A 64,188-nucleotide genomic window follows, 5' to 3' on the forward strand; every position below is an offset into this window, starting at 1 on the left:
ACACACAGCCCAGACTTTAACTCGAACGAACAGAAATCTAGTCTTTTAAAGTATACACTTATTATTTTGGTGATCGATTTAAATTGTATTTAACATTGGAAACGGACGTTAATAATGTATTTTAATTCTACAAGAAGGGACGTTAATAGCATATGTTAATTTTATTATTTCGGAACGTGTGAAATTCTTACTTTAATACGGAGCCCCCGAATTCCCATAGGGTTTTAAATCGTGTGCGCACAAGTTATTCTGTGCGCACATGATAATTTACTCTGTGTTTGAGGCCGAGAGTAATATGAAATCTATGTCTACCAAAACTATGTCTCAGCGTCTAAACAAATCGAACTGGAGAGCCATTCATTTACAGTCAACAAGTAACTCCATTTTTTTAATGCTGCAAACTGTTTCTTTGGTATTGTAAGAGTGTAATTTGGTTATGTTGATGGGGAAGTGGGTCTACTTTTCTGAGCTGACGGATGGAGCGGAAGGGTGAGATGAGGGGCGGAGGAGAGAGACAGTTGAGTTGGCGCGGGAGCCGGGGAAGCAGGAGGAAAAGTGTAGTGCGAGCCGGGAAAGTTTGTACTGTAATAAGGGGAGTAAATATATGGTTCTATCTTAATAACTATCGCCTGCCTCCTTATTAATCACGAAGCCAGAACGAACCCCAGCGATAGGTATAAAGGTAATATACCTGTGAGTTGACGAGGAGTAAGCATCACACTGGTAGCAGCGGCGGTCGGTTTCGTTGTTTGTTTCATTTTTCCCGTTTTGTCCGCCTGTATTTCTTGCGGGCATATCTATTTCCACGAGCTCGGCTAGAAAACCTACACGCTACTCGGTTACGTGTTTTATCCCCGGTCGCCTGCACGAGATGCAACGGTACATGTCGGATGATGAGGAGGGGCCGCCCGTAGCGCCGCCCCAGCCGCTTCAGCAACAGGTCGGCGCAGACTACCGCTCGCAGGTACCGTTTCGAATCGACCTTCCTTCTCCTTTTACGGGAGATGGCACGGAGCCCTTCAGTGCATGGATTCGGCGATTCGAGGTAGCGCTGGATGTTTCTTTTACCCATTTTGATAGGGCTAAGTTGCTTGGTGCTAAGCTCAGCGGCTCTGCCTTTTCATATTGGCATAGCTTGCCGCCCGATGTCAAAGACAACTATGAGCTAGCGAAAGCTAGTTTATCGGCTGTTTTTGGACGGCTGCCTTTTCTAACAACGTTTCAGACACATCTTAACGCACGGCCCCGTAAGCCGCAGGAACCGTTGGAGGTCTACACTGCTGATTTAACTAACTTGGTCGCAGAGGCTTTTCCTCAATATGGCCGCGAGGCCCAGGGCTGTGAAGTTTTTCGCCGTTTTACCTCCGGTTTGGAGCCTGCGCTGCAGCTCAAAATTCACGAGCATGGTGCATTAACGTTGGATGCTGCACTAAAAGTGGCTACTCAGTGTGAACGTGCGCGTATGGCTCTTAATATGACCTCACCGGCCCCTGTACTCCCGGATGACCTACAGCTGCACGTTGGTTCTGTGACTGTCCCAGCAGCGGACTTGCCTGGCGCTCTCGCTGATCTCAGAGCAGAGTTTCATGAGCTGAGGCAACTTTGCATAACCCAGAAGGATAGTGCTGTGGACAGGCTCTCACAGCAGGTTGCTGATCTCCAGCGAGGCATTGCCAATCTTTTGTGTGTCTCTAACCATTCCTGTGCTGTGTTTGAGTGTGCTTCCCCTGACAGACGCTGGCCGTCACGGGAGGGCCATCAACGTGACTTTGACGACGGGGTTAGCCTACCACATCACTCCTCTGCTCGGGGACGGCCTCCATCCAGGGACACCTGCTGTCAGCTGTGCTACGGCCCATCCCCTGCATCGCCCACCTACCGTCGGCTTGAGTCCGGCCACTCACTTCCTCTTCGTCACGCCCCTTCGCCGCATAGACAGGACGACTCTGGGCACCGCGAGAATGAGCGCAGACGCAGTTTTGAGCAGGTTTCCTGCCCTCCTGTCCGACACCATCCAACCCGTACTTCACCCCATCCGCCCTCCTGGGGCCATCGCCCTCAAACTACACGGTGTACTGGAGGTATGGCTGGTGGCTGCCAGTCAGCTTCACAGTCTCCTGACACATGGTACAAACGACACAGGTCCCATTCATCTCCCTCTCCCCCTCCACATTCATGGCGCAATTCTGCCCTTGACGACCACTCCCGCCCGGCACGTCGGGTGCATTTCTCCCCGTCACGCCACCCTGACCATGCCACGCACCCACACACCCAGGGAAACTCATAGAGGCTAGCATTGCGGACCGAATGCTAGTGTCTGAGGTTGATCGGGTCCATGCTGATTTCTCAACCGTTGCCCAGGGTCCACCGCCTACACCCTTTATTCCAGTTACAGTCGCAGGCATGGCATTCCATGCACTGGTGGACACCGGCTCTGGTTTATCTCTTATTGCACACGACTGCTTGAAGGCCATACCGCCCCTAGCCTCGCAGCCCATAGCTAAGCCATGTGTCCTTGCTTCTTCGGTTACGGGTCATTTCCTGGATATGGTGGGTACTGTCACTGCCCCATTACGCCTGGGTGATTTGACCTTTACCCATGTATTTCATGTTGTGCATGCCTCATGCCACCCCATAATTATAGGTTGGGACTTCCTCAGTCAGCATGACGCGACTGTCTCAGTGTCTGACGCGCACCTCAGGCTGTATGATACAATTGTGTCTTTTGCATCGCCCCAACAGCTCATTCCGGTTCAATGCCTGGCTGTTATCGCCAATTGTATCACAGTGCCCCCTTTGTCGGAAATGGTAGTTTTGGTCTCGGTGATTAGTGATAGCCTGGCCACCCCTCAGTATGACTCTTACGTGGGGATCCTCGAGCCTCAGCTAACCCCAACCACAACACTTGTGGTTGCTCGAACATTGACGTCTGTGACCCAAGGCCAGGGTATGGTCAGGGTAGTAAACCCCTCCCCGGCACCAGTTACCTTGGTGCAAAACTGCCCCCTGGGGTTAGTGTTCTCCATCACTGGCCGCCCTCAGGAAGAATATACTCTGGTTTCAGCAGTAGATGCTCATGAGGCTCCTCAGGACCCCCCGACACGGGTTGATCTGACTAAGACGTGCCTTGAGGTTGAGGACCGACTTCAGCTGGAGGCTTTACTGGTCGGATATGCCGATATTTTTAGTGTCCATCCTTACGATTATGGTCGTACAGACCTGGTCCACCACAGGATTGATACTGGCACGGCCCCACCTGTTAAGCTACGGCTATATCGTACATCCCCAGCCACCCAGGCTCTCCTTCAATGGGAGACACAGAAGCTCTTGGAGCAGGGTGTTATTGAAGAGTCTAATAGCCCGTGGTCCGCCCCAGTCGTACTGGTACGGAAGAAAGACGGCACATACCGTTTTTGTGTGGACTATCGTCGCCTGAACACTGTCACTGTTAAAGACTCTCACCCTCTTCCACGTGTTGATGACACGCTGGATCGTGTGGCTGGTGCACAAATTTTTAGCACCTTTGATTTGACAGCTGGATATTGGCAGATACCTCTTGACCCCAGTGATAAGGAAAAAACGGCTTTTTCGACGGGCACTGGTTTATTCCAGTTTCGTGTTATGCCTATGGGGATTTCAAACGCTCCCCCAAGCTTCCAGAGGCTTATGGAGTTAGTGCTGCGCGGTTTACACTGGAGCATTTGCTTGATATACTTGGACGATATAATTGTCTACAGTGGCAGTTTTGAGGAACACCTCAAGCACCTCCGGGAGGTCTTTGACCATTTCCGCGCTGCGGGCTTGAAGCTTAAGCCATCAAAGTGTTGTCTGGCCCGCTCATCCGTCACATTCCTGGGACATCGCGTGTCCAGTGCTGGAGTGGAGCCTGACCCCTCCAACACACGCAAAGTGTCCACATGGCCAATTCCTCGCTCCGCCACCCACATACGGGCGTTTTTGGGTCTCTGCTCCTATTACAGATGGTTCATTAAAGATTATGCTCACATTGCAGAACCTTTGCATCGCTTGACCCATAAAGGGGTACCATTCGTATGGTGCGACAGGGCTGATGAGGCTTTTCGGTCCTTGAAAGGGGCCCTGACTTCCCCACCTGTCATGGCCTTCCCTGATCTCTCCATACCATTTGTTCTGCATACAGATGCTTCCCATCACGCGATAGGTTCGGTCTTATGCCAGGTCGTCGGTGGCACGGAACGTGTCATCTCTTACACCAGCCACGTACTCTCTGCCTCGGAGCGTAAATGGTCCACATTCGACAGGGAGCTCTATGCGGTCGTATGGTCCGTGCGGCACTTCCATCACTATTTGGCATACCATCCCTTTACGATTGTGACGGATCATAAGCCGCTAGCTGGGCTCAAAAAGCTTCCCCTGGACCACGACCCCACGGGTAGACGTGCGCGCTGGGCTGTGGAACTTGACCTTTATGATTGGACCATCGTCCATCGAGCGGGTGCTAAGCACCTTAACGCCGATGCTATGTCCCGCCGCCCTGCAGAGGTCCCATCAGACATACCTTGTTTCCCAGATGCTTTTTGCCCGACTAGCGTTACGGTCGCCACTCAAACCTCTGCAGATTCTCCTACACTGCAGCCGGGGACTACACTAGTCGAGCCCATTGTCACCACGACGCCCACTTTTCTGGGTTGCGCCTTGCCGTACACCACTGCGGGCTTGGTGCAGATACATAGCGATCTGGAGTTAGGTAAGCACCAACGTGATGATCTAGATCTGGCGGTTGTGGTTGCTTGGTTGGAAAACGGCATGAAACCCCCCCTGTGGCGTCTGCGGGCTGCCTCCCCAACGTTGAGGAAGCTGTGGTCACAGTTTTCACGTCTCTCTCTGTGTGATGGCATTTTATGCTGGCATTTCTATCATCCGGCTAGGCGTGCTGTCTGCCATCAGGGGGTTGTGCCGAAATCCCTTGTTCCCAAGGTCCTGCACATGGTGCACGGTCACCCTGCGTCCGGTCACTTCAGTCATGCGAAAACGGTTGACAAGGTTACGCGTTCCTTCTATTGGCCTTACATGTCGTCTGACGTGGCACGTCACTGCCAGTGCTGTGCGGCTTGTCAGTCCCGGCGTTACCCAGTCCCTCGCTTGCAGGCCCCCCTCGTCCCCATTTCTCCGGCCCACCCGTTTCAGATTGTTGCTGCCGACATAACAGAGCTGCCAGTGTCCTCTAAAGGGTACCGCTACGTGTTAGTCATGCTTGATCTCTACACGAAGTTTGTCAACCTGTATGCCCTGAAAGATCAAACGGCACTTTCCGTGGCTCGTTGGACCTTATAAAGCACCTCTGTGGTTTAATGTCCATCACTAAACTTCGGACATCCCCTTATCACGCACAATGTGATGGGGCAGTGGAGCGCCAGAATCGTGTGTTGAAGGATGAGCTGTCGAAGTACCTTTTTGACTCCGGTAGGGATTGGGACGAACATTTACCCCAGGTAGCGCTGGCCTACAACACGACGACTCATTCGTCCACAGGTTTTACTCCGTTTTATCTGGCTCATGGCCGAGAGACGAGGGTCCCTATTGACGCGTTTCAGACACACAGTCCTCTGACCGCTGCCACACCTGGTACCCCTGCGGCGTATGTGTCCTCTCTTCGTCGCCGGTTGGACCAGGCTTATCGTGCAGCTTCGGCATTTAAGGATAAGGCTCAGGCCTCTCAGCAGCAGCACTACGACCGACACCTGAGATATGTCCCATACAAGGCCGGTGATCTGGTGTTGGTTGATGACCCGGCGCACCGTCGCAATAAGCTCACGCCCCGCTGGGTTGGGCCCTATGTGGTGTTACGCGCCATGCCCGTTAGGGATGGATTCCCCCCGTCAATTTCCAAATCCGTAATCCCTCTCAGCCGAATAGCACACCAAAGGTTTTACATTACAACCGTCTCAAACCTTATCACACCGGCCCCAACTCCGTTCCATCTGCTGACCCTTTCACTACATTTATGCCACCCAGCCAACCTGTTGATTTGGGGTTACGTTGCCCCTTGTGGCCGTTGCCCTACCCTCAGTCACCTCAGTTTCCTACATACCCTCCACAAACAGACAGTACCACGACCCAAACCTCTCCCCCACCTACTGCATCAGACACACATGGCCTTGGCCTGTCACCGGTACCACCACCTCCCTGCCTGATGCCACTGGTACGTCCCACGGGATTGGCCCCAGGAGTGGACCCTGTGCCTGATGTGCTTGCGCCGCCTCTGCGCGCAGCAGACGTGTCATCGGAGGCCGGGGACCTGACGCCTGCGTCGCAGTCCTCATTGACTCTCCCTCGCCGGACGACCCGCCTGCCGAGCCATCTTCGTGACTTCGAGCTGTATTGACAGAACTCAACACTCCGACCTGTGTTGTATCTCTGACTGCTTTGGGCGTTATGTTTGGGGGTTCTGCTCGATGGGCGGATGTTCCTTACCCTTCGTTTAACCCAGGGCAATGACACCACGGCCTTTGTTTTGGCTGGTTCCTGTTGGGCTGTTGTTCCTAGGACTGCCAGTACTGTGTTGCCACCTTGTCACTCTTGTCCCCTTCTGTGAGTGCATCTTTGGCACTGTTCTCTCCCTTGATTTCTTTATTTGTTTTTATTTCTTTATTTTTTTTTTAAATGAGGACATTTCTTTGTGGGTAGGAGAGTATATGTAAGAGTGTAATTTGGTTATGTTGATGGGGAAGTGGGTCTACTTTTCTGAGCTGGCGGATGGAGCGGAAGGGTGAGATGAGGGGCGGAGGAGAGAGACAGTTGAGTTGGCGCGGGAGCCGGGGAAGCAGGAGGAAAAGTGTAGTGCAAGCCGGGAAAGTTTGTACTGTAATAAGGGGAGTAAATATATGGTTCTATCTTAATAACTATCGCCTGCCTCCTTATTAATCACGAAGCCAGAACGAACCCCAGCGATAGGTATAAAGGTAATATACCTGTGAGTTGACGAGGAGTAAGCGTCACAGTATTAAGGCTGAATTATACAGTCCGTGTGTACGGTCGCGACAGAGGTGAAGCGACATGACAATAATCATAATAATAATACTAGGGTGACCACCTGCTAATAAGCCCAAGGGGGGACAAGGGGTATGTTTCTGAGGGACAATGTGGGACACTGCCTGGCGCGGCGGTGCCCCCACCCCACGGGCAGACTCACTGATAGTGGTTTACCCATTTCTAGCACATACCACCTTAAATGGTATATTAATGATGCCCTATTCCCCTAAACATGTGTAATTGCTGATGTATGCTCATGAATAGGCCAACCAATGTGTATTTTTTTCTAAATAAAGATTCATAATATTTTGAACATTCAATGAGTTGACAGATGCACTTCCACTTACGATTTACTTTAGCTATTTAATTTTATTTATTTTTCATTACAATTTATTCACTTTAAATAAATTAGAATATAAAATGTAGGATTAACAGGAATTGTAGTTGCTCAACACCACAGGAACAGTTGAAAAAAAAAAAGTCTTAACTCACAACTCCAGAGGTTCACGGAACGAGAAGGGGGAGGAAGGATGGTGAACTTGCATGTTAGTAAAGGCAGGAGCAGGAAAAAAAACTGTTCAGTGTTCTGGGGACACCTTTAGGACTCAAACCTTTTCAACAGCATCTGAATCAAATAAGTAAGAAAGATAAGAGACAGAATTAAAGCAACATTCATTTTTATGATAAGCTTCCAAATGGTTTTCCAGTATAGACAGAGGAGTGCAAACCCATCACCATCACAAGGTGACAACAATACAAAAAGGTGCCAAGATACAATCCTATGCAAAATAATTACATATTTTAACCTAAAAAGCTACTGTTTCCTAAAAGTGACACATTTGCACCCCTGTGGACAGTCTACCAATGTTCAAAATAAATCAAACATCATCTTAGACAAATGGGGTCTTACATAACTAGGTTTCTTACCTTCAGGTTTCTTCTTGAACTTGTATTTCTTGTTGGATCGTACAGCATTGAGGAGAAGCTTCTCTTTCACTACATAAGTGTAGAAGTCCTTGCAACTGAATGTGAAGTTGCTCTTCACCTGGATTTCTGACTTGATGAGGTTTACCGAACATCTGTTCCTTGTGTCCGTCCAGCATCCTGTCATCAATGAAAAGACCCTCTCCACTGAAGCATTGGTGATTGGTACACTCAAAAGGAAAGAAGCTAATGCTGTCATGTTTGGGGTGTGTGTGTGCTTGAGTAAGGTGGCCCACTTCTCCACGACTGTAGCTCCAGACTGCACGATGGCCTGTTGGTGTGGCAGAACGACACAATACTCATCATATAGCGCATCCATGTCCAACTTCTTGCTTAGCTGCAGGACCTCTACAACTTCATAGAGATGGGAGAAGTTGAATGGGCTCTTCTTTAGTGCCAGGCTAGCTACTTTCTTCTGGTAGTTGGAGTCTGAGAAGTCATAGCGCTGCTCCAGATAGGTGAGAGAGGACTGGTAGAAGTTGCACATGTCCTCTCTGAGCACAGCTGCATGTCTGTCTGGAAACTGCTGGAGGAGTACACCTGTCTGGGCCCCAAAGAAACCATCACGCTGTCGTTGCTGTAGCTTGGTTTTTAGGGTGAACATCATATCGTAGAGCTCCAAGACAGTCCCATCTTCTCGCTCCAGCACCAGCACAGTGTCGTGGAAAATCTTCAGTGCATTGCTGAGGAAGGACAGGTAAACCTACAAGTAGTAAGGAGAGTCAATGATCCTGTGTGCTGGCACTGTTTACACTATCATCATTTCACTAATCCCTGTTTCATGTAATAATATTTAGATGAAAAAAAAAGTTGAGTGCAATTAAAATTAATTACCTGTAGATAAAGGGGGTTGCCCTCACCATCCTGGTCATCCTTGAACAGCTGCCATAGTGACTTTGGGCACTGGTCCTCTCCCAATGAGAGAAAGTAGGTCTTGATAGGAGCCCAGCTGTCATGAAGCCTCTTCACTGCAGGCCACAAGCTCAGCCATCTTGTGGGCACATGTCTAAGCAGGGACTGGTACTCTATCTCCACAAAGGTGTGAATTGACTTAAGTTCCTCAATGCGTTTGGCAGATGAGGAGAAGTGGCTAAAGGTCTTGTTGACGACATTTTCTATGTCGATATTTAGCCGATCTCCTGCATGTTTTGCACTGTTGTGAACGATGTGGGCCACACAGTTTGCCTTCAAAATGCAATTGTTGTTCTCTTTCAGTTTCTGGAAGACAGAGTTGTATCTCCCGTAATTCAGACTAGCATTGTCAGCAGAATACGCAGATATCATGTCTAGTCCCAGTCCATTTTCCAGCTTGGTGACTATCTGGTTGTGGGTCGCGGCAGATGTTTCATCACTGTCATCATAGAAATCAAGGACCTTCGTCTGTACTCCCAAGTCTGGCGTCCAGTAACGCACTGACAGTGGGAAGAGCTTGGTGGTCCCATGATTGGAGGCATCTGAAGCCACTGAGAAGAATGGTGTGTGGGCTGTGGAGACACACACAGATGGGATGAACTTAAAAGAGATTCTCTAAAAACAGATTATTATAAAAAATACAAGATACTGCTTTACTGTTTTGATCATTATTGATTTTATATAAATATTATCTATAGAAATATTTATACCTTTTCAAAAATTATAGTTGCTTTTGCTTGTTTAGTTTGGGAGATAACGAATAGTGAAATGTTGCTCACAAGTTGCTCATGTAAGGATACACAGAGCCTGGTTTCACGAAGGCACGGATGAGCAGCATTATGTTAGCTAACGTTAGCTTCTGATGCAATTTCAGTGAACTGAAGGAAAAATTGACTTTTAACATACCAGTAGAATAAGATGATTAGCTAACATTAGCTAGCTAACATTAGACAAATAGCTAACACACAACGTTACATCCATGAACATAACTTTAACTTTACCTTTGGTTGTTGCCTCTCGTTGCTCATTTAGTGGTCTTCTGAGGACTTTCAAGCAATCTTCGACGGAGGCGGGAGCAAGCACATCCGTGACAATGGCTTCTGCCTTTGTCCGACCACAGGCCATCCTCTTGGCAATGTCCGAGTCCGGATAAATCGTCGGGGCTAGCTTTGTGCCACAATCTCCTGCTCGATATGATGTAGCGTGTTGGACAGTGTGATACACACTCGTCACCTCTGCAGCAGTCACTTTGTCAGCTAGAAAGTCGTTTTTAGGTCGGAGAAAAGCATCCATAGATTTGGATGTCTCTTTCTGTTGGACACGTTTCTTGTGAGTCTCCGTGAGTCTGTGTCGTTTGACATCATATTCCCCTCCATGTCCGATTGAGAAGGACGTTTTGCAAAGGTCACAAAAAGCCCTCTCGGTATCCCCCTCAACACCTTTCAGCCACAAATATTCATTTTCCCAGTCTTTATTGTACCCACACCATCTCTTTTTAATTGATGATGGCGGTGCCTCTTTCTCCATTTTTCGAATTGAAAAGCGCGCATCTAAAAGTTCCTTCCCAGTGTGTCTGGTATGCACGTGAGAGCGCTGTCATGACAACAACGAAAAAGTTGACAACAACCTAGTCAGCAGTTCAAGTGAGGGGTGGGTGTGGCAACAGTAGCATGCTGAACTGTCAAGTAATGTTCGTTTGGCTGCCTGGGGCTCGAGGATATAGAGTGACCAACTTTTTTTTGAGCAAGCATTGATTATGCGTGACACGGTCTCAATTTGCGGGACGCATGAATTGGGCTTCAAACGCTGTGCGCGCACGCGCTACGCGGGACGGGTGGTCACCCTAAATAATACACCGATAAACAGGTACAGTAAATGCAATAGGTGTCAGTTGTCACGCCCCGATCGTGCCGATCCTCCTGTGCCACGCCCCCCTCGTTAACCTCACGTGGATTCCCTGTGTTTTACGGCTGTTTCTGATTGCTGTCATTAGTCCAGTGTATTTAGTCCGCGTTTCCGTTCGTTTCCCCAGTCCGGTCATTAACTTCACGTGTCTTGATGTGTGTTACCCCGGAAAATAAATCCCTTTTGTGCATATTCACGGCTTCCTTCGCCTGCTTCCGCGTTTATCGCATGACATCAGTAATATCAAAAAATGTTAGTTGAACTCGGTGAGGTGAACAAATCAGCAAACCGATTAAAGTTGCAAACATAATCTGTCTTAACGCAACCGAACAAAACATCAGTGTCAATATTAATATGCATAACCCTATATTCCGTCAATTTGCTAATCATATTCAAATAATCAAAAATACTGCATAATAACTTGTATAACTTGGTCACAATTTATTGCACGCAGGCTGTATTTTGTGCATCTTTAATATTGTTGACACTCATGTTTGGTTCGGTTGCGTCAAGATATACTATGTTTTCCACTTTACTCGGTTTGTTGATTTGTTCTCCTCACCAAGTTCTCCTAACATTTCTTGTCATTACTGACAGCTATTTATTGTATTTATTGTACCTGTGTATACCTGTTTTATTATTGACTACCGATAATAAAGGAAAAAAGTATTGTTCTTGGCGCTTCTCCTCTGTCGCGACCATTCACACGGACTATACCTCAGCCTTAATGTCAAAGTAGTGCGCGGCAGCGTTGTATTTACTCCTTCCAGTAATATTAATTGCAAGGCTATTGTATCTTACTGTACCCTAATGCCAGGTCTAGCAAACATAGTATGGCGTGCTGAAATAAACCTCTTACAACATGACGGCTATACGCAGCTAACCTCAACCTGTTCCTTCCAAATAATAACTTGTGTGCAAAAGACAATTATTTATAAATGTATTTATAAATTTATAAATATTTTTTTCTTTTTCAGTAGACACAGTCAGTCTAAGCTTAAGTATTCAATTTAAAGCTAAATTTGGAGGAGAAGAAGAAAAAAATCATCGTTCGAATGCTACCGTACGTTGTTGCTTGTTCTACCCACTTTTTTCTTTCGACAAAGCTAAACACTCTCCCACTGACAAATCCAGGCTGTGCGTGGAGATCATGTGATATCTGGTACTGCCTCCATGGCGTAAGTTTGCATAACGTCATGTCCGGACTCTCTTGTGGAGTTCACGTGTTTCCGTCCCTCTAGTGGAGATCCTCCTGGTAGAGGTCTGCAGCCAGATGCTCTTGGCCCCGATGGGTAGCACAAGGTCCCCATAACTGTCCATAGCGCTGCCTGGGGAAAATACACCACACTAAAACCAAAAACCCCATAATCAAAGAAATAAAAAACAGAAATACCAATTTCCCAAAACAATCAATCAACCCACTAATCACCCCAAAATATTCTGCTAACCACGACATTCAAGTTCAATTATTTTTTGTCTACAACTGGCAACTTCTACACACAAATTGCATTCAATATATCTGCCACATTGAATGCAATTTGTATATGTTACAGTATATGAACATTGAATGCAATTTGTATATGTTACAGTATATGTTACGCCAAATTGCCTTGTCTGGTGAATTAGCCGATATTTTTTCAGAACCTTGCCTAACAGAGTCAAGTTCTTCTTCTTGTGGGCAGACTTTTTTTGTTTCAATTTGTGAATGAGTGCGTTGTGGAAGAGCAGAGTTTTCTTGATGGAGGGGTTTTTGAGTTGCTTCCCTGCAGCAGCTGCTTTTTTTTCTTGGTGATTCTTCTGTTTTTTTATTCCTAGCTTGTTCTCGTAAGCAATGCTTTTTCATTTTGTACCTATCCTTTGTTACCTCTTGAAGTTTATTTCTCATAGCTTTCATCTCTCTAGAGTAGAGCTGGGCGATATGGCAAAAAAAATTATCACAATATTTTTTCCTGTATTGACCAATATCGATAATTATCAATATTATAGTTTCACAATGCTGCTCCATGTAATAATGTAATAATCAAAATAATAAAAATAACCCTATTCTGACAAATAGAATGAATACATTGTTCGTCCAGATGTTGTGCGGCAAACTTTAAACAAGCTTCAATATGCTTTTTCTTCAGCAGTGGAGTCTTGCACGGTGAGCGTGCATAGAGGCCATGGCGGTTGAGTGCATTACTTATTGTTTTCTTTGAAACAACTGCACCTGCTAATTTCAGGTCTTTCTGAAGCTCTCCGTGAGTGGTCCTTGGCTCTTGGGTCTCCAGCTCATGGACTATTCAAGATGGCGCCGCGGATGGTTGCCTCGGTGTGTTGGTGCGCACTGCTTTGCTATATTCTGTTTGTAAATTCAGTCTCCTGCTGCACTTTTACAAGAGAAGAGCTCTTGAACTTCAGGAAAACTACTCCAACGGACTTATTACCAACTTTTCTGGTCTCTCCAATCAAAATTTTGGACATCCTTGTTAAAGGTGCTCTTACCTTATCTCAAGCTGCGAGACGCCGGAGGAGAGGCAAACGCGCCGGAGCGCTCGTGCGCCTACGCCGGCGGGGACCCCGCACACCGCTCCCCGCGATATTCCTTTCCAACGTACGTTCACTGTGCAACAAACTGGACGAGCTGCAGCTACTGGTGAGAAACCGTGACTTTTCCGCATCTTCCGTCCTGTGCTTCACTGAGACGTGGCTGTGTGGACTCATTCCGGACTCCGCGCTGCAGCTCGCCGGCTTCCAGCTTCTACGCGCAGACCGCGACGTGGAACTCTCCGGCAAATCAAAAGGTGGCGGAATATGCTTTTTTTTATAAATAACGGCTGGTGCAATGAAGTGTCTGTGATTCTTCAGCACTGCTCCTCCGATCTGGAATCTTTTTTCATAAATTGCAAACCCTTCTACTCCCCTCGCGAATTCGCGTCATTCATTCTAGTCGGTGTTTATATTCCACCACAAGCGGACACAAAAAACGCGCAGCGCACGCTGGCCGACCAGATACAGAGTGTGGAGCGGACAAACCCGGATTCTCTAGTTATTGTCCTCGGCGACTTTAACAAAGGAAACCTCAGCAACGAACTCCCAAAATTCAAACAGTTTATCAAATGCCCAACCAGAGAGGAAAACACCTTGGATCACTGCTACACCACAGTCCCCAATGCTTATCACGCCGTACCACGTGCTGCTTTGGGCCACTCTGACCATGTCATGGTGCACCTCATCCCCTCATACCGGCAGAAACTTAAGTTGAAGAAACCTGCAGCAAGGACTACAAAGGTCTGGAACAACTCGACTGCAGAGAGCCTTCAAGCATGCTTGGACTGTACCGACTGGGATGTGTTCAGGACTGCTACCAACAGCCTGGATGAGTACACAGAGGCTGTAACATCCTACATCAACTTCTGTGAGGACTGCTGTGTACCAACACGCACCAGGGTGAGTTACAACAATGACAAGCCCTGGTTCACAGCTAAGCTCAGACAGCTAAGGTTACAGAAGGAAGAAGCATTCACAAGTGGGAACAAGGACAGGTACAGGAAACTGAGGAACAGGTTTAGCAAGGCGGTGAGGAATGCTAAACGACTGTACTCTGAGAAACTCCAACACCAGTTCTCAGCCAACGACCCCGCGTCTGTCTGGAAGGGGCTCAGACAGATCACTAACTACAAACCCACAGCCCCCCACTCTGTCAATGACCTGTACCTTGCTAATCAGTTAAACGACTTCTACTGCCGCTTTGAAAGACAACTGGACAATTCACACTTCACCATCCCCCGCGGCTCCTCACATCGACCACTGACCACCTCCCCCATACCAACTGCTGGTGTGGCATCTTTGAAGCCTCACACCCCACCTCTTCATATTCATGAGGAGGACGTTAACAAGGTCCTCAAGAAGCTGAACCCCCGCAAAGCTGCAGGTCCAGACTCAATCTCCCCGTTCACCTTAAAACACTGTGCTGACCAGCTGACTCCTGTGCTCACAGAAATCTTCAACACCTCACTGGAGTCATGCCATGTGCCAGCATGCTTCAAGACATCAACCATCATCCCAGTACCAAAAAAACCTAAGACAACAGGACTAAACGACTACAGACCCATTGCTTTGACGCCTGTAGTTATGAAGTCCTTTGAGCGCCTCGTACTCCGCCACCTCAAAGCCACCACTGACCACCTGCTGGACCCCATGCAGTTTGCCTACAGAGCCAACAGATCTGTAGACGATGCTGTCAACATGGCCCTACACTTCATGCTCCAGCACCTTGACTCCCCAGGAACATACGTTAGAATCCTTTTTGTGGATTTTAGCTCCGCCTTCAACACCATCATCCCAAACCTCCTGCACGACAAGCTCTCCGACCTCCATGTACCCGACTCCACCTGCAGATGGATCACAGACTTCCTGACCAACAGGAAGCAACACGTGAAGATGGGAAAGCATATTTCTATCTCCCAGACCATCAGCACCGGATCGCCGCAAGGCTGCGTCCTTTCTCCCCTCCTATTCTCCCTCTACACCAACAGCTGCACCTCCACCCACCCGTCTGTCAAGCTCCTGAAATTTGCAGACGACACCACCCTCATCGGACTCATCTCTGATGGGGACGAGTCTGCCTATAGGCAGGAGATTGATCACCTGGTGTCCTGGTGCAACGGGAATAACCTTGAGCTCAACTCCCTGAAGACAGTTGAGATGACTGTGGACTTCAGAAGAAGCTCTGCCCCACCTCTACCCATCTCCCTGCTCGGCTCACCAGTCACCGCTGTGGAGTACTTCCGCTTTCTGGGCACCACGATCAGCAAGGACCTTAAGTGGGAGATGAACACCTGTTCTCTCACTAAAAAAGCCCAACAGAGAATGTTCTTCCTAAGGCAGCTGAAGAAGTTCAGTCTGCCCAAGTCTATGATGGTGCACTTCTACACTGCCATCATTGAGTCCATTCTCACCACCTCCATCACTGTCTGGTACCCTGCTGCCACTGCTAAGGACAAGAGCAGACTATAGCGCATCATCCACTCCGCTGAGAAGACAATCGGCTGCAACCTTCCACCTCTACAGGACCTGTACGAGTCCAGGGCTCTGAAAAGGGCAGGAAGGATTATGGCCGATTCCTCTCACCCTGGTCACAAACTCCTTCGGACTCTTCCCTCTGGCAGAAGGTTGCGGTCCATTGGGACCAAAACATCACGGCATAAGAACAGTTTCTTCCCCACCGCGGCCCGCCTCATCAATAAGGCCAGGAACACTCACTCAAATCCCATTTCCCCATCCTAACTCAAGTATGTTACATATGTATATATTCCACCCTGAACATACCCAATGTACATTTTATTTATATTATATATTTATATACTGATATATCTACCTCCACATCTCTGGCACCAACCATCAAAGCAAATTCCTTGTATGTGTGAACGTACTTGGCAATAAACCCGATTCTGATTCTGATTCTGATTCTGATTCTGATTATTCTTTTGACTCCTTTGTCAGAAATCTTGCGAGGAGCACCTGGTCGTGGCCGGTTAATGGTGAATTGATGTTCTTTCCACTTACATTATGGCCCCAATGGTGCTCACTGGAACATTCCATGCCATCAGTATATTTTGCACCAATCAGGTTGCGAAGGTCTTGAGTGAGCTCTTTGCTTTTATGCATCATGAAATGCTTCTTGTGTGACACCTTGGTAATGAGAAACCTTTTTATAAGCCATCAATTAGGACTAAACCAGCTGATATTAATTTGCACTGATAGGGGGCAGGATCTCTTTCTAAATACTGACAGATTTCAGCTGGTTTCTTGGCTTTCCGTGCCTTTTTGCACCTCCTGTTCTTCATGTGTTCAATACTTATTCCCTGTGTCATTTCACTTTATTTCACATAACTTAATCTATGTACTTATTTGTTTTGATTCCTTTGTATGTGTGGATTATTTGGGTTGTTACCGACATCTAGTGTAAATTTCATGTCAATAGATCCTTTAGAAATATATTTACTGAGAAAAATGTTGACGCGTTCAATACTTATTTTCCCCGCTATATACACTCACCTAAAGGATTATTAGGAACACCTGTTCAATTTCTCATTAATGCAATTATCTAATCAACCAATCACATGGCAGTTGCTTCAATGTATTTAGGGGTGTGGTCCTGGTCAAGACAATCTCCTGAACTCCAAACTGAATGTCAGAATGGGAAAGAAAGGTGATTTAAGCAATTTTGAGCGTGGCATGGTTGTTGGTGCCAGACGGGCCGGTCTGAGTATTTCACAATCTGCTCAGTTACTGGGATTTTCACGCACAACCATTTCTAGGGTTTACAAAGAATGGTGTGCAAAGGGAAAAAACATCCAGTATGCGGCAGTCCTGTGGGCGAAAATGCCTTGTTGATGCTAGAGGTCAGAGGAGAGTGGACCGACTGATTCAAGCTGATAGAAGAGCAACTTTGACTGAAATAACCACTCGTTACAACCGAGGTATGCAGCAAAGCATTTGTGAAGCCACAACACGCACAACCTTGAGGCAGATGGGCTACAACAGCAGAAGACCCCACCGGGTACCACTCATCTCCACTACAAATAGGAAAAAGAGGCTACAATTTGCACGAGCTCACCAAAATTGGACAGTTGAAGACTGGAAAAATGTTGCCTGGTCTGATGAGTCTCGATTTCTGTTGAGACATTCAAATGGTAGAGTCAGAATTTGGCGTAAACAGAATGAAAACATGGATCCATCATGCCTTGTTACCACTGTGCAGGCTGGTGGTGGTGGTGTAATGGTGTGGGGGATGTTTTCTTGGCACACTTTAGGCCCCTTAGTGCCAATTGGGCATCGTTTAAATGCCACGGCCTACCTGAGCATTGTTTCTGACCATGTCCATCCCTTTATGACCACCATGTACCCATCCTCTGATGGCTACTTCCAGCAGGATAATGCACCATTTCACAAAGCTCGAATCATTTCAAATTGGTTTCTTGAACATGACAATGAGTTCACTGTACTACAATGGCCCCCACAGTCACCAGATCTCAACCCAATAGAGCATCTTTGGGATGTGGTGGAACGGGAGCTTCATGCCCTGGATGTGCATCCCACAAATCTCCATCAACTGCAAGATGCTATCCTATCAATATGGGCCAACATTTCTAAAGAATGCTTTCAGCACCTTGTTGAATCAATGCCACGTACAATTAAGGCAGTTCTGAAGGCGAAAGGGGGTCAAACAACATATTAGTATGGTGTTCCTAATAATCCTTTAGGTGAGTGTATACATATACAGTATATATATAAACATAAACACACACATAGACATATATGCGTGTGTGTGGACACACCAAGCCATCTCCAAAGGAGCATGATAGAGTGTCTCATCACTTGACCTGGCCACCTGGCCTAAACACAATAAATATGGTTTTGGAGGAGTTTAACTAGAAGGAAAAGTAACCAATGAGCGTATAGCTCAGTGTATATGTGGTCCTTTAGAACAGCTGGGAAAGCATCCCCAGGAGGCCACCTCATGAATCTGGCGTACAAAAGAAAGTATGGTCAGCCAGTCCCTGTGGCAATTGGGGTCAATGGTGGCATCACTCTGCCGATCTTTTCACAAGATTTTGGAGTGTGTGTGGGAATTTTTCCACATTCATCCAGAAGAGCATTTGTGAGGGTAGACACTGATGTTGGACGAACACCTTGGGATGAACTAAAATGGAGATTGCAAGCCAGGCCTTCACATCCAACATCAGTGCCTGACCTCCTCTTCTGAATGAATGGGTAAATATTCCCACAGACACACTCCAAAATCTTGTGGAAAGCCTTCCCAGAAGAGTGGCAGCTGTTATAGCTGCAAAGTGGGAACCAACTCCATGGATTTAGAATGGTATGTCATCAAAATTCCTGTAGGTGTAATGACCACACAATTCATGTCCAAATACTTTTCGTCATACAGTGTGTATGTTACTTGCCAAAAATGAATGTGATGAGGTTATAGACACAGCTCAGGTACACAGAAAAACTTCCAAATGAAGATGTGTCTATCATAGACAAATGATGTGTCAATTAAGTTGAACAAAGCAAACATGTTTCTTTGTGGGGAACTTAAAAAGAATAAACACTTACACAAAGCTAATCATTCAAGTTCAATTATTTTTTGTCTACAACTGGCAACTTCTACACACAAATTGCATTCAATATATCTGCCACACATACACCATTCACACCTACGTAAATTTGGCAATTTGCCTATTGGACTGCAGGGGGAAACGGGAGAACACCCCATGATGACATGGGGAGATTGTGCAAACCCCACACATGTAGAGTCACGGTAGAGACTTGAACCACCGTCCCAGAGATGTGAGGCAACAGTGCTAATTACTGTGCCACCCCCATTTTCCTTCTCTTTATCATTTTTCTATAAAAAATGAATGGAACTGAATTGAATGTCCTGTATTTGGTGCCCTCGTGCACTGGAAGGCTGAGAATACCACCTCCCACACAAAAGAAAAACTGATTGTCTCCTTTACATTACTTTCATCCAGGAGGACAGGACATTCAGCAAGCTGGGAATTCATCAGTCACTGTCATGCAGAGATGGTGTCTGCCTGCACGGTGAAAGCTAGAATAAAAAAATCCAGTCTACTGTAACCATCGTATTCTGTCCACACTTTGTGCAAATTATACCAGTTCTGATAAGATTCCTCTAAATCAAGTTAGGTGTTTGTGGAGAAATAAAGGTTCTTTTTATTTAATGTTACCGTACAGCATGTTCAGAAAGTGAGCTTGTGACATTAGCATATTTTGCACATTCATAAACTGTGTCGCGTGTAACTGGCAACCTGAGACAGGTTGCAGCCTCACCACAGCTCTGTACTGGGAAAGTGATTGTGGAAAATGGATGAGTGGGTAAATATTCATGTAACTGCCATTTTATTGCTTGCATTATTCAGAAAGGTTGTATGGTTTTTGTCCCTCTACCTTACACTTAGGTTTGCAAATCTAATCACAGAACAATGCAAAATAAACAAGCAATGATTTTTACATGAACTATTTTTCTTTTGTTCAACTTCAAAGCTAAATTATGTTCAATTTTAAACTGAAAATATCTGAAATAGTTGGAATGTATATATCCATCCATCTTCTAATCATCGGTGAAGAGAACAGAGTATTTTATATGTAGGGTCTATTCTGGTTAAATGACACATGCATTTATACCATTTAACCAGAATGTTCATTTAAGTTATTAAACTGTTAAACAAAACGTAAAAATATTTTTATAAAACGAAATGTGAAAGGGAACATGCTATATCTGCACCGTGAAACGTGTTTATTGCACCGGTGAACTCTACAGGACATTATAGGCGCCATTGGAAATGTATGTATAGGGAACACACAGTTCGTAAGACATGAACCTGTTCACCGGATGACATTTTGAACCTAGTAAGTGTATCGATGCTTGCCGGATTATTGTATCTGGGTGGGGGGCAGTTTCCAGGAAGAAATCTTGCCCCTAAAACCCCTCCTTTCCCCATCTTTTGTGTTTGCTTAGCCTCGGACTGGAACGGTATGTTCTGTGAAGTACAGTATTTCAATTGGCGACTAAAAACCGGACCGTGGAGGCAAGAGGTGGCAGATGCTACAGCGATCGCGGCTTCGTAGAAACCTCCCTACCAACGCATCGGTTTCCAAATTAAATCAAAATAAGTTATATTCTCCGGGACATAACTGCCGATGAAGGACAGCAAGGAAGAGGTTCTTGGTAGAAAAGTAAGTGCCACATCATCATTTAGAAATCAAATGATAATTTGACTGTTGTCATTATATGTTAAAACCTGGCATGTTTACATCACGCTGGATGCTATTTGTAGAGGTTTAAAATAATCCGGTTTAGATAAAACGGAACAAAGTAATCAAGTAACTTCATTTGAAGAGAAGACGTTTAACAGGTAGGATACCGCGGCTATCGAACAAAACGTTTTAAAATGTTGCATTTTACTTGTTTTTGTGATCGCTGTACATTAATGGTTTGCACGAGACATTTAGCGTCTTTGAGGTACTCAGTAGATCGTCGCACTTAAAGTTATCTCCTCTTTCACCATTTGCAGCGTAAACATCGTTTTATCCCTCGAGGCCGACTGCGCTAGAGAACTGATTCATTTAGAGAATGACTAATTTCACCTTAAACATTCAATCACATAATTTTTTCGTACAGCTACTTAAAATTCATCGCCTTTGAACACGTTCAGTGTTGTGCGGTCACTCCAGAACTGTCTGTTTCCGTGCGCGCTACTTATAGAAAAACAAATAGATAGAGCAAATTCGCAAGTTTCATGCAAATTTAAAACTTAATGAAGCATATGAGGCGATCGCTGAACGCTAACAATGAAACACGTACGATGCTGCTGTAACTCGCAATTGGTACTTGAGGTCCTTTTTCATGACAAAAGATGTTTTAGTAAACGAGATACTGTATAGCCTACAGAGGGGAATATATCCATTCATTGAATATGACAACTGTTTATTGTTTTTGACAGACCAATCATTGCCACGTATTCACCTCTGAATGTGTAATATTATTAATACGGAATTTATATATTTTAAGGTTACATAAAACCTAAAAAAACATCCGGTTTCTCCCTGCTACGTGCCCCATCGTTGAGTTATTAGGTTTCAGGATCTCCACAATTGTACATTGGATAAATGGCCCTTGAAAAATGATATGGAATGGAATTCAAAACATGAATTGAATTGTCTGGAAGTGGAATATGTGCAAAAAGAAGATGCAATTAAGAATTTCATTGTTTCACTTAATTTACTTTAATATCACTTAATGTAAAGTTTATTGAGCAAAACAAAATAAAAAATACTAGGAATGTATATGCTTTTAAAAACCTCACTCAAAAAATGACTAAACTCTGACGGCTACAGTACTAGTCAAAAGTTTGGACACACGTACCCACAGAAAGGATTATTGCACAATTTTCTACATTTTAGAATAATTATAGACACCAAAACTATAAAAGAACATATATGGAACTGTGCAGTGACCAAAAAAGTATTAAACAAAACAAATATTTATTGGTGGGGGGAGTGGAGCTGCTTTGTGGGTTGGTACACAGAAGGTTGCCAGTTCAAATCCCGTGGTCAAGCATAGTAATGTCACCACTGGGTCCAAACTTTTGACTGGTACTGTAAATAGAATCATGAACAGCTTCATTGGTGGTGTTGCTCAGAGTGGGGTTTTCATTCTTCCCAGTGGCTGCCCCTGATCTTTTGGATCCCAAATCTGCAGCACAGAACTCCAAGCCTCGCCTTTCCTTCTCTGCTAAACCCATTGTCTTAAACTTGGGGGATGACTGTGATACCATTTCCAAGGTAATGAAGTGGAAAACTGTTTCTGCCATATTTCTGCTGGTGTTGCTCTACTTGATATTTGGGGCCATGGTGTTCAAGGCTCTGGAACAGGCCCATGAGAGATCCCAGAAGATCACCATCTTGGCTGAGAAGCTTGAATTCCTCACCAGCCACTCCTGTGTCAATTCATCTGAACTTGAGGACTTTGTGAAGGTAACTTAGATCTTATTTTGGCAGGAAGCATGGTTCATCTTCCCTTTTTTCTCATATAGTTAAAAATAGTGGATCTGCAGTCACATAACAAACAGATCATCCATCAGTCATACAATTTTATTTAATGCCATTCAATATACCCAAAGGACGTTCCATTATTTCACACAATTAAAAAAGGAGTTGTATGTTCGAAGAGGAGTTATGACCAACTGCACATATTGACTCTCATGTGCCCTTCACTGTGCTTGCAATGTATATAGTAAATATAGAACCAAAGTGAATATAAAAAGATATTATCTCATAATTGTTATAATGCAGCCTATAATTTACCATGTGGTAGTTGAACTTGACGTTCTGAGAGGGTAGCTGAATGTGTCACCTCTGGGGACACATTCAATTATACACACCTTAGAACTCAGAACACTCTATTGCCAGTATGAACAAACCCACTAGAATTGCTTGTGTTTCAGTGCCAAACCCGAAGTACAGGACAATATTACAAGATATAAAGGAGAAACACTTCACAGTACAATATATGCCAAAGAACAGTACATTACAAATGTGCAAAGATGTCTAAAAAAATTTTTTTGCATAAGAGTATATGTGCAAATGTATGCAAAGTGCAAGGGTTAGGTTAGGGAAAATGACATACAGAAATATATTAGGATGTGATAATTCAGTCAGATGCAATTCTTTTGGCACCTCCGGTGTAATAAGAAGCTGATAGAAAGGAAGGCAATTTCACATGTCAAGACTGAGGATCACTCCAATCAGTACAGAGCATCTTACTTACAGCACAATGGAAAAAAAAAATCTCTGACCAAATTTTCCCTGTCATGGGAAGAGGCCAGGCTGCAGGGCTGCCCTGAGTCTTCCCATCGAGTCGATACAGGTCTGGGGGGTGGGGGGAGGGAAGCAAAATTTTCAGTTTCACTCATTTTTGAATTTATGGGCATGCGCCCGAGTAAAATATAGATTTTTTTTTTTTGCAAACTGCACCCTGGCTCTTCCCTGCTTCTCATTCATGAAGGGCTTCTTCCTTGCTTTATGGGTCTTCAGTCCTGCTTCTGTGAGCCTGTTATGAACTGTCCTAGCAGTGCACTTCACACCACTTAATGTTTCTCATTCCTACTGAAGGTCACTTGAGGTCATCCTCTGTTTTATGAGGCATTGCCGAATAAGTTGATGAAATATTATTATTATTATTATTATTAATAATAATAATAATTATTATTATTATTATTGTTAATGCTGAAATAGTTTAGCAATACCAGTTTTTGATATTTTTGATATTTGTGTTTTTTAAGCTCTCTGCTGCTTTCTGTAGTAGGGATGTCCCTTAACCTGAAATGCTTAATCGCAGATGGCAATGGCTCCTTATGGCAGAGACTGAGACAGTGGTGAGTCATAGTAACAAGTATAGAATAATCCGAGACTGCGTACATAACAGTTACTGGCCCCCACATTTGTGCTGGCTTGTCCTGTTTTAAGGAGTAGCATTGAACTGAGCAGCAATAGGCTCTGAATGTTCTGTGGTTTTTTTTAAGCAGCAAGTGATTTCGTTCAGCTCATTTTGAACTAAGGACCAAGTCCAGAACCAAGTACCATGGACAGTTCTTCCTCTGTTGTAGTGACTGCTTTATGAAAAGAAGCTGTAATGCTATGAACGTCAGTACTATTCATTGACTTTATATGTGTCAATCACAACAGATGGGTACAAAAAACAAAAGACGATAACAGCGAGCAATAACACAAGTGATCTCGAATATCTCATGTCCACCAAATGCAGCTCAGTTGAACTCTTTTTATGTATAAAGAAAAGACTTACATTTTTTTTACTAAATGAGCAAAAACCTAGAAAACACATACACCAATTATAAAAACGTGACTAGCAGACTTTCCTCCTTTTCTTTGAAGCAAAATAATGTGTCTAACAACGAGTATAATTACCTAACCATTATGTCTCCATTCTCACATGTGCTCTTTTTATTCTGGTAAATCAGAATTCTAAGGCAGTGTGACAATAGATGAAAAAAAAGACATCCTCCACTTCAGTGCGCAATGAGGCAGGATTAAGATGTATTGGTTTCTTTCAGTAGAATACAAATATTGGGTTATAATTGCAAATTATGCTGTGTACGGAAATTGTAGCATGGCCGCATGTTTACTTTTACTTAATTTATCTGATGCTTTTATCCAAAGTGAGTTACAATAGAGAGAAGGGTTACAATTTATGTGTGCTCTCCAGGGGGTGCAGGAGGTGCTGTTGTGGCCTCATGTCTCCTTCTTGCATGATGGATTTGATGGATGATGTTCTGTCTGAATCCATGTTGCTTTCCTCTGGGTACTCCTCTTTCCTGCAGTGGACCTACAATTACAGTACCAGTCAAAAGTTTGGACATGCCAAGCTATCTACAAAGGAGAGTGATAGTGTTACATGACCTTTCTACCTGACCTAAACATGGTAGATTTGGTTTGGGAGGAGTTTGACCAAGAGAGTGAAGGAAAAGTGGCCAATGAGTGTTCATCATATACTGTATGTGGGACCTCCTTCAGTACAGCTGGGTAAGCATCTCAGGAGGCCACCTCATGAAACTGACACAGAGGAGAAAGTAGGGTCATCTAGTCCCTGAAGCAATTGGTGTTAAAAGTCTTGCTCAAGGACCCAGTGGTGACATTACTATGCTTGAGCATGGGATTTGAACCGCCAACCTTCTGTGTCCCAACCCACAAAGCTGCTCCACTCCCCCCACTAACAAATATATATTTTTTGTTTAATACTGTTTTGGTCACTGCACAATTCCATATGTTCTTTTATAGTTTTGGTGTCTTTATAATTATTCTAAAATGTAGAAAATAGTGCAATAATCCTTTCTGTGGGTAGGTTTGTTCAAACTTTTGGCTGGTACTGTATGTGGATCCATTCCTCTCAAATTGTTCTTAGTGTGTGATGATGGCTTGATTTCCCTTTCAGGATGCCCCCTCTCTTTCCTAGACTCCCTATGACCCTGCATTAAATAAATCTATAGGGGTCATGAATAGATAGATAATGTGGCTTCTATTATTCTGTCTATAGAATATTTCAGAGCTTCTGAGGATCATTTCAGTAGCTGGAAAACTGAAAATGAGCATTCATGTTCTTTTAATGACCAGTGGTTTTCGTCTGGAGAGCCTGGCAGATATCTAATTTTCTACACGGTCATGAATATCAACGTCTGGGAAATTGAGGGATGGCTACAGATTCCGGGATGTTCTGTGTTTCTTGAATAGTATTATGTAGTGTCCTTTGAGAAACTTTTGGAAGGAGAGCAGAATCTAAAGGAATTACAAACAGAATCAGTGGGCAGCTGATTTTTTTCAAAGCAAAATTCATCCCTAATTGAATGATGCTCTCTGTACAGTTTTGCTTTGTTGTGTACATAAATTTATTTAAACATATATTTATTTAATATGCTTTTGTCTAAAGTGAGGTACAAGTGAGGATCACAGAGCAGGGTCAGCCATTGTCCCCTGAAGCAATTTCTGGTTAAGAGCCTTACTCAAGGACCCTGCGATGATATGGCTACTCTTCCGGCCATGGAATTTGACCTTGCAGAGATTGAAACAGACCCCTACCCCCACTGTGCGGCACACTGCCCAGGAAAAATCAGAGATGCAGCAAACATTGGTGGATGCTCTGTCAGACATTCAGGTGCTCTTATAAGAAAGGAGAATCTAATGGAAAAAAAGGAAACAGAAAAATAAAATTATTTGAATTGAATTGAATCTAATCGAATTGAGTCAAATTGAATCAAATTGAATTGAATTGAACTGAGTCTTCATAAACACTCATTTGTTGTTATTTATAGGTGGGGCACAAGGGCATATCTTTAATCTTCAAAGCATGTTGAGGTGCCCACTGCTCATATCACTGGGAGAGGAAAGCCCCCGCCACCGTCAGAACATAAACGTGACAGAATTATTCTTTGGCATAACTCTCCTCTATGTATGCAAGACACTCTTCAAAATCACTTGCTTTCACTTTCTCATAGGCAAAGAACTCTACAGCCTATTGCAGATTTCTTTCCATAAGAAAAGCCACATTGTCTTGTTAACAATCAAGGGTGCAGATTTGGGTATGGACAGTAGATACATGTCCTTAACAATATTGTGGGAGTATCGTGTGTTTAGGGGGGCGGGGGGGTTCGGGGGTGATCTGGTGCCTGTCAACCTAAGGTCTTGTTAACGATCCACTGATTTGGAGCAGAAATGATTCAGAAGGATATAAATGAGGGACAATAAATTAAATAAATTAAATTAGTGGCCTGATTCCAGTAATCAAGGCTATTTATTTTTCTCTGGGCAAAATCCTATTTAGAAAATCTCTTGGTAGCTGGGAGTTACATGGTGCTAGCTAATTTATCATAGACAACTTTCCGGTTGAATACTTCACACCATAGGTGATTCTAGACCCTAATTAGAGAGGTTCTGGGCGGGTATTTTTGTCTCAGCCCCCCTAAAAAACAGTTTTTCTAATACCATTTAGTGATATCCCTGACTTGGCAAATTTTCTCCTGGGGCTACCCCCTCCTCTCAGCAAATTTAATTATTGGAAGGATGACGTCCCCTATCCCTAAGGGTCAAATCTTAGAATCACCCCTATTTTACACTTTAGGAGGAAATGCAAGTGCAAAATAAATCCCAAACACTCCTGGACCAGAATCTGCAAATCGACACATAATGTAATCTCATGGAGTATGAAGTGATACTCAGGGTCAGCCATTGGTGTTCTGGTAGCCTAGATACCCTAGATGAGATTCCCCCACCCACCGCCCGCCACCCCCCACCCAGACCAACATAAAAAAATTTTGTCAGTTCATTTATATTAAAGACATTTCAGTAGCACAGGATATCTGGCTGCTAACTAGCTAATTAGCGTCTATCTCGCAAGAAAAGTAGTGAAATATTAAAACTTTATTATTAAAATATTAAAACGTAATTAACTGTCATGTCATGTAATGCAAACAGAGGTATTTCTTTTGACTTTTGCACCTTCTAATCAAATGGCACCCTTGGTGACCGCCTATGTCGCATAATTACATACATAATTTCACAAATAAATGTTTTACCAGAATTATTGTGGTCCTGCTATACAATAGCATGCATTTGATGACCAAATCCTGCGTGCTTTAATCCACAGCAGGTGGTGGCCGCGGTGAGAACTGGCGTAAATCCGTCAGGCAATTCGTCCAATGAGATGAGCCTCTGGGACCTCAGCAGTTCCTTCTTCTTTGCTGGGACTGTCATCACCACCATCGGTGAGTATCTATGTGTTATGAAGAGTCATACAGCATTCACAGTATTTAAAACTCAATCAAAAGACTTAAAGGGGCCCTATTATGCTTTTCTGTTTTTTCCCTTTTTTTAGTGCATTATATAGCTTTATGTACATGGAAGCAGTCTGCAAAGTCTTAAGGCCTCAGGTAAATGCCAAAGGGAGTAACTCTCACCACAGAAACCACTCTTCTCTAATCTGCCTGAAACACCTCGTTGGAATTCCAGTCCATACTTCCGTTACATGGTGAGGTCACCTCGTAATGCAATCCTTATTGACTGCCTACCTGCAAGGATCTGTCTGCAGACTCAGAGACAGGGGCAGAACGTATAGGGCTAACTGATCAACTGGGCAAGCTGACACTGGGCTCATCAGGCATGGGGCTTAAAGCTCTAACAGGGCATTTAGTTATAGAGTAAATATAAATGTACAGTATGAGAAAAATGTGTTTTTTGGAACATTGAAACATGTACATTTCTTATAGTGCACCAAATTTTTTTTTATTATGAATGAATGAAAATAATAGGTCCCATTTAACACTATCATGTGCTTTGATAGTGGGGTTTTATTTTGCGTTCCTTGTTGTATGGTATATATGTTCCATTCATTGTGTTTATGAATCCATTCAATGCAACTTATCCAGAACAGAAAGTCCTGGGGTTAAGAACGTCGGACGGACAACTCATATTTATGAACAGACTGTCATGAAGCCTATTATATTAAGAATTCAGATTAAATACAATAGTTCATAATAACAAATGCACACACTGCTTTGGGATGCACATGAAAACATTACGTGCTTTGTCAGCTTGAGGGACAGTACAGTACCATATGTAAGTAGCCAACTTAAAGACAGACTTATGGAACAGAACTTGGTCACAACCTGAGGACTGCTTGTATAACATCCTGTTTTTTATTATTATTGTGTTCCTCATTATCCCTGCCGTTGAAACCAAATGGAGTACAGCACTGATAGTGATATATTGGACTTTCTTCAGTGTAATGAGCGATGTATTGTCAATAGAAGGAACCACGCAATGCTCAAGTCATAACTTTGTTTCTTTGTTGTAGAATTATTGCAATTAGAAATCACCGCTGTTATCGTTTGTCAAGAATAATCTGCAAGTCACCTGAATTAAGGAAAAAATGACATGACAAAAATGGATCAAAACATACAGAAATATAAATGATAAGTATTTCCCTTCTCTGTCAACTAAGCAATGAAAAATGATCAGTGTGAGTCACTGGACTTTATACGATTTTGATTTTTATCAGTCACTCTTGTCAATATGTTAATCACAGACGAGTGATTTTCCATGTTAAAATTTTAAGCTCAGTTTTAAGTTCCTTTTGATAACATCTTGAGCAGACTAATCTCAGAAAAAGCTATAAAAATAAAAGCTTCACCCATAAAACCCACAGCGGAAGCAGAAGTACACCAGTGCTTCCTACTTGCATTTTGCACACTGAACTGTATAAATGATGCCGCCTAATGGGCAGATGCATAGAAATGTTCCTGTGGACCGTTCACATTCACAAATAAAACCCAATTATGGGGAGAACTTAAGATCATATCTGGATTTCCACACAAAGGACATTAACTGCATTTATTGCAATGTGAACTGCAGGTGCCTCTGAACATCACGTGATATTTTGTCAATGAACTTTGAACATGAGCTTTTAAGTCATTTGCATGATATGAGGGGAATATTTGTGTGCTGGAATTAATGCATGCAGGTATAGTTTACAAGATAACAGCTTATGATTGCGATAATACTGTGTAATATTTATGATAAAACAGACAGGATTACCCACAAAGGAGAGTAATACTTGTAAAACCGTGGTAATTTACAATTACTGTTTTTTCCCAAATGCTTTACACTTGAAGCCTTTGATGGTCTTAATGTCATTATTGAAATGATTTAGTCAGCAGAAAAAAGTTTATGAGTATTCAGGCAACTTCAACCTAGTGCTGGACATAGTCAATGGAAAAATGTGTGACAGATGACTATGGCATCCATATATTTTACCGCTCATGTTTCACAATGAGTTTCTTATTCATATTTCCTTCCATTATCAATTATTATTCACAGTTACTGCTACATTGATCTGGGGATCAAAGTGCTTGGATCATTTTGCAGAGTGCATTCTAAATGGTTCTCCAGCTTATCCCACGGCACTCACACACACACGCGCGTGCACACACCCATGTTTGTGTTCATATCTTTGTGGGAACCATCCATTCCTTTCTATTGGAGAAACCGTAATACTAACAATGACAATCTTTACCCCTACCCAGCCCTAACCTTAACCATAAGTGACCAAACAAAATACAAGTCTTTTGACATTTTTAGTTTTTTGATTGCATTCACAGATTTTTATGAAATTGAGATTCCCAAAAAATGTCCCCACAAAGTAAAAAGTTTCAGGTTTTTATCACACTGTGGGGAGATCAGGTCCCCACAATCTAATAATTACAAAAAACGCATATTCATCAGTAATCAAATATCCCAGATCATTTGTTTGCTGAATAAAGGGATCAGTTATATTCCCTCTAATATAATAACCATACTCATAACCAAAATAATCAAGGGTAAAATATTACATTATTTTTGCTATACCATTTGCAAGAATTTTTACTGTAGTTACATGCTATTTTTTACCAGAGGTATATTCTGTACATGTATAGCATTTATTCTACTGAACTGTATCTTACTTTACCTTGATGAGGAGATTTTACATACCTTTCATCGACCTCATATACTCTAGTCTTCCAGAAGATGCCATGTCTCCATTCATACGCAACGTCATTACAGACTTAAACAGATCTATGACTAAGTGATCTGGATGCTTTAGCTGGAGAGTGTGGGTTTCTCATGCTGTGGGGAGCAGAGCTTCAGTCTACTTTAAGCAATCGTCTGCCCATCCATTCAACCATTTTCAATAACTGCTTATCCAATTAGTGTATTTATGGAGCTTATCCCCTGAATCACCAATCATAAAGCAACCCCAAGACGGGAGCGTAGCTTAATATAAACAACACTAAACAATCATGTGAATATATCTACATTTAAAATAAGAGTGAGATGAATTATGGCTAGTCGCTCTTGCCTTTGTTCAATTTGGTAGAAGCTATTTATTTAAGAATTAGATTCTAATAAGACTCTCTGAAAAATATCTTACTGAGCCCTGTTTATTTTAGGTTAAGCAAGGTAATGTCATCCAGACATGCAGGTATAAACAGCTTTTTTGTCAGTAGTTTCAGGACATTTCTCTCATTCTTAGCTATTTTTGCATTGTGTTGTAAGGTCGGAATGGGCTATGCTGCTAACTGAGCAGTGTGTTTACAAGATCTGCTTCTGTCAACTATAAAGTACAACTCAGTTACTCATGTGTTGCAACAGCATTGCCGGTGAATGTTTGAGGCAAACAAGACAACAATGTGGTCAAGCTTTTTTTGTAATAGGACTTGGGAAAACCAGGGTAATTGTTTACGTCCACCTCCATAATTAAATGAAGATGCTATTGATAGTGAGCATCTGTTCATGATGAAGGATACTACTGATGAGTCATTGTGGCACCTACAGGTCACCATAATGGGCCTGTAACTCCGTGTTATGTAAAAGGCCTTTGAATTATATGGTGTCAAACAGCACTCGTACTTGCATTGTGGCAGGGAGAGTCTAAGAGTCTTTGGGGTGCAAATTATGTCATTATGTGAAAGTCTTAAAGGTACTGTACAGACAGGGAATGGATCCATGGGGGTGGGGCAAAATCAGCTGACAAGCCCAATTTTCTGACAATCTGTTAACGATACTTTAAAATGCATTTACTTTTGTCCCATCTGGCCTCAGACTAGATTTTCAGCTCATATATACTGATATTCTAGATTTTATACTACCTCAACCTCAAATTCTATCTTGGTTTGCTTTTTAATTTTCCCCCTCATAGCTGTTAAACCAGTTCCCCAATAAAATCCCCCTTTCCTTTCTGTAATAGCTCTGTCACTTGGATCTCTTCACTGTCTCGGTGAATCACGCCATACAATAATAAACAATCATTTTTGGAGGCAGAATAATAACCATTCATCTCTTATTAATGATCTATGGATAAACCAAAGTCATATAGCACTGGAGCTGAATCAAGTGTCTGAACTCCTGCTTACAAAACATTGTTTCTTTCGATGAAGGAAAATCAAAAGAAGTGAATAAAAATGTTCTCTTATCTAATCACGCTGCTTTGTAAAGTCATGAGGGGAATGTAGACTGACTTTGTCTTTAAATTATCCCAGATTTAAATCTAAGTATATGGGGAAAAAACAAACACGAAAAAAGAAAAGGACTATAAAACACTGCAATGCTATCATACTGTTCAGAAAACTGATTTTGTTTGATGACTGTTGTACAAGTGTGAGAAGTGGAAAACCAATTTTCCCAGCAGTTAATTTAGACTATAGTGTCTCTGCAGGAGTTTAATTATATTAAAAGTTCCAGAACGGCAGGTGCTACAAAACAGTGATTATAAAATAGAAAGGCTGACATTTTATATTTATGTTGCAAGGTTTTTTGTCTTTTTATGGTCATAAATGCAACCTGACTTCTGAGTTTGCGAGTAATTAATTTTTATGACTCCTTGTTTAAGCACTCGATTTAATTCCAGTCAAGGCAGCATGATGTACAATTATCCACATAATTAGACTGCTTGAAGTTTTGGGCTGGTTGGATGGTGAAAATTAGAATGATTTTGGAAATGAACCATGTCAGTACAAGTTATTTGGAGAGTTCCTCATTTGGAGTGATTGTTAAACATATTATTTCATGCATAAAAACTCATTAATTACTTGCTACATTTATGTAGCAAATTGGGTAAAATTCTTTGCACAGAAAATGGCAAAATCCTTAATTGTGCCATTTGAGACAGAAATGAGTCAAAATGCCTTTTGAGAACTGCCATTTAGCAATGGACACAGGAGCATCTCTTTGCTAATGCATTCAGAGTGCTCTTTAAGTGATGAAGGTCGCATCTACTTTGAATATTAATCATGCAGTGGGCAAACAGTCACATTCTGTACCATGTAGAATTCCTGTTTAGTGGTTTATGAAGCTTCCTGTGTGGTTTCAGTAAGTGAAGGAAGGAAACAACTACCTGACAGCTCATTGCTGTGGACTAAATATTTAAGATGATTGTAGGGAGTGTATCTGATTTTATCATTTTAAGGATGGAATATTTGTTCCCAAAAACTAAACATTTAATGTCCAAATGCTACTGCAATCCATGGAGTCCACAGAATGGAATCTGGTCCTTTGCCAAATTAGTACATATCAGTAATGTTGACCTGAATCAGCTTTCCACACAGGATGCCCTCTCCCCATTTAGGTTTCAGGCTCACTCTAACCCAGTATCGTCAGCCCTCCATATCTGCAGGGTCCTCATCTGCAGATTCAACCAGCTGCAGATCATAAATATTTGAGAAAAAAAGTCATCTATAAAGTCCAAAAAACAAACCTTGAATTTGCCACTTGCCAAACACTATGCTGAAAGTTTCATTTCGGTAGCCTATCAGAATTTTCAATCCGACATGGGAATGTCTGAAAAGTAACGTGGCCTCAGTCATTTTTTCCTGCTCTAGCATTCTGATGGACTGTATTGGTGGGGCTGAAAGTCAGAGATACTCTCCTTTATCATTTACCCACACTGCTTTATTGTGCTGATAACGAAAGAGGCTGGTTAAAAGGCCGTACACAACCCTGAGTCTTTAGAGTGAAGGCAGGGAAGCCGATTATATTTTACATTATCAGGTCATTTATTTGGCTGCTGTATTTTCCTTTGTGATTTGCATTTTTTGGTAATATAAGTAATCTAGAGAAGATTTAAAGTAAACAGGAGGCTGTGCATAGATTATATGCAAATACTATTGTGTTTTATATAAGGGACTTGAGTATTCACAAATTTTGGTGTCTGTGGGGGGACCTGGAATGAATCGTCCTCAGATTTGCAGGCCTGATTATATTAGGCAAGCAGTTATGGTTGGATGGATACATCTCTGCTCAATGATGGGTCTGTGGTGTAGTGATAAATTTTCCCAACCATTTACAGCAACTGTTTCAATTTTCTCTTCATAACCTGCCCATGTGTGTTTAAATACAGTACCATTCAAAAGTCTGTACACACCTACTTTTAATGCGTTTGTATCTATTTTAGCTGTGTTATTCACCTTATAGTAAAAGGCCTCGAGGCAATGAAGTAACACATATCAAACATTGTAATGATCAAGAGAAGTGTTCAACATTTTTTAATTTTTTAAGTTTTATATTTTTCAAAATAGCCCCCCTTAGCTTCAATGACAGCGTTGCAGGCTTTTGGCACTCTTTCAGCCAGCTTCCTGATGTAGCCACCTGAATGCTTGAAAGAGGTTCCACAAGTTCTGGGCACAAGTTGGCTACCTTGCTCCACCCCTTCAATCTGACTCATCCCAAACCAGCTCTATAGAGTTTAGGTCAGGGGATTGTGGGGGCCAGGTCATCTGTCACAGCACTCCATCTCTTTCCTTGTTTACCAGACTACAGTACTTACATAACCTTGAGGTGTGCTTAGGGCCATTATGTTATTGAAAGACAAATTATTTTTAGTAGATGTGTCCATATTTTTGACTGGTACTGTATATATAGCATTAAATTCCAAAAAAAAAGCAAATCTTAAAATTTCCAAAAATATTTGTCCTCTCCACCTTCAAACAATTACAAAACAGACATTTAAAAACAATACAACAGATTCCAGATAATGAAATATGGTAAACATCAGTCAAGCTTACGGTGCACCTGGAAACAGGGAACTTAATATATTCCAAAAAGCAGATTAATTTTATATGCACAGTTTTCATGCAATGTACAGATCAAACAATAGTCACACAATGTTGTAGATCGGTTTACATAATACATTTAATTTTATTTCTACCAATTTTTTTCTCATGAATACTGGATCTTCCAAAGGGTATTTTGAGGCTCTGTGACAAAGTTATTGTGAGAAACCTTACATTCAAGTGATCCCTGTTATGCTTATTATCTAACAATTCTTTTATTATCTTGGCTAGTAATGAGAAGCTACGGAACATTCTAGAAACTCCAAAATCATCAGGGAAGTTTACAGAATAAACTTGCAAAGTCTTACCAATTCTCTCTGCAAATGAATTTCCCTTTCAAGTTCAAATGCTGCCACCTGTGATCTTGACTTTCATATAATTCCCACCGTAGTCCTTATAAACTCGGGCCATTTTGGCATTTTCAATATCAGATCTTTTAAATGTAATTGTGACCTGTAACTTCCAAGACTTTGTGGATCCATTGAACCCATTTCTATTGGATTACAGAGCAGCTGACAGGGGCACACACACCACAAGAAGAGACGGGCAACATGAGGATAGTCAAGGTCTACTACATTACATATTATTAGAAAACAACATTTTACTTATTTAAACCACTGATATGTATTAAAGTCGTTTTTCATTCCCGATGTTAAACATGGCTGTAAATACTGTGATGGAGGACCATCATTAGTGATTTTCTGGCAGCAAACAATTTGTACACTCTAGTATTAAAATCAGGTGTCTATCCCTTGAGCTAAAGAAATGATAGCACCTTATTCCAAAAATCTTACTAATGGTGTAGTTGCTAAAGTGCAAGAACCATATTTAAGACCAATTATCCTCGAGTAGAATACAAACCTGGCACATGTAGCATCTAAAATAATTTAACTTAATTTTTCATCTGCTTCAACTAAGCAAATCTTGTGTGCCGTTCAATCACAACAGAAGTCATTTAAGGTTACCTTTCATATAGAATAGGTCTATACATTGTCCTTTTATTAAAGAAACTAAATAGCCTTATGTTATTTATCTTATTTACACAACAGCTTGTCATTTTTGTCCCTACACGGTCCCGCGTTTACAATTCTCCTCTGCTCTTTCTATGGCGTATGGCGGAGTTCCGCACCGATGCACGCGCACAGACACGTGCGTGCACACACAGGTGAGCACACTCCCACTAGTGGACAGAGAGCGCGTGTCGGAAAATACGTCGCGTTAACCACCTGAAAAGCAGACAAAAATATCTGTGTTTTTTTAAACTGTAAACTGTGAGAGTAACTTCTCAACCATGAACAGGGTAATAAATACGTTTCACAATGGGATTTTCCGCTTTAAGCTATCACTATTTTAAGCTTTCAGCTATCACTTTTAAAGCCTAACAATTAATGTATTTACAGGTCAAGACAAACATCCGCAATCGGGCTTTGTCAGCTGACGTCACACTCGCTATAACCGCAGTGTATTATGGGTCAAATCGCCCCTGTTGTCATTAAAAGAAACACATGAACACCATGAATCCAGTCGGTGTCCGTCTAACTCAGCCCCCCCAAAAAAGCTGTAAACCTACGGGAAACACTGCATGTTCAAACTCCAATCCAAAATTTATGAAAAATGTTTTATTCATGTCGCCTTCGAGTTTCGAAGGCTCCTTTCTGAATCAACCTTCCACGGACCCCCGACCACAGCATCTACAGGTGCATTAAACATTAACAAGCTGTGTGGCCCTAAAGAAGGGCTGGCCAACCCTGCTGCTGCAGATCTACCACCCTGCAGAGATGAGGTGCATATGGGCTGATATGTGTGCCACTAGAAACTGAATATGAATAGTGTATATTTGAATCTGCAGTTGTTGCATTAAAAAACAGAATCTGAATTTATTAGTTTGAATCTTAATTCCAATAACTTGAAACTGCATTTATCATACCTAGAAAATGTTCAGTTTACAAATTCAATTTCAATTTATTGAGACGCACATCCAGGTCCGTGAGGAAAAGTAATCGACCACAGGTTCACAACGCAACTCATTTCCACGTTTACAACAATTCTGCAGGTCTGGGTAAAGTGCAAGCATGTGCCGGCCCTGCCGGGGTGTCGCAAGCGTAAATGCGGGATCATATACGCAGTCATCATATACGTAATAAGAATTAAGCAGTACCGGCACTGCTATACTTTAATCTTTATCGTACTAACACTCACAAGTTGCCAGTGCGTCACACAAGAGTGGCGGGGCAGAGCGCGCCGTACCGACAGTCTTGTTGAGGCGCTTCTGTTGTTCCCAACACCCCCACTGCACCCCCGCCGCAGTTCTCACGGTCAATACAGTAGCGACACTTTTATTTCTCCACTTCGAGCACTGCTTATACAGATCACCATATTAGCACAGTACACAGAGAGCGCTGTAGACATGCAGCAGGCCAGAAGCTTAGCACTTCAAACCCACTTGATAACTTTACATTTAGATCGATACGGGGGGTATGTGTATCGATGCACTCGTGTTGTGTTTTTTTCTTCCCCGCCAATCAGGAGTCAGGAGCCACTTATGTCGATCTTCAGATTCAGCCTTTATTGCAACAGTGAGGTTACAGCCAAGGCTGGACGCCCTGCAGGAGCGTGTCCAATACTGTTTTACACTAATTTTTATACATTTTCTTATTGTGTAACAATATCTCGACACTTAAGCATCATCATTTCTTCAACCATTCACCATTGTTGTTTTCTCCATTGATCCACACCTCTAGGTGATACGTTTGTCAATCATCTCTTTTACAGTTTGGTCCCTCGGCTGAACATAATGCTGACGTGACCATTTCTAGTTGTTTTTTTTTAAATACTCAGCCGTGTACTTTTGATGAACTCAGGCGAATCCCTTACTTCAGTAGCAAACCTTGGCAACTTCAGCTTGTTGCACATTGTCTGGCTAGTGTCACGCCCCGCTCCGTCCGCTCCTAGTGTGTGCCACGCCCCCTCATTATCCACGTGTGCTTCCCCGATCGTGCCCAGCTGTTTCCTGTTTCGTTTGCCATGTCTTGTGTATTTAGTCTTCGTCTGAGTCTGTCTTCGCCAGACTCACCATTAATGTTGCCTATCGTGCTTCCCCGGTCCTGTTTTCCAAATAAATCCCCTTTGTTCCTGATTTCCTGGCTCCGATCACTTGCTTACCTGCACCGCTCGCCCGCGATCGTGACAGCTAGAGGGTTAATAATATATTTGTCCTTCAAGATAGTGATAAGCTGCAGCACTAATAAAGTACATACAGTATACATCAAAGGCTAACAAAATAGCTAACAGATACAGAAACGTCTAAGCCAACACAAGGTGCCAATTCATACTTGTTTTTCGTCACATTGTGCACAGGAGTAATTGGTCTGCATTCTCTGAAGGTTACAAAGTCATTCTCTGCACAGATTACATCTGCTACTTATAGAGTCCTAATGATTACATTCTCTATGCATTATGAAGTGTTAAATAATATTCCATACTCGCATATTAGAAATTAATACTGATTTCCACCTCCTATCAGCGAGATGAATATTTTTATTATTAATATTTATTATCTCCGCACTACTTATTTATTACCTCTGCACTATTTATTTACTGCCTGTTTGCACCTTGCACGCCCTGTTACTGTAATGTTAAGTGTACTATATGTTGCACCGGGGCCATGGAGAAACGTTGTTTCATCACTCTTTGTACATATATGAAGCTGATGATGACAATAAAGTAACCTTGAACCTTGAAAAGATATTTAGCATAAACACTACTAGAAAGCCACATGAGATGAACAGGCGATCTATAACTTAAACTAAACTAGAAGTAAAATTCATATCCCTAGCTAGTTTTGCATTAGTCTACCACATAAACTAGCAGTGCCAGAAATCGTTCATTTAACCACATGTACTACCATACTAACCAGACCAACGGTTAATGTTTATGCTATCTGTGTATATAAAGCTTATTCTCATATATATCCTAAGGTAATGCTCTTGCGACATCCCGGCACACGCCTCCACTTTACCCCAAGCTGCAGAACTGTCGTAAACGTGGAAATGAGTTGCGTTGTGAACCTGCAATTTTTCTCAAGGAGCCGGATGTGCTTCTCAATAAATTGAAATTGAATTTGCAAACTGAAAATTTTCCAGGTAGGATATATGCAGTTTCAAGTTATTGGAATTCAGATTCAAATGAATAAATTCAGTAAATTCAGTTCCAGTTTTTTAATGCAACAACTGCAAATTCAAATATACAGTATTCATATTCAGTTTATAGTGGCACAAATATCAGCCCATAGGTGCAGCTCTAATTTAACACACCTGATACAGATAATCAGGCCCTTCTCTAGCATCTCAGTATTAATAGGGGCTTCAGTGAGCCTGCTTTGCTTTTAGAAGAGTTTTGGTCAGCATTAGTTGGCATTAGAGCACAGAGAGGACAATGTACAGTGGTACCTCAGAACTCGAATTTAATCCATTCAGAACTCCAGATCGAATTGTGATGGAATTTTCCCCATAAGAAATAATGGAAAACCAATTAATTGGTTCCCACCCCCAAAAAAATACACCTAAATATGTTTTTTTTTAGCATCTAAACACAAAATGAACAGGATAACACAAGAAGAGCATATACTATACTAAACACATCTAAGCATATAAATACATCCAAACAATGTATAAAGTTAAAAAAAACAATGTGTCCTGCCCCGATCATCCGCTCCTTCCGTGTCCCACGCCCCCTTGTTAACCCCATGTGGAATCCCTGTGTGATCAGCTGTTTCTGGTTGTTGTCATTAGTGCTCTGTATTTAGTCCGCGTTTCAGTTTGTTTCCCCAGTCCGGTCATTGTATTGTCCGTCTGCGTTTTGCCTGCGTTACCTGTAATTAAACCCCATATTCCCCGATACCCTGATGTCTGCGCCTTTGTCTCCGTTCCATCCCCGCTCAGCACGACAATATTATTATAATTAAATGTATTCATGGTTTATGATTAATATTAAAATAATTAATCATAAATATTTATTTTTAAATGTATTTTATTATATAATAATTTCTGTTACTGTCTATCATTGTCTAAATGTATTTTACTGTCTAAATATATGTATTCAGCTCGTGTAAACATGCAGGATGCTATCACAGCGAATGCGGCGCTTAGACTGAAGCGTTACCCTATGTTTCGCTGAGAGATGTGCCGCGTGACTCATTTCCCCGCGCGTACAAGTTATCTTAGGTTGGCGTTCATGGTTTGACTTCTGAGATTCAGATCGAGTTCTAGGTATTTGTTTTTTTCTAACTGGTTGATTCGACTTCTAAGAAATTCGAGTTCTAATGAGTTTGAGAACTGAGGTACCACTGTACAACATTTCATAATCTATCACTGCCAGTTTCTACCACATTCAGTTCCAGGTTTCTGTCTGAATATGCAAGGATCTTTTTTTCCAGGAAGGAATTGAATATTGATCATGTTACATCGGTGTACATTTAAATTCAGCTGATGCTCTCTATTATAGGCTTTGGGAACATCTCTCCACACACTGAAGGGGGAAAGATATTCTGCATTATCTATGCTTTGTTGGGCATCCCTCTCTTTGGTTTCCTGCTGGCTGGGGTTGGAGACCAGCTGGGCACCATCTTTGGAAAAGGAATAGCTAAAGTCGAGAAGATGTTTGTGGTGAGTGAAGTGTTTCTGATACAGATACCTTCATAATGCATTATAATGATCGGTATAGGAATTAATAAAGCATTACAGCATCTTCTATTGATAGTCATAAAGCATTATAGTGTTGATTATAATACTTCATAAGTTGCAATGAAGCTCACGTCTATAATGCACTACAAATGCCTTCATAATCCATTATAATGATTGGTATAAGAATTAAGGATGCTATGTACTGCATTATGAATGTATCTATAGTGCATTATAGATGAGGGCTTCATGAAGCACTCATAATGCATAATAAACATGGCCGTGGATGTTGTTAGGTCTGATCACTCGGGGCTATAGGCCCAAGCATTTTAGCCCCGATGCTAATCTTTCTTCAAAAAAACGTCAAACCCCAGATAAATGTGACTAGGCCCCTGATCTTCTCAATAGCTAGAAACAGCTCTGAACATGACTATTGTCACGCCCAGCTCCGTCCAATCCTAATGTGTGCCACGCCCACCTCGTTACCTCCTGTTTCGGCCTGATTGTTCTCACCTGTTGCTCGTTACCCTTAGCTTGTCTTTTGTATTTAGTTCTCGTCAGTCTTCCCCAGACTTGTCATTGATGTTCGCTGTCGTGCTTCCCCGGTCCTGTTTAACTTTAATAAATCCCCGTTGTTACCCGACTTCCTGGCTCCTCTCCCCTGCTTGCCGGTTCGCCGGTGCCCGATCGTGACAGAATGACAAGTCTCTTTAACAAGCTCAGCGCTACCGGGGAGGTTCTCCCCATGGAAGAGGAGGTCATCTGGTGGCCGAACCTGCTTGAGCTCCAAGAGGATCCAGTAGCCCACCCGCTCGTGGACAGATGTTGGGTGCTCCTGAACAGGAGGTTTCATACCGGTGAGGAGCAGCAGCTGGTAGAGGTGAAAGAAAACCTAAGGCTGCTGAGGGAGAGAGCAGCAGTTTGGCTGCCCCACCTGGGGTACGCCGTCTGGGAGCCGCCCCCCGACTCACCGCCTGCCTCCATCCCGGTCTCGAGCAAGACGGCAAAGGCTCCACCCTTAGCCTCCCAGCGAAAGACGACTCTTCCAAAGCGCAAGACTGAGCTTAACGCGGCTTCTGCCGCTCAACCCCCCAGCTCTGGAGAACTGCCTGGGCAACGCACCCAGGGCAAGGACCTGCCCTGGGTCCTAGAGAGCCCCGCCCTTCCTAAGAGGAAGAGTCGCAGGGGAAGTAAGAGAGCCGCCCCGACGCTCTTCCTGGGAGCGTGCTCGCATCTCCCCGCCTGGGAAGACGCCGCTGATGCCGGTAAGCCTCATGTTGAGGAAAAGCCTCAACATGGCGTAATGCTACCGGCCGGCGCGCCCGGACCACGGAGGGATACGTGCCGTGAGAGACGCCATTCCCCGGGTCCCTAAAGCCCTTAACCCCCTGGGGCCTGAGGCCTTTTTTCCACTTTCGAGGTAGTCTGACATGCCTTGACATTTTAAAATATTTCACCTATCTAAAAAACCTTTATCCCAAAGTGATACATTTGCTTTTATTCAGCACAAACTCAGCACCAATAATCTGAGACCTCTTAGAATGTTATTATTCTATTTTTTGTTAAAATCAACTTTAAACATATACTTTTCAAAAACCTATTTTCAGACATGCTGAGAAATTGTAAAAAATCACATTATAGACATTTCTAGGTAAGACTTTTGAGCTCTGAAACTTATAGACACAGGGGTTGGCTAGACATAGGTGAAAGTGACATTCTGAAATTTTATGTAGTTTGATTACTAAAGTGTTAGTACTTTAGAGTGACACTCTTTTTCTCAAAGTCAGTGGCCTTCAAAATGAATATTGATGAGATAGGTGTCCTCACACCTGTAGTAGTTTGCATGCTGTCAATGGCCCATCAGTCTGGAATGTCACTGCACCCCACACCCATCACTTTGGAAAGGCAGTTTGAAATGCAAGAAAAGTAGCAACAATAAAATCCCTTTCACAGTTTATTGGTAGATGGAATGAAAAATGAAAAACTGTTACTATATAAATATAGAAAGCGATAAATATGATGCAGTGACTATTATTAACGCTCTGGGGACGAGGGCATCGTCGACCGCGTATCTTTCTCGTGTATTTCAGTTTATATCTCGCTGAAATCATTATGTAAAATCATGAAAAAAACACTGACTAAATCCGTTATCTGTCTTCTTTTCAAAACTTCCATTGTCAGAAGTATTAAAGTTTTTAAAGTTAGGTTAAAAAAAAAGCGAATCGTGTCACCTTTCTTTGTTTTACTTGTATCGCGAGCGTTTAGGACCGCTCTCAGCGGAAGATCGCTATTCACGTTCTAAATACGCTGCGTTTGAATCGGCGACCACATGATTGCAGGCACACAGGCTTAGCCCACTGAGCCATGAACGCAGGTATGAGCTTCGCTGCTGAAAGTGGCAACACTGGCGCAAAGCTTCAGCGGCAGAGACGTACCCGTGTGCTATATTGTAGCCGATCAGTGTAAACACTACCCAGACATGTGCTCTTGTTTATTTCGGTCACAATGGGCGTATTCACATATTTCTTTACCCAATACTAACTGTCGAATTATCATGTTATTATCATGCGAATAGCGCGATTTGCAAGTGGGTGGGCGATCAGAGCCGTTTCGAGACGCAGACACTTAAGTCAGTCACTCTTGTTCTTTCAATTCGTATCACGAAGCTGTAAAAATATATTTAGTTTCTACCTATATATATTTGAAAAGTAGACCGTCCAAGGTTTCTGAGAGTATTTTTAAAATGTGTATATGACAAAAACTCGCGGAGTTATTTAAACGGTTTTGCGAAATTTCTGTCAGATCCCGCCGGCGGGATCGCCGGCCCCAAGGGGTTAAAGGGGCAGTCCCTGGCTTACCGGCTCCAGACCTGGCTGCTCCGGACCTGCCAGCAGCTCCGGCTGCTGCTTCTACCGCACTTCCCGCGGCAACGCCTGCTGCTGCTGCCGCCGCACTGCCCGCAGCATCGCCTGTCCTGCCTGCGGTCCCTGCAGCTGACGCCGCTCTGCTCACGGCACCACCTGCTGCTGCTGGCCACGTGTCGGCGGCGCCCGCCGAGGCGTCCCCTGCTGGCTGCACGCCCGAGGTGCCCGCAGAGGCGCCCCCTGCTGGCTGCACGCCTGCGGCCCTGCCTGAGGCCGCCTCTCTGCCCGCGGCCCTGCCTGAGGCCGCCTCTCTGCCCGTCCAGCCCTGCTCGTCAGTCCAGCCTGCTCCGGACCCGCCTGCTCCTGACCTGCCTGTTCCTGTCCTGCCTGCAGCTCCAGCTGCACCACCTGCTGCAGCTGCCGCCGCTCTTTATGAGGCGCCCGCTGAGGCACCCCCTGCTGGCCACGTGTCGGCGGCACTTGCCAAGGCGCCCCTTGCTGGCTACGTGTTAGCGGCGCGCGCTGAGATGCCTGCCGAGCCCACGGAGGCGCCCCCTGCTGGTTGCAAGCCCGAGGTGCTCGCTGAGGCGCCCCCTGCTGGCCACGTGTCTGAGGCGCCCGCCGAGGCGCCCCCTCCTGGCCGCACGCCCGCGGCACCGCCTGAGGCCGCCGCTTTTCCCGCGGCACCGCCCGTCCAGCCCGGCTCTCCTGTCCTGCCCGTCCAGCCCGGCTCTCCTGTCCAGCCCGTCCAGCCCGGCTCTTCTGTCCAGCCTGGCTCTTAGGTCCTGCCCGTCCTGACTGCTTCTCCAGTGGCACCGCCTGCGGCCATGCCCGCGGCTCTGGCTGCACCACCTGCGGCCATGCCCGCGGCACCGGCTGCACCGCCTGTTGCCTCTGTAGAGGTCCTGACTCCTGTCCTCCCAGCACTGGCCTAAGTCCCCGAGGAGGTCCCGGACAATCGGACCCCCGCTCCTTTCTCCTCTGAGGAGGAGGAGCTTGAGTGGGACCCCTCGGGGACCTCCCTCATGACTCCCTCACCCTTGCCTCGGCGAGGCCGACACCCCCCAGGACCCCACCTTTCTGTGTCCCGTAAGGGGAGGGGACATAGGCGCCGGGCCCGGGTCCCGCCCGCCCTGCCCCCTGGCTCGCTCGTTCGGCCCCTGGCTGTGCGCGGTCGGGTCGGCAGTCGCCTCCGGGTCCTCCCCCAGTTCCTCGGTGCTGGTCCTCGACCTCACCTCCGGGTCCGTGTCGGCCGCCTCTGGGCCCCCCTACATCGGCGGGACATCGGATGGCTCCTTCGCTGGCTCCGACTTCCCCTCCGCCTGCTCCGGCTTCCCCTTTTGCCTGTCTCCGCCGGTGTTCCCTCCTGCTCCCTCCGTGTCCCCTCCGTCTCTCCCTCGTCCCGTTCCCTTGGCCCCTGTGTGGTTCCCTCCTGCTCCCTTCTCCCCTTCACCTGTGGCCCCTCCGGCCGCTGCCCGTCACCCGCCTGGGCTCCCTCGGGCTCCCCTTTGTCCCCCTACCGTTCCTGTCTGGTCTCCCGTCTGCTCCCCCTCCCTTCATCCCACCTGTTTCTGCTCCTCATCCCTCTGTTCCTCCTCCGTTCACTCCTGGCCCCTTCGTGTCGCTTGTGAGTGTTCCCTCTGTGTCGCCCTTTTCTGTCTGCCTGTCTGCATTCCCCGTCCTTTGTCAGGTCTTGTCTTTCCTCTGGTCCCTGTTCCTGTTCTGTGTCTCCGTCCTGTTTCTTGTGCCCCGTTGATGTCTTGGTTTTTGTCTTTCAGGTCCTGTTCCCTCGTCTCGTCCGTTGCCTCCCCTCGGGCGCGCCTTTTGGGGGGGGTTATGTCACGCCCAGCTCCGTCCGATCCTAATGTGTGCCACGCCCACCTCGTTACCTCCTGTTTTGGCCTGATTGTTCTCACCTGTTGCTCATTACCCTTAGCTTGTCTTTTGTATTTAGTCCTCGTCTGAGTCAGTCTTGCCCAGACTTGTCATTGATGTTCGCTGTCGTGCTTCCCCGGTCCTGTTTAACTTTAATAAATCCCCGTTGTTACCCGACTTCCTGGCTCCTCTCCCCTGCTTGCTGGTTCGCCGGTGCCCGATCGTGACAGCTATAATGTATTATGCCTTTTTAAAAATATGTGTATGTGTGCTGGGGTTGGGACCCAAAATCTCTAGTGATCCCTCTGTGAATAATACAATACGCTTGTATTCAGTACTTAATTTTAGTCATAGGTGTATTACATGAAAAGATTTTCTTCATTTGTTGACTAGGCTTTTTAGATTTAATATAACTCTATGACTAGAATTATTTAAGAGTTAGAAATGATTGATGTATATGACTAGCCACAGGAATGTACTTGTAGAGTTGTGGAGTGATAGTAATTACGATAATCATATTTATTATCAAGGATAAAAATATCTAATGACAACTGGAGTGAAATTCAGCAAGTGATGTGCTGGTTAAGGACGTGTCATTTTGTATTACTTTTAAGTACCATGATCTAAAGGCAATGCCATGTGGTCTTGTGTGCAGAAATGGAACGTGAGTCAAACCAAAATCCGTGTGACATCCACCATACTCTTCATCCTGTTCGGGTGCCTGCTGTTCGTAACCATACCTGCCATCATCTTTAAGCACATTGAGGGTTGGAGTGCGCTTGAGGCCATCTACTTCGTGGTCATCACTTTGACGACCATCGGATTCGGTGATTTTGTTGCTGGTGGGTTGAAATGAGTTCAGTGAAAGCTGTAGCACCCAGTATAATCACTCTTTGTGTACTTAATTTCTGTTTGGAATATAATACAAGGCCTGCTATTCCTCATGAATACTGTTCTTTGGCAATAGATTGAACAATACAATGGCATCACATTGCAACAAAAATGAAGAAGACACTGGTATTGATTCCATTATCTTTTACAATGCTTAAGTGAATGCCAAACAGTCATCATTTATTAACTAAGGCCGTCCAAAAGAACAGAGATGTAATTAGTTTTACTTATGATCAGAATGTAATTAGTTTTAATTTATTCTTAACCACAGGTCAGTGTTCCAAACACAGGAGCAGAGTGTTATAATAAGGTGATTAGAAGTAGAATGCAGATTGGAATGGTGCGATTGCCTTCAACAGAACCGTGGTTTTGTTGTTAGAAAACATGAAATGTGGACTCATTATGTCAGAGACCAGTTTACCTCAAGTCTACAAGTCTGCGTTATGCATTTTTATTGTAAGAGCTGAAAGAAATCTAAAATCAGGTTCCTCCTTAATGACATCTTACAAGGCCTGTTTCCATGGGGGGGCAGGATGGGCTTGGCCCGCCCAGGCTTGATCCACTTCAAGACTAGGTAAATGCCAACCAATCAGAGATATTTACCCAAACATCCCCCACTGGACCCCTCCAGTAAAGTTAATATTTCATCCATTTAGCAAGTCCTTCCTTTCTGTTCTATAGGAGGATCAGAGATTGAATACTTGGACTATTACAAGCCAGCGGTGTGGTTCTGGATTGTGGTCGGTCTTGCCTACTTTGCTGCTGTACTCAGCATGATAGGAGACTGGCTGCGAGTGCTGTCCAAAAAAACAAAGGAAGAGGTAAGAGCATTTCAATTGAACTTGACCTCAAGTACCAGTCAGAAGTCTGGACACACCTACTGAAAATCATTTGTTTTCGAATAAGATAATGACCCTAAGTATGTCTCGAGGTTATGTAATAAGTATTATCTTGTGAACAAGCAAAGAGATGAAGTGCTGTGACAGATGACCTGGCCCCCACAATCCTAAACCCTATAGAGCTGCTTTGGGATGAGTCAAGGTAGCCATCTTGTGCCCAGAACTTGTGGAAACTCCTTCCTGTTGGAGAAGCATTCCAGGTGGCTACATCTGGAAGCTGGTTGAAAGAATGCCAAGAGTCTGCAACGTTGTCATCAAAGCAAAAGGGGGCTATTTTGAATCTAAAATGTTAAGATTTAAGATGGTTTTTACAATGTTTGATATGTATTACTTCTTTGCCTTGAGGCCTTATAGTATAAGGTAAATAACACCACTAAAATAGATACAAATGCATTAAAAGCAAATGTGTCCAGACTTTTGATTCATACTGTACATTAAACCTAAGTGGCATGATGCAGTGCATGTGGTAAAATGTGCATTGTATCATATTTGGTTATGGTCATGACTGCCCTACAGAATCTCATTGAAAACATAACCACTTATCCAGGCTAGGGCTGTGATGAGCCTGAGTCCTATCCCAAGAAACAGGGGACACTCTGGGAAATATAGAAAAAGCAATTCATTCACCAGCAACTTTTTGTACTATAGGTGTGAATCAGAATACAAGGCCACCATGCAATCCACTAAGCCGGTGTTTCCCAACCCAGTCCTCAGGGAACCCCTTACTGTCCACGTTTTTGTTCCCTCCCAGCTCCCAGCCAATCAGGAACACCCGAATACCTGGTACAGGTGCGCTGGGACCTGAGAGGAAGCAAAAACGTGGACTGTCCGGGGTTCCCTGAGGACTGGGTTGGGAAACACTGCACTCTGCCACCACACTGTCCTAAAGACATGTAGACCAGTGTTTCTCAACCCGGTCCCCATCAGAATCCACAAATAGACAATACACATTTTTGTTCCCTCCCAGCTCCCTGCCAGACAGTCTCTTGTCTGGGGCTCCCCCAGGACTGATTTGAGAAACACTGATGTGGACAATATGTATTAACCCTCTGGAGTCTAGGGGTAGGGAAGACACTTTCACTGACTGGTGCATGATCACACATTTCATTCAATATCATAAACTTAATTCATGGCAAATAAATTATTTCTTATATATTTGGCATCTTAATGTTAGTGTACTTTGTAAATATGTCAGATTTATGTGAAGTTTGTAATTTAACATCAAAGTATAGACATTGCAAAATGCAGTTTGGAACACTTGCAGAAACATCATAAAAGTAAATAGTAAGCAATGCTGGCAGTTTGTTTTGATCTCAGATATCTGATCACCAAAGTCTTAGCTACATGAAGATGACTAAATGGTGTAGTTGCAACATTCAGTTGGATTAATAAATAAGAAAAAGCTAATTCATGTCACTATTTCTGGCTCCTTTCATTGAATATGTAACAACTTTCATGTGTATGAATGAGCCATTGACACCTGGCCACGTCCCCAACCCCCTTTTATGGCGCTGATGGGGATGAGAATGTGATTTGAATACACGCTAATGCTGCCATTTAGAATGTGAATAGCGATCTTTGGGTGAGAGCGGTACTACATGCCCCCGATGCAGGTAAAACAAAGTAAGGTGATATGGTTTACTTTTTTACAGATTTAACCTAATTTTAAGAACTTTAATATTGCCGACAATGGACGTTTTGAAAAGAAGACAGATTACGGATTTAGTCAGCGTTTTTTCATGTTTCTATAATAAGATATCAGCGAGTTATGAACTGAAATACACGAGAAAGATACTCGGCATCGCTGACGATGCCGTCAACTCCAGAAGGTTAAACAAAATATTCTGCAGTGAAATTCTTTCAAAAATCCATTCTTAACCTGCAATGTTTTTGTTTGTTTGTTTGTTTGCTTTATGTGGCGCCATGATAATGCAGGAGATTATTTCAAGGTCTAACCATCATCCAATTATCATCTCAATTTATAGATGCTTTGCGTACTGCATTAGTGATGATTGTTGGGGTAATCAAATTTACTGAAGGAAAAAGTATGATTCAGTGGCAATGATCATATTAATACTTGCTAACAGCAAATTAATTTGGTCTTCTTTGCATGCTCCACAAAATATCAGTACATCATTTAAATCTAAGCAATAATGCGACTCTTGAACCGAAAGAGCAGCGTGTATATCTGAAGGGTCCTCCAGTTCTCCAAATCCCTCACCCTATCATAGCGAGAGTGCCTGCATGCCAGGGAGGCTGAGAAGTGTGATCCCCCTATAGTTTGAACATTTCTCCCAGTCCCACAAATTTTGGCCCTTTGCGAGAATCTGGGTGGATTGAGTTCCATGCCTTGCCATTTGGCTTTACTGATGCCCCCATCTAGGGGTGGGCAGTATGGCCAAAATTTTGTGTCAAGACATTTGTATTAGAATCTATATCCACAATATGCATCACATTTTTTTTTGTTTACAAACTAACCACACTGGAATCTATGTAAGAGTGTTCATTGACCAACCACTTCAGTAATGCTGAATTGCAATTCATGCAATAACTCCTTAACATTTATCGTGGAAACAGTTGCAACTAGTCACGATGAATTATCGTCATATCGCCCATCACTACCCCGTCCCTCTGTTTAGGTGGGGGAATTCCGCGCCCACGCAGCAGAATGGACAGCCAATGTGTCAGCCGAGTTCAAGGAGACCCGGCGACGCCTGAGCATCGACATTTATGACAAGTTCCAGAGGGCGGCCTCCATCAAGCGCAAGCTGTCATCTGAGCTGGGGCTCGGTCCTGGGCAGGAGGCACCACTGGGGAAGAGGGTCCCGTCTGTTAGCTTCACCAGCGAAAGGAACCAGGATGTCAAGAATGGCAGCCCATACATGAATGGCCTTCAGCCCGACTGTGTTGACCACAGTGAGATCGCCATCATCGAGCACCTCAAATAAGGGCGCACACTGCGTTCCCTGCCTAGGTGACAACACTGCTCAGAAAATTGCCAGTTCCAACCAATTAACATTATACAGGCAAAGAGGTGTTCACAGTCATAATTCAAGTTTTTTGCACACTATGGGGTCACTTTACACGTGGCCCCAGATGAATTTCCCTGTAGTTTAAACAAAGCTCCCATTGTATTACAGAAGAAGAAACACAAGTGCCTTAAATGTGAAGTCATATTTTAAATTCTTAAACTCTAATGCATGTTTTGATATGTATGCTTGTCTGCTTAAGCTTTTTTGATGAGGACAAGAGCGCACGCAAACTACATAATTTTTTCCAGACTTTTTTTACAGATTTATTTTTTTTTTAATAATAATTTTTGTCACCCATATTTTTTGTTTGTCTTTAAACTATATGGTAATTGTTAATAGCTAGCGGTGAGATTTGAAGGCATGGTTGAAGAATGTTCATGAGATTGATTCCCTTTTATCACTGCTTTTATCTTCAAAATTTTCAGAGCTCAGCAAACACTAAGATAATCGATACTGGTTTCCATTAAAAGAGGGAAAAATATGTGGATTCTTCATCTTTTTTCTTAATATGTATTTTTATATTGCTCTTGTTTTGCTTTTTAATAGTACTTGGTAGAGCTATTCCTTGGCAAATATAGCATGACCCAATATATTGTTGATCCACATCAATGAGTTGTAAATTTTGTTAAACTGCATAATTCTGATGAAAATAGCTCCTTGTTAGAATAAGATAGTCATTGCATGATTTTTATGCAATTGTATATTTTTTTAATATTATGTAAAATCTGTTTTCATGATGACATTAGTAATCTTTTTGGTTTGTTTCATGAAATATATTTTAATACAACTGCAAAAAATTTATATGACTTTAAAAATTATGAATTGTAGGCAGGTATATAGAAAATGGTTGGAAATAATCTGTGACACTAAAAGTCAACAATGCTATGTTTTAATAAATGCAGACAAAATATGAAGAAGTTAATTTGTTCATACTGGTGTCCTACTTTACAAAATAATACATATGTATTTTATTTCGAAGCCTCTATACCAAAACTAAAGATCAGTATGGATTATTCTTCGTCTGAGGCTGCTGGGATTGCTGTACTGTGCGGGAGTGGTGTAGTCGCTGTGTGCACTTGTGTTGTGTTGTGCGCCTGTTGAAGCGGTTGATTTGATTTGAATTATACTGTAAAGTATATTTGAGTGTTTGTGTGCCAGCACGGTTACGTGGGTGGTTGTTGTTTCATTTTTAACTTTTATTTTTACGTGTGTACTTGTCTGTCCTTGTTAATTGACAGCGTGAGTGTTACCGACAACTGCGGGCGCGAGCGGCGTTTCTGTCTGCGTCCTTCGCATCAAACACCCGCGGGTAATATTATCGAACATCGGTAACATTAACTCTAAAAGGACAGTTGCTCCGGAGCTTTGCTCGGTCGCCGGTCGGGGCCGGGAGGACATTTTCCACTTTTTTTCCCGCTCCGGCAGTAGCGTGCTTTGAGAGGGTTCTTTGTGTTTTTTTTGGCCTCCCTAGAGCAACTTCGCTTTAGTTTAGCTAAACGTGGTTCAGCAGGAAGTTAATCTCGGGTAAGTAATTGTTAATTTGGTTATTTTAAAAATTTAATTTAAAGGTTGTTATCGCTGACGCTGCCGGATAATTTATAATAAAGTACCGATTTAACGCAAGTGTTAATTTAGTGTTTTAGTGTACTCGGCACTTTGTTTTAAATATACGTTAATTAGATCAACTAAAAGTTTAAATACTCTATATTAATATACTGGGCTGGGAGTAAAGGACGGGGACATAGTGAGTTAGGTAATTATGGGGCCAGCTCAGTGTTGTGTTTGCAAGATGTTTGCTCTTCTGGATGCTTGCGTCCAGTCGGACTTCGTCTGCGAGCGATGTAGGTTAGTTGACTCACTCATGGTCCAGGTTCGTGACCTAGAGGAGCGACTGGCTCTCATCCAACATAACAATGAGTTAAAGGAGAGAGTTAATACGCCTTCTAGGGAGACTGTGTGTACGTCACAAGTGGGGAGGGGGGAGAATGATGAACAGGTAGGTCGAGAGAGCTGGGTGAACGTAGGTCGTAGACGTAGAAAAGGGCGTACACAATTCACAGAGGCGGCATCACCTGAAGTAACGGTGTCTAACCGCTTTCAGGTGCTTCCAGCTTTAGAGCCGGAAGAGACTGGGGAGGCAGGTGAGCCCTTGGGCACCAAGGAGCCACCTAACCCCAGTAGGAGGGAGGTTGTGGTAGTAGGGGATTCAATTATAAGAGGTGTAGATAGTTATGTGTGGTCGTGGTGCATGTTGGCACCAATGACATAGGAAAGGGCAGGAGGGCTGTTCTGCAAGATAAATTTATAGAAGTCGCGGATAAGCTTAGAAGCAGAACATCCACAGTGGTATTCTCTGGAATACTTCCCGTGCCACGTGCAAGTCAGGCAAAGTTAGCTGAGATAAGGGGATTAAATGCGTGGCTAAAATGGTGGTGTAGGAAAGAGGGGTTCAGGTTTATGGGGCACTGGAAGACCTTCTGGAACAGGTAGGACCTGTTCAAGCCGGACGGGTTGCATCTGAACCATAGGGGAACCAGTGTATTGGGGAGGCGTATGTGCAGAATAGTTGAGGAATGTTTAAACTAGGGACTGGGGGGGCAGGGAGGTCAGTTAAGAATTTATGTGGGGAGGGACGGAAAGCCCAAATAAATATTAAAAGTAGACAATGTAAAAGGCCTACCATTAGTGGTCTGTATTTGAATGCTAGGAGTATTAGAAACAAAATTAATGACTTAGAGGCTTTAATTTCTTCAGACAATTACGACATTATAGGAATAACTGAAACATGGACGAGTGACAATGATGGTGATGAATATAATATGGGTGGTTATGCGTTGTTCCGTAGAGACCGGATAGGCAAGAAGGGAGGTGGTGTTGCAGTATACGTAAAAGAAAACTTGCAGGCAAGGGATCTCACTGATAAAAATAAAAATTCAGAAGCTGTATGGATAAAACTTGATGCTAAAGATTCAAATGGCCTAATTGTCGGGGTTTGTTATAGAGCACCTAATGTAGCTGTTGAGGAAAGCAGAATGTTATATGATATCAGGATTATGAGTAATAAAAATGATGTGGTGGTTATGGGTGATTTTAATTTACCTGGGATACAGTGGGACACAGTCTCTGGCTCTTCTGTAAATGAACTTGAGATGGTGGAATTAGTACAGGATTGTTTTTTTACTCAGTTTGTTAATACTCCTACCAGGGGAGAAGCCCTTCTTGATCTTGTTTTCTGTAATAACCAGGATAGGATTGGAAAATTAGAGGTTTTAGACCCATTGTACGGTAGTGATCATAACATGGTTAAATTCGAGGTTAATTTTAGTGTCCGAAGAGCAAAGTCGAAATTAAAAGTATACAATGTTAGGAAGGCTAACTTTAATGGTATGAGACGGAAATTAGAAACTGTAAACAGTTGAAGAGGCATGGGAATTTTTCAAAAGCACATTGTTGCAAGTGCAAGAGGACTTCATACCTGTTTCCAGCAAAACTAAATCTAGGAAACGACAACCAAGGTGGTTTACTAAGGAAATTAAGAATAAAGTCAGGAGGAAAAGGGCTCTGTTCCACAATTGGAAAATAACTAATGATTTCAAAATTAAGCAGGAGTATCTAAAGCTACAGGCAGAGTTAAAAAATGACATTAGGCTATCCAAGAGGGATGTAGAAAGAAAAATTGCATTGGAGGCTAAGCATGACAGTAAAGGTTTCTTCCAATATTTTAACTCCAAGAGAGCACTAAAAGCTGAAATCACTAATTTGCAGGATAGTAAGGGACTTATAATTGATAATGAAATTGATATAGTAAATGAATTTAATGATTATTTTTCAAGGGTGTTCACAATGGAGAACACAAGTAACTTACCACCAATTAATACGAATACAGCATCGTCTATGACCAATATATGTATAACTGAGGTTGATGTGATACTAAGCCTAGCTAAACTCAAAATAAATAAATCGCAGGGGCCTGATGGCATCTTACCTATAGTCTTAAAAGAGATGAGGGATATTATTAGCCAACCTCTAACTTTAATATTCCAGAAATAGTTATCTGCGGGTGTGATACCATCAGATTGGAAGCATGCTAATATAACACCCATATTCAAAAAAGGGGATAGAAGTAATCCAGCAAACTATAGCCAATCAGTTTAACTAGCATTACTGGAAAAATAATGGAAGCTATAATTCAAGTGAAAATGGTAGATTACCTAGATGCAAATAACATTATAAAGGATAGCCAACATGGATTTAGGAGAGGTAGATCCTGCTTAACGAATCTACTTGAGTTCTTTGAGGAAGCTACAAGTGAAATTGATCACAAAAAGGCCTATGATGTGATTTACTTAGATTTCCAGAAGGCCTTTGATGTTGTCCCCCACAAACGGCTCTTGCTAAAGCTTAAAGCTGCAGGGATTTTAGGAACTGTGGCAGTTTGGATCAAAAACTGGCTAACTGACAGGAAGCAGCGAGTAGTTATTAGAGGCACAATGTCATAGTGGGGTACCGCAGGGTTCAATTTTAGGACCACTATTGTTCCTAATTTTCATTAATGATATTGACACAAATACATACAGTAAACTGGTTAAATTTGCAGACGACACCAAGGTGGGCGGTGTAGCAGATACTGATCTAGCAGCAGAGAGGCTTCAAAGGGATCTGGATTTAATTAGCAAATGGGCTGATACTTGGCAGATGAAATTTAACACAGATAAATGTAAGGTAATCCATGCAGGGAGCAGAAATATAAAGTACAGATATTTTATGGGTTCCACTGAAATAAAGGTAGCTGATTACGAGAAAGATCTCGGTATGTATGTTGATGCTTCCATGTCCCACTCTCGCCAGTGTGGCGAAGCAATAAAAAAGGCCAATAGAATGTTGGGTTATATCTCTAGGTGTGTGGAGTTTAAGTCAAGGGAGGTGATGTTACACTTATATAATTCCTTGGTAAGACCCCACCTAGAATACTGTGTGCAGGTTTGGTCACCATACCTCAAGAAGGACATTGCTGCCTTAGAAAAGGTGCAACGAAGAGCTACGAGAATGATTCCTGGTCTTAGAGGAATGTCTTATGAGGAGAGGTTAGCGGAACTGAATCTGTTTAGCCTTGAGCAAAGGAGACTAAGGGGGGATATGATTCAGGTCTATAAGATTCTAACGGGTCTGGATGCTGTTCAGCCAAATTACTATTTCAATATTAGTCTAAATACTAGAACTCGTGGCCATAAGTGGAAATTAGCGGGAGAACATTTTAAAACAAATTTGAGGAAGCACTTCTTTACACAGCGTGTTGTTAGAGTATGGAATAGTCTTCCTGCTAGTGTAGTGGAAGCTAAAACCATGGGTTCCTTTAAATCAGAGCTAGATAAGATTTTGACAACTCTGAGCTATTAGTTAAGTTCTCCCCAAACAAGCTTGATGGGCCGAATGGCCTCCTCTCGTTTGTAAATTTCTTATGTTCTTATGTCTTCAGATAAAAAGGCAGAAATGTTTCACAAGTATTCTAACTCAAAAAGTCTATATTTAATGGAAGCCCCATATACCTTGCAGCCATTTCTTCTCAGTAGATGTTTTTCTAACTGTTCAAGTCCATCTGCATTTCTCTGAATGAATCGAAGTTTCATGAACTTAAGAACTGAGGAATCAATTTACAATTTACAATTTAAAACTTCATGTTTTTGAACCACCCCACCATGTTAAACCACCCAAGTCTATTTTTGGATTCTGTCTGTTTTATCATAGCATTTTACTATAACTGAATTCTGACAGCTAGTCTAGGTTGCACCTCTATAACTAGGAGAATGCAGATCAGGAATGACATGAAAGAGTAACGTGTTTACTGGTAGCACACAGTTCTGAGTACATTCAGAATAGAAGTAGAAACAGTTCCATAGTATAAGATAGTACAAGACAGGTGTCACGTTCCGTGTGGGCGAGCGGGGAAGCAGGCAAGCTGAGCCGTGATTACGGGTAAAAGCAGGGGTTTATTGGAGGGGACACAGACAGCCACGACAGGACCTGACAAAGGGCAGGAAACACGGACAGACAGACCAGGAAGGGAGACACAGGGGGAACACCGACAGGCGGAACAAAAGGGCCAGGCGTGAACGAAGGAACCAGAGGGGGACGAGGAGCAGAGACAGGAGGGACAAAGGGACGAGGAGCAGACAAGGGAGGCCAGACGGGAACGGACGGGGGACAAAGGGGAGCCCGAGGGAGCCAAGACGGGCAACGGGTGGCAGCCGGAGGGGCTGCAGGTGACAGGGAGGCAGGAGGGGAACACGCAGGGGGCAAGGAAACAGGCCGAGGGACAAACGAAGGGGACAAGGAGGGAGTCGGAGGGGACACCAGCGAAGGCAAGGAGGAGGGGGAAGCCGCAGCAGGCGACGGCGCAGCCACAACCGGCAAAGGCGCCGTCCATCCACACGCCGGAGCAGGGGGACCCGCAGGCGACCAACGCGGAGCGGGAGGCGGGACCGAGGCCAGGCGACGGGGTTTCGGAGGGGGACCCGGAGGCCCCTGGGACCTCCTCAGGGACAGGGGCCTCAGGCGGTGCCATCTCAGGCACAGCAGGGGCCACGGGAGCTGCGGGATAGCATCCAATACTGCCCTGATTCCTACATATTCCAGGTGGCCACCCTGGAATTTGGAGGCTGGAGGAGATGGTGGCTGCGCAGCTGTGGTGATCCCCGCGGGCTGCTGAATCGGGAGCGGCTCCTCCCGACATTCAGCGGGGAGAGAGGCTGCGGGGAGAAAGCAAGCCCCCAAGCAGACAGCACACGGCAACAAACTGTAAACATCAATGACAGATCTGGGAAACAAAGGAAGACGCGGACTAATATATACAAGACTAGCCAAAAGGAACAGGACATAGGTGATCACAATCGGGAATTAACACGAGGTAACGAGGGGGGCGTGGCACACATGAGGATCGAACGCGCCGGCCATGACAATAGTTGTATGCTGTATTTTTTTACTGCAGTTTATTGGGTTGTACATAATCAATCTGGACCCCCTGAAAAAATGTCACCTCTCCCCCCTGCCACATTTTACGTATAATTTTGCACATAGTTTATGTATTCCAGGACCCCTGTCATGTGCTGGATCCCCTGAATTTTCCACGGTATCCATGCCCTAGAAATCTATAACAATTTCCTAAGCTGGGTTAAATGATAGTGGTAGTAATGCTATATGGTAGTGGTAGTATGGTAGTAATGCTATGGGAATGGTAGTAATGCTATGGTAGTGGTAGTATGGTAGTAATGCTATGGTAGTGTGACATAAAAACAACTGCCTGAGAGATCTTCCAGAATATCTCCCAAATTAATGCCCCCACCCCAACTCTGCTTCCAGAAAAACAAGAAAAACAAATGGAGAAATGTACCCAACAACAACAGAAATGGTCTGCTAGAGCTGGGGTGGAAACCTCTCAGCACTCTGAACCCACCTGGGTGCCTGAAGAAAGAGAACATAGATGCTAACATTCCAGTCTGGAACCCTTATAGAACTTCATGGGATGGTGTGAAAACCTCTGTACTTGTCCAAAGTTTGGACATGTCAAGCCGCCTACAAAGGAGAGTGATAGATAGTGTCACATCACATGACCTGGCCAACTGACCTAAACGCAGTATAGATGGTTTGGGAAGAGTCTGACCAGAGAGTGAAGGAATGCGGCCAATGAGTGCTCAGCATATTTGGAACCTTCTATAGGATAGCAGGGAAAGCATCCCAGGAGGCCACTTCATGAAACTGGTGTAGAGGAGAAAGTAGGGTCAGCCAGTCCTTGGGGTTAAGGATCCAGTGGTGGGAAATAACTTCTTGGTTTGAGAATACATATTTTAAATAATCATGGAAAGTTTTGAATATATTTGAAAATGCTAGAGTAAAAGTGCAGCAAAGCATGTTTTCAAAAAACACACTAGCAAGCATTTATGAATACCACATGAATACCACTAGAAATTTGCATCCATGATTTATTATAGTTATATATTTCGCTTTGCAGCATGCAACACACAATTGACAAACTGGAAATGATGTGTTGTTTCCATTCTATAAATACAAAAATAAAACATCTCCAAAGCTTATACTTGCGGAAAACGATAACAAAAGCACAACATACATATTTTTTTATTGCATTTCAGCTTTATTAAATAAAATCATTGGATGGATTTTAGTAATATGAATTGCAAAAGTTGAACAGATAAAAGTACCTATACTATTCTGCCATACTGGGAATGACACCTGCCTTGTTTTTATTATGATAAGTTCTGACATTTTTACCATAGACATGGTATTAAAAAATATAGCCTACAGTCTTGTGTATGAAAAGCTGGCTCTGAAATGGTTGATGTATTTACTATCATGTGTTTATGACAGTTATTTAAATAATATTTTCATCAGTATTATAAACTATTAATTGTAGGACTCCTTTGTAGTGTTAGCATACATTTTACATGTTTAATGTGTATTATTTAATCAGTTAGATTAATACAGCTGTAAGAAAATGGTACTGAAAATATTTTCAACAACTGCACTAAATTCAAATTATATCCCTGAGCAGGCTATGTAAATTGTAAATGAAAAGTATGATTCCTCAGTTCTTAATTTTGAAATGTGCTGTTCATTTACTGACAGAAGCTGCAGCATGCTTTTGATTCTGGGAGGTGTCACTCGGGCAGAAGCGTCCCCAAGCTTTTTATGAACCATGGAAGACTCAGCAGAAAAAGATTAGCCCTAACCGTTCAGGGCCAAGGACAGAGATGCATCAGCGGCAGAGCTGTGGTCTTTGGCTAACTCCTACTTACAACCTGAGAACTTGGTGTCAATGGGGAAACAAGCTTGTTCATTTGTGACATTCAGCCCCTTTGTACAGTGAAAATAACCAAATTGAAGTGCCTTTAGGTCAGATAATTAAAGCTGTAGTAATGGGGAATTCTGCAAAATTATAATTGTTGCAGTGTATCCCAGTACTGGTCAACTCATTAGGCAACATAGGCAGCCACCTAGGGCGGCATCTTCTGAGGGGGCCTCGACTTAGTGCCATCATCCCCCATCAACTTCACTCACCAGTTGGAGGGGGGGGGTTAGTGAAGTTGAGCTCCACTTGAGCTTCAAGTGCACTGCTGAAAGCTTGCAAACCAGTATTTATACACATACATGTGTACACATACAACGTGTGGTATGGCAAGGTAGCCAAGGTATGCCTATGAGGCATCAGGGTAGATCCTTGTGTTGAGCTGCAAGATGTCCCATCAACAAGCTGCTGTTAAATCTCTCTATTTCCTCCACTATAAATATGTAGACAAACAGGCAGAATCGGAATTAGTATCATTTTATTTGCTAAGTCCAAAAAGTACAAGGAATATGTTTTGGTGCATGTGTCTACATGAAGTATGCAGTTAAACATGCAATCAAGACAAATATACAACAAAAAAAATAATAATAATAGAATAAGACTCCAGGAGCATGTCCTGCCCATCTTGCCTAGGTGGCCCTCCCATCTCCTCTCAAACATAACCCTGATGATCCACCCCTGTTTCTTCTTGTCTCTTGTTAGTCTTTGTATTTAAGTACCCATTTCTCTCATCAGCCCCAGCCCGATCATTGATGTCACTCCTCATGTCTGCCTGTGTCCTTCCCTGTACTAACATTCTCATTTTGACTCCTTGCAGTCTTGTTTGTTTCCCTGTTTCCGTTTTTGTTCAAATAAAGCCCCTTTTTGTTCTCCTAATGCCTGAACTTTGGTTTTAAGTCACAACACTTTGAACAGGTTCTGTGTGTCAGCAGGTCAATGGGTAGTTCTGGGATAATGGGATAGAAAAAGTCTTTCATTCAAAGCTTCATTTTTTTTTTATTCTAGCGATTCGTGACCAGACATCAAACACTTGTCAATCTAGATATGCACAGTAAGCATCACGTTTCAAGGTACAGCCAGGCATGATTTTTTTTTTTTAATTCAGACAGTGCAAATATTTTTGTCTGACCTTTAATGTCCTCCAACAGGATTCAAGATTTAAAATAGCCACACATTATTCTTTCATGTAAACATGCCACCCCGTGAGCTGATAAATGTTATGATGACCTTTGCAGCCCCCAGCTGGACTCAGTTTACTAACGTTAAAAAAAGGCTTAATGTAATACTTAGGTGTTTCTCAATATGTGTACTTGACCAAACTCATGTACCCATTTTATGTCATCTTCCATTGCTGAAAACCAGTTCAGAGAAGTACAGAGGATGGTTAAAAAAAATCCCTGGATATTGTTCGTGCCCCACCCCAAATATCAAGGATCCATTGGTTCCCTCCTCCCCAAACGAGACCAATCACATAATTCATCATGCCCCCAAGTTTGTTCTTGGAAGACAAGTTGGCAAGTATGATCTTTACGTTCTTGCTGTTGAGAAACACCCCTTATCTAGCATTCATGGAAGTCAGTTATTGTTCTACAACATTGAAGGAAATATGAAAGCTGTAAAAATTAAGAAATGCCATTCTTAGTTCTAAACAATACAAAAGAAATGTAAAATCAGCTTATTCTCCCAAAGAAGTTTTTGCTGCTATATTTTAGCCAGACCATTAGCTAAGCCAAAATTTCCCAACCCGGTCCCAGGGACCCCCAGACGGTCCACATGTTTACTCCCTCCCCACTACCTACCCTGGAGGGGGCAAAAACATGGACCTTCTGCTACCTACCCTGGAGGGAGCAAAAACATGGACTGTCTGAGGGTCCCCATGGACCAGGTTGGGAAACTGTGATCTAGACCAGAAACTGAATTTATGCTTCAGATGTCTATTAGCAGGCTTTTCTTTAAACATACTGTTCTTTTCATTTCCCTGGTAGGGCAGAAATGTGCTGAACGTAGCTGGCAATTGATAACTAGGCACCTAATGTGTCCTTTCTAACAGCAATCAAAGATAGCTTGTTACCATAGCATGCTCTGTTAATTTATTTAAACCCCAGTGAATGTCAGCACAATAATTCATTAGATAATGTCTCCAGGGTAGTGTGTTTGAGTCTTCTCTCAATCTAAACTGGTTCCTGTAATTTTGTTTGTATTGTTCCCAAAATGCACTGGAGTCCTGAGTAGGGTGTTCCCTACATTGCTGTGACTATGACTGTGCATGGAACATTGCAAAGTTGCAGTGCAATTCATAGTCAGGGGGTGTCCAGTGACTTTTGGTAGAATGTGAGTGTCGTATCAACAGGCACAGAGGATGCAAGAATAGGTAAGGTTCCAAATAAAAGAGGTTTTATTAAGGATTACAAACCAAACTGAAAACAAACCAGACCATGATGGAGCCAAAACAGAGGTAACAAGGAAGGCAGGGACCATCCATCCATCCATCCATTTTCTTCTGCTTTATCCGAGGTCGGGTCGTGGGGGCAGCAGTCTCAGCAGGGAAACCCAGACTTCCCTCTCCCTGGCCACTTCTTCCAGCTCCTCCGGGGGAATCCCGAGGTGTTCCCAGGCCAGCCAAGAGACATAGTCCCTCCAGCATGTCCTGGGTTTTCCCCGGGGCCTCCTCCCAGTGGGACATGCCCGGAACACCTCACCAGGGAGGTGTCCAGGAGGCATCCTAAGCAGATGCCCGAGCCACCTCATCTGGCTCCTCTCAATGCGGAGGAGCAGTGGTTCTACTCTGAGTCTCTCCCAAATGACCGAGCTCCTCACCCTATCTCTAAGGGAGAGCCCAGCTACCCTGCGGAGAAAACTCATTTCGGCCGCTTGTACTCGCAATCTAGTTCTTTCGGTCACTACCCATAGCTCATGACCATAGGTGAGGGTAGGAACGTAAATCGACTGGTAAATCGAGAGCTTTGCCTTTTGGCTCAGCTCTTTCTTCACCATGACGGACCGATGCAGTGCCTGCATCACTGCTGACGCTAGAGCTGAAGGTCACAGTCCGATGAAGCCAACAGAACCACATCATCTGCAAAAAGCAGAGACCTAATCATGAGGTCACCAAACCAGACACCCTCAATGCCCTGGCTGCGCCTAGAAATTCTGTCCATAAAAGCTATGAACAGAATCGGTGACAAAGGGCAGCCCTGACGGAACCCTCACCGGAAACGAATCCGACTTATTGCCGACTATGCGGACCAAGCTCTGACACCGGTCATACAGGGACCGAACACCCCTTATAAGGAAGCCCGGCACCCCATACTCCCGGAGCAGCCCCCACAGGACTGCCCGAGGGACACGGTCAAATGCCTTCTCCAAGTCCACAAAACACATGTAGACTGGTTGGGCAAACTCCCATGAACCCTCCAAGATCCTACTGAGAGTACAGTGCTGGTCCACTGTTCCACGACCAGGGTGAAAACCACACTGCTCCTCCTGAATCCGAGGTTTGACAATCCAACGGACCCTCCTCTCCAGAACCCCCGAATAGACCTTACCAGGGAGGCTGAGGAGTGTGATCCCCCTATAGTTGGAGCAAGAAGGGGGACCACTACCCTGGTCTGGCAGTCCAGAGGCACTGCCCCCGATGTCCACGCGATGTTGCATTTTGTGTCAATCAGGACAGCCCCACAGCATCCTTAAGGAACTCCGGGCGGATCTCATCCACCCCCGGGCCCGGCCACCGAGGAGCTTTTTAACCACCTCAGCGACCTCCGCCCCAGAGATAGGGGAGTCCACCCCCAAGTCCCCAGACACTGCTTCCTCATTGGAAGGCGTGTCGGTGGGATTGAGGAGGTCTTCAAAGTATTCCCTCCACTGACCGAAAATGTCCCGAGTTGAGGTCAGCAGTGCTCTATCCTCACCATAAACAGTGTTGATGCTGCACCGTTTTCCCTGTCCCTGAGACGGCGGATGATGGACCAGAATCTCCTCGAAGCCGTCAGGAAGTCCGGAACTCCTCCCACACCCGAGCTTTTGCCTCGGCAATCGCTGAAGCCGCATTCCGCTAGACCCGCCGGCAGTATTGGGAAGATTACTTTGGAAATGTAATTCGTTACAATTACAAGTTACTCTATTTAAAATGTAATAGTAGTGTAACTATTTCAATTACTATATGAAAGTAATGTAAATAATTACATTTGATTACTTTTTGATTACTTTTCTAAATTATGAATGAATGCTGTTAACCATTTTGATATTTTGTAACCTGGCAGTGTTTATCTTACAGCAGTACTAAGCACTGATTACTGTCAAACTCCTTTCAATACATGAATTAACATGATTATAATTGATCAATTTAATAGAGATACCAAACATACCATACATACCATATAGGCCTAATAATAATTTTAAACAACGGGTAAGAATAGATCCTTGCTTCATACTCAGTAAAAACCCAGATTCCCACAGTGTAACAAGTCATAACATTAATGTTACATAAAATATAGCTAAAATTTCAAAAAAAATTGTTAAAACTCAGGCTACGGTTATTAAATTCTAATGTGTGTCCATAATATAAACTTTTTCGGAGTCAAAACAAGATAAACTACGACTGATTTGACCACTCTGTGACGCTTCAGAATTACATTATGATACAAACATTTTATATACTTGCGAAAATAAATGGTTCAATTTTACTTCTGATCTGAACAGTTCTTGCATGAGACGGGATATGAAATTCCAGCTGATTGTGTAATCACTTACTCTGTTTAAATCAAATTTTCAATCGCAAATCACGGAGTAGCCTAAAACAGTGTCTTCGCAGCACTGTAAAATAAAATGAGTTAGCAGAGTGGTAAGGCTGCATCACCCAGGGGTTAGTTAGTTAGTGAATTTTCCAAACTCAAAACGACATAGCATGTCGGGAGTGCTAATATCAAACCTAACATAAATTACCAATAACCTTAGCATATTGAAGGAGGACGGCACATTTTCTGTCAACAGGATCAGAAGTGCCAGTGTGGCTTAAAAGCACGGTACACACTTCACGATTCATTGTGGTATTTACGCATGCTGTCAGTGTTTACATTTTTTGTTGTCCTATGCGCCGTATCTTATGATTGAGTTGGTGTTGTCGTCGTACAGTCTGCATACTGTCACGTTTGGCAAGCTGGCGAACGGCGAAGCAGGCAAGCAGAGCCGTAAAGACGGACAGACGGGGTTTATTACGGGTAGACCAGCGGACAAGGAACAAAACATAACAATACACTAGACAAGGCAAAAGGAATAGGCAACAGGTGATGACAATCAGGCAAAAACAGGAGGTAACGAGGTAGGCGTGGCACACATTAGGATCGGACGGAGCTGGGCGTGACACATACAGTACCCGTCATAGCCAAGATTATCAGATCCATATCGCACAGTGTGATCAGTAATGATTTTATAAGATTGCTGAAATCACACAGTGTTTACCAGGCATTACACTTTAGAAGCATGGTGCGCATTGCATTGCACAGTTAAATTTGTGCCTTTTTCTGTTTTATATTTCCAGCAATGGAATGCATTCATTTCC

General features: G+C 43.4%; 1 protein-coding gene across 3 annotated transcripts; it reads left to right on the forward strand.

The window, feature by feature from the left end:
• Positions 1–20,158: 20,158 nt before the first annotated feature.
• kcnk2a (potassium channel, subfamily K, member 2a) lies at positions 20,159–50,688 on the forward strand. 3 transcript variants are annotated; one of them, XM_023839889.2, is made up of 9 exons: positions 20,159–20,232; positions 20,342–20,559; positions 22,049–22,167; positions 22,246–22,359; positions 27,539–27,656; positions 40,035–40,195; positions 45,605–45,791; positions 46,522–46,661; positions 49,379–50,688. In XM_023839889.2, coding segments are annotated over exons 2-9 (1,149 nt in total). In that variant the 5' UTR covers positions 20,159–20,232; positions 20,342–20,558; the 3' UTR covers positions 49,688–50,688. The 3 variants fall into 3 exon arrangements, with proteins under 3 accessions (XP_023695657.1, XP_072554958.1, XP_023695658.1); XM_072698857.1 differs by having other exon boundaries at positions 22,049–22,359; XM_023839890.2 differs by lacking the exons at positions 20,159–20,232; positions 20,342–20,559 and adding an exon at positions 20,594–20,738 and having other exon boundaries at positions 22,049–22,359.
• The last annotated feature ends 13,500 nt before the right edge of the window (positions 50,689–64,188 follow it).

Source organism: Paramormyrops kingsleyae, chromosome 14, assembly GCF_048594095.1.
Source record: "Paramormyrops kingsleyae isolate MSU_618 chromosome 14, PKINGS_0.4, whole genome shotgun sequence".
Lineage (NCBI taxonomy): Eukaryota > Metazoa > Chordata > Actinopteri > Osteoglossiformes > Mormyridae > Paramormyrops > Paramormyrops kingsleyae.

Bases quoted from the DNA above. Each gene is read 5' to 3' on its own strand.
- kcnk2a (XM_072698857.1), top strand. The intron at 27,657-40,034 runs GTGAGTATCTAT...TCTCTATTATAG, and splicing joins GACTGTCATCACCACCATCG to GCTTTGGGAACATCTCTCCA. The intron at 40,196-45,604 runs GTGAGTGAAGTG...TCTTGTGTGCAG, and splicing joins AAGTCGAGAAGATGTTTGTG to AAATGGAACGTGAGTCAAAC.